The sequence below is a fragment of the Triticum urartu genome, chromosome 1A, assembly GCF_056163025.1.
Source record: "Triticum urartu cultivar PI428250 chromosome 1A, HENAU_Tu73, whole genome shotgun sequence".
Classification (NCBI taxonomy): domain Eukaryota; kingdom Viridiplantae; phylum Streptophyta; class Magnoliopsida; order Poales; family Poaceae; genus Triticum; species Triticum urartu.
Window position 1 is genome coordinate 511035538 of NC_141873.1, and position 72089 is coordinate 511107626.

The 72089-nt window shown below is 46.6% G+C and overlaps 2 protein-coding genes, 1 long non-coding RNA gene and 1 pseudogene across 5 annotated transcripts; 3 read left to right on the plus strand and 1 right to left on the minus strand.

Moving 5' to 3' along the window:
- Nucleotides 1-31042: 31042 nt before the first annotated feature.
- Nucleotides 31043-37413, plus strand: LOC147992054 (uncharacterized). Of its 3 annotated transcripts, none has more exons than XR_015607916.1 (7): nucleotides 31043-31427; nucleotides 31507-31642; nucleotides 32070-32798; nucleotides 32999-33303; nucleotides 33666-33750; nucleotides 35212-35259; nucleotides 36834-37413. It is a non-coding gene; the product is annotated as an uncharacterized LOC147992054 (long non-coding RNA). The 3 variants fall into 3 exon arrangements; XR_015607917.1 differs by lacking the exon at nucleotides 36834-37413 and having other exon boundaries at nucleotides 32999-33128; nucleotides 33221-33303; nucleotides 35212-35440; XR_015607915.1 differs by lacking the exon at nucleotides 36834-37413 and having other exon boundaries at nucleotides 35212-35440.
- Nucleotides 37414-39015: 1602 nt separating this feature from the next.
- Nucleotides 39016-43592, plus strand: LOC147992055 (uncharacterized). Its single transcript, XM_087538907.1, has 4 exons — nucleotides 39016-41188; nucleotides 41662-41687; nucleotides 41807-42150; nucleotides 43112-43592. Exons 1-4 carry the CDS (start codon nucleotides 40006-40008, stop codon nucleotides 43590-43592), a joined length of 2034 nt encoding a protein of 677 aa, XP_087395033.1. The 5' UTR covers nucleotides 39016-40005.
- A 4107-nt stretch (nucleotides 43593-47699) lies between these two features.
- Nucleotides 47700-50074, minus strand: LOC147992056 (uncharacterized; annotated as a pseudogene).
- A 13756-nt stretch (nucleotides 50075-63830) lies between these two features.
- LOC147992057 (uncharacterized) lies at nucleotides 63831-68104 on the plus strand. Its single transcript, XM_087538908.1, has 4 exons — nucleotides 63831-65625; nucleotides 67090-67179; nucleotides 67501-67600; nucleotides 68070-68104. The coding sequence occupies exons 1-4, from the start codon at nucleotides 63841-63843 to the stop codon at nucleotides 68102-68104; spliced, it is 2010 nt and encodes a 669-aa protein (XP_087395034.1). The 5' UTR covers nucleotides 63831-63840.
- Nucleotides 68105-72089: the final 3985 nt, after the last annotated feature.

The following is a 72089-nucleotide window of genomic DNA, read 5'->3' on the forward strand; positions in this document are numbered from 1 at the left end:
TTCTATAAAACAAATCCACCACCGTGCTCTAAAAGATATAAGTGAAGCACTAGAGCAAAACTATAAAGCTCAAAAGATATAAGCGAAGCACATAGAGTATTCTATCAAATTCCAAATCATGTATGGCTCTCTCAAAAGGTGTGTACAGAAAGGATGATTATGGTAGACTAACAAGCAAAGACTCAAATCATAAAAGATGCTCCAAGAAAAACACATATCATGTGGTGAATAAAAATATAGCTTCAAGTAAATTTACCAATAGAAGTAGGCGAAAGAGGGGATGCCTTCCGGGGCATCCCCAAGCTTTGGCTTTTAGGTGTCCTTAGATTATATTGGGGGTGCCATGGGCATCCCCAAGCTTAGGCTCTTGCCACTCCCTGTTCCATAATCCATCAAATCTTTACCCGACACTTGAAAACTTCACAACACAAAACTTAAAGTAGAAAATCTTGTGAGCTCCGTTAGCGAAAGAAAACAAAAGACCACTTCAAGGTACTGTAATGAACTCATTATTTATTTATATGGGTGTTAAACCTACTGTATTCCAACTTCTCTATGGATTATAAACTATTTTACTAGTCATAGATTCATCAAAATAAGAAAACAACACACGAAAAATAGAATCTGTCAAAAACAGAACAGTCTGTAGTAATCTGTAGCTAGCGCAAGATCTGGAACCCCAAAAATTCTAAAATAAATTGCTGGACGTGAGGAATTTATCTATTAATCATCTTTAAAAATAATTAACTAAATAGCACTTTCCAAATAAAAATGACAGCAGTTCTCATGAGCGCTAAAGTTTCTGTTTTTTACAACAAGTTCAACAAGACTTTCCCCAAGTCTTCCCAACGGTTCTACTTGGCACAAACACTAAGTAAACACAAAAAACACAACCAAAACAGAGGCTAGATAATTTATTTATTAATAAACAGGAACAAAAATCAAGGAATAAAAATAAAATTGGGTTGCCTCCCAACAAGCGCTATTGTTTAACGCCCCTAGCTAGGTATAACAAGCAAGAATAGATCTAGGTATTGCCATCTTTGGTAGGCAATCCATAAGTGGCTCTCATGATAGATTCATATGGTAATTTTATTTTCTTTCCAGGGAAGTGTTCCATGCCCTTTCTAATGGAAATTGGAATCTAATATTCCCTTCCTTCATATCAATAATTGCACCAACCGTTCTAAGGAAAGGTCTACCGAGAATAATAGGGCAAGAAGGATTGCAATCTATATCAAGAACGATAAAATCTACGGGCACATAATTCCTATTAGCAACAATAAGAACATCATTAATTCTTCCCATAGGTTTCTTAATAGTGGAATCCGCAAGATGCAAGTTTAGAGAGCAATCATCAAAATCACGGAAATCTAGCAAATCACACAAAGTTTTGGGAATAGTAGAGACACTAGCACCCAAATCACACAAAGCATAAAACTCATAATTTTTAATTTTAATTTTAGTAGTAGGTTCCCATTCATCATAAATTTTTCTACGGGTAGAAACTTCCAATTCAAGTTTTTCTTCATAAGATTGCATCAAGGCATCAACGATATGTTTAGTAAACGCTTTATTTTGACTATAAGCGTGAGGAGAATTTAGCACGGATTGCAACAAGGAAATACAATAAATCAAAGAGCAATTTTCATAGTTAAATTCCTTGAAATCCATAATAGTGGGTTTAGCAACATCTAGGGTTTTAATTTCTTCAATCCCACTTTTATCAAATTTAGCATCAAGATCAAAAGATTCAGAATTCTTAGAACGCCTTCTAGGTAGAGGTGGATCATATTCAGTCCCATCATTATCAAGATTCATATTGCAAAACAAAGATTTAATAAGGGACACATGAATAACTTTTAGATCTTCATCATTTTTTTCATAGGAATCCGGTTTAGCGGCCATCTTATTGACTAAGGTAGCTTGCATATCCGAAATTTCAGTAGTTAATTTTTCAAGATGGGCAATTTGGGATCTTATACCATCAAATTCTTAAGACATATCATCGAGCTCTTTATTCATATAATTCATGAAACTTTTTTTGTTCCTTAAGCTCATTTCTAAAGAAATTATTATGCTCAAATTGCAAAAACATAAACTTCCTGACGTTGTTTTCGATCTCATCTAACCTTTTAAGGTGAAGATCACCAAATCTAGGTAGAGCCATCGCGATAAACAAGCAAACTAACACACAAGCAAACAAAAGGCAAATGGGCAAAAAGAGGAAAATAGAGAGGGAGAGGGAGGATAGAGAGGGAGAGAGAGAGGGCGAATAAAACGGCAAGGGTGAATTGGGGGGAGAGGAAAACGAGAGGCAAATGGCAAATAATGTAATGCGGGAGATAGGGATTGTGATGGGTACTTGGTATGTTGACCTTTGCGCAGACTACCCGGCAACAGCGCCAGAAATTCTTCTTGCTACGTCTTGAGCACTGCATTGGATTTCCCCGAAGAGGAGAGGATGATGCAGCAAAGTAGCGTAAGTATTTCCCTCAGTTTTTGAGAACCAAGGTATCAATTCAGTAGGAGGCTACGCGCGAGTCCCTCGTACCTACACAAAAACAATAGCTCAACGCAACCAACGCGCTTAGGGGTTGTCAATCCCTTCACGGTCACTTACGAAAGTGAGATCTGATAGAGATGATAAATAATATTTTTTGGTATTTTTGGTATAGAGATGCAAAGTAAAAAGTAAAAGGAAAGCAATAATAAAGTGATGGAGATTGATATGATAAGAAAGAGACCCGGGGGCCATAGGTTTCACTAGTGGCTTCTCTCAAGAGCATAAGTATTCTATGGTGGGTGAACAAATTACTGTTGAGCAATTGATAGAATTGAGCATAGTTATGAGAATATCTAGGTATGATCATGTATATAGGCATCACGTCCGAGACAAGTAGACCGACTCCTGCCTGCATCTACTACTATTACTCCACTTATCGACCGCTATCCAGCATGCATCTAGAGTATTAAGTTAAAAACAGAGTAACGCCTTAAGCAAGATGACATGATGTAGAGGGATAGTTTCATGCAATATGATAAAACCCCATCTTGTTATCCTCGATGGCAACGATACAATACGTGCCTTGCTGCCCCTTCTGTCACTGGGAAAGGACAACGCAAGATCGAACCCAAAGCTAAGCACTTCTCCCATGGCAAGAACAACCAATCTAGTAGGCCAAACCAAACTGATGATTCGAAGAGACTTGCAAAGATAACCAATCATACATAAAAGAATTCAGAGAAGATTCAAATATTATTCATAGATAGACTTGATCATAAACCCACAATTCATCGGTCTCAACAAACACACCGCAAAAAGAAGATTACATCGAATAGATCTCCACGAGAGAGGGGAGAACATTGTATTGAGATCCAAAAAGAGAGAAGAAGCCATCTAGCTACTAACTATGGACCCATAGGTCTGAAGTAAACTACTCACACTTCATCGGAGGGGCTTGGATGATGATGTAGAAGCCCTCCGTGATCGATGCCCCCTCCGGCGGAGCTCCGGAACATGCCCCAAGATGGGATCTCATGGATACAGAAAGTTGCGGTGGTGGAATTAGGTTTTTGGCTTCGTCCCCGATCGTTTGGGGGTACGTGGATATATATAGGAGGAAGTAGTACGTCGGTGGAGCTTCGAGGGGCCCACGAGGCAGGGGGGTGCGCCCTCCACCCTCGTGACCGCCTCGTGGCTTTCTTGACGGACGGTCCAAGTCTCCTGGATTTTATCTGATGAGAAAATCACGTTTCTGAAGGTTTCATTCCGTTTGGACTCCGTTTGATATTCCTTTTCATCGAAACCCTTAAAAAGGCAAAAAACAGCAATTCTGGGGTGGGCCTCTGGTTAATAGGTTAGTCCCAAAAATAATATTTAAAGTGGAAAATAAAGCCCAATAATGTCTAAAACAGTAGATAATATAGCATGGAGCAATCAAAAATTGTAGATACGTTGGAAACGTATCACATCGCAGCCGAACCAGTGAACCCTCGTACTCCTCTCCGCGTGGGCATCCACTGCCATGTCTTCCCCGGCTCCGCGTCATCCCCTTCCTAGGCCTCTCCGTCGTCCACCGCCGTGGTGCTCTCCGCACGGCGTGGTCAATGTGGTCAACGACCGACTTCCATCGGAAGAGTATTGTACGTGGAGAGGCTGACAGCTGGGTCCACGGCAGCCGCAAGGAAGTGCCTCCTTATTATGTGCAAAATAATTATTCCTCCACCTGACAGCAGGGACCCACCGGACGGGCCACCATTATCTCGTGGAAAAAACGTTGCCCCCCTGACTGCTGGGACCCACCGGATGGGCCACCGTATTTCGTGAAAAAAAACATTTGCCCCTGACTGCTGGGACCCACTGGACGGACCACCGTATTTCGCGAAAAAATGTTCCCCCCGCTGTCAGCTCGGACCCACTGGAAGTGCCTCCTTATTACGCACAGAAAAATGAATACTCCCCCTGCTAGCTGGGACCCACCATGGTGGGAGGCTGACTTGTGGGCCTACTAAGTTGACGGGGACGGAGGGCTTTGTCAACTTAGTCAATATGAACGATTCTAGCTCCAGTGACCGTACGATGTCCATCGAATGGCCGTCGTGCTTCTTCAATCTCTACTCTTCCTGCTCCAGCCGCTCAAACAAGCGCCGGCGGGACTGCCTGCTCCCTCCTCCCCGGGACCGGCTGTGCTGCCGCGCAGGCCTCACCGCCCCACCATACTCCCATCGCTGGCCTAGCCATCCCTCTACTCACCCACACCTGCTGTTATTCTCCGGCGACGGCAGACGAACCAGTAAACCCTCGTACAGTCGTACTCCCCTCCGCGTGGGAAACAAATGCCGAGTCTTCCCTGCCTCCGTGTCGTTTCCTTCCTAGGACTCGCCGTCGTCCACTGCCCTGGTGCTCTCGGCGCGGCCTGGTCAACCTGGTGAATGACCGACATGCATCTAAAGTGGACTGTACGTGGAAAGGCCGACAGCTGGGTCCACGGCCGCACGCAAGGAAATGCCTCCTTATTACACACAAAATAATGATTCCTCCACCTGACATCAGGGACCCACCGAAAGGGCCTCTGTATTTCATGAAAAAAAAACGTTACCGCCGCTGACAGCTCGGACCCACCAGCTATATCTTCGCACACAAGGAAGTGCCTCCTTATTACGCACAAAAAATGAATACTCCCCCTGTTAGCTGGGACCAGTATAGTGGCAGGCTGACTTGTGGGCCTACTAAGTTGACGGGGACGGAGGGCTTTGTCAACTTAGTCAATATGCACGATTCTAGCTCCAGTGACCGTACGATGTCCATCCAACGGCCGTAGTGCTTCTTCAACCTCTGGTCTTCTTGCTCCAGTCGCCCAAACCAGCATCGGTCATGCCTCGTGCTCCTGCCTCCCGTGGCCGGCTGCGATGCGGCGGAGGCCTCACCGCCCCCTACTACTCCCACCGCTGGCCAGGCCATCCCTCTACTCACCCACACCCCCTGTTATTCTGCGGCGACGGCAGCCTCACACCGCAGCGAACAAGTGAACCCTCGTACTCCTCTACGCGTGGGCATCCACTGCCGCGTCTTCCCCAGCTCCGCGTCGTCCCCTTCCTAGGCCTCGCCGTCGTCCACCGCCCTGGTGCTCGGCGCGGCGTGGTCAACGTGGTCAAGGAACGGCTTCCATCGAACATGGACTGTACGTGGAGAGGCTGATAGCTGGGTCCACGGCCGCAGCAAGGAAGTGCCTCCTTATTACATGCAAAATAATTATTCCTCCACCTGACAGCGGGGACCCACCGGACGGGCCACCGTATTTCGTGAAAAAAATGTTTCCCCCCTGACTGCTAGGACCCACCAGCTACACCTTCGCATGCAAGGAAATGCGTCCGGGCAAAAAAACAAAACGATTCGCTCCCCTGACTGCTAGGACCCACCAGTTACATCTTCGCACGGAAGGAAGTGCGTGACAGTCGGGACCCACCTGGTCGAAGCGTACGTAGCGTTGTCATTCTGGTCGCGAATGTGTACGTACATACTGGTCGATGTAGAGGCGCGCACGTGTCGTAGTAGAGGCGTGCATGTGTCGTAGTAGAGGCGCGCACGTAGCATGTACACGTACGTACAGCGGCCAGGGTGCAAGAAAGAAAATGCGGCCACGTATGTGTACATATGGGCGGGGTCTCGAACGCCTACTCGCGCATACGTACGGCCAGGGCTCGTGTACATGGCTGGGTCGGAATGGAGAAACAGCGTCGTCGTCGTGTTCATGAGGAGGCAACGGAATGCGTCGTGTTCATAGGGAGGCAACGGAATGCGTCGTGTTCATCGGGAGGCAACGGAATGCGTGGGAGCCAACTGGCTGGGTCGGAACGGAATGTGTGGTCGTGTTCATCGGGAGGGCTTGGACGGAACATGTGATGGAAACGAGGCCTGGCGTACCGCAGAACGGAGGAAACAGACTGTTGGAAATATGCCCTAGAGGCAATAATAAAAGCATTATTATTATATTTCCTTGTTCATGATAATTGTCTTTATTCATGCTATAATTGTGTTATCCGGAAATCTTAATACATGTGTGAATAACAGACACCAACATGTCCCTAGTAAGCCTCTAGTTGACTAGCTCGTTGATCAACAGCTAGTCATGGTTTCCTGACTATGGACATTGGATGTCATTGATAACAAGATCACATCATTAGGAGAATGATGTGATGGACAAGACCCAATCCTAAACATAGCATAAAGATCGTATAGTTCGTTTGCTAGAGTTTTTCCAATGTCAAGTATCTTTTCCTTAGACCATGAGATCGTGTAACTCCCGGATACCGTAGGAGTGCTTTGGGTATACCAAACGTCACAACGTAACTGGGTGACTATAAAGGTAGACTACGGGTATCTCCAAAAGTATCTGTTGGGTTGACACGGATCAAGACTGGGATTTGTCACTCCATATGACGGAGAGGTATCACTGGGCCCACTCAGTAATGCATCATCATAATGAGCTCAAAGTAACCAAGTGTCTGGTCACGGGATCACGCATTACGGTACGAGTAAAGTGACTTGCCGGTAACGAGATTGAACGAGGTATTGGGATACCGACGATCGAATCTCGGGCAAGTAACATATCGATTGACAAAGGGAATTGCATACGGGGTTGCTTGAATCCTCGACATCGTGGTTCATCCGATGAGATCATCGTGGAGCATGTGGGAGCCAACATGGGTATCCATATCCCGCTGTTGGTTATTGATCGGAGAGTCGTCTCGGTCATGTCTGCCTGTCTCCCGAACCCGTAGGGTCTACACACTTAAGGTTCGGTGACGCTAGGGTTGTGAAGATATGTATATGCAGTAACCCGAATGTTGTTCGGAGTCCCGGATGAGATCCTGGACGTCACGAGGAGTTCCGGAATGGTCCGGAGGTAAAGAATTATATATAGGAAGTGCTATTTCGGCCATCGGGACAAGTTTCGGGGTCACCGGTATTGTACCGGGACCACCGGAAGGGTCCCGGGGGTCCACCGAGTGGGGCCACCTGCCCCGGGGGCCACATAGGCTGTAGGGGGTGCTCCTTGGCCTATATGGGCCAAGGGCACCAGCCCCAAAAGGGCCCATGCGCCTAGGGTTTGGGGAAACCCTAAAGGGGGGCGCCCCCTTGCTTGGGGGGCAAGCCCCCCACCCCTGGTCGCCGCCCCCCCTAGGAGATTGGATCTCCTAGGGCCGGCTCCCCCCCTAGACACCCCTATATATAGTGGGGAGATGGAGGACATCAAACCTCAGTCTTTTGGCGCCTCCCTCTCCCCTGTTACATCTCTCTCTCTCGTAGTATAGGCGAAGCCCTGCTACTGCGACGCCCTGCATCCACCACCACGCCGTCGTGCTGTTGGATCTTCATCAACTTCTCCTTCCCCTTGCTAGATCAAGAAGAAGGAGACGTTACGCTGACCGTACGTGTGTTGAACGCGGAGGTACCGTCCGTTCGGTGCTAGGATCTCCGGTGATTTGGATCACGTCGTGTTCGACTACCTCATCCCCGTTCTTTGAACGCTTCCGCTCGCCATCTACAAAGGTATGTAGATGCATCCGATCACTCCTTGCTAGATGAACTCATAGATGGATCTTGGTGAAGCCGTAGGAAATTTTTTGTTTTCTGCAACGTTCCCCAACAGTGGCATCATGAGCTAGGTCTATGTGTAGTTCTTCTTGCGCGAGTAGAACACAATTTGTTGTGGGCGTAGATGTTGTCAACTTTCTTGCCGCTACTAGTCTTATCTTGCTTCAACGGTATTGTGGGATGAAGCGGCCCGGACCAACCTTACACGTATGCTTACGTGAGACCGGTTCCACCGACTAACATGCACTTAGATCCAAACATTCACATACAACGGGTGTAAGACAGATCTACACATGCAAACACTTAGGTTGACTTGACGAGCCTAGCATGTACAGACATGGCCTCGGAACACAGAAGACCGAAAGGTCGAGCATGAGTCGTATAGAAGATACGATCAACATGAAGATGTTCACCGACGTTGACTAGTCCGTCTCACGTGATGATCGGACACAGCCTAGTTGACTCGGATCATGTTATACTTAGATGACTAGAAGAGGGATGTCTATCTAAGTGGGAGTTCTTTGAATAATTTGATTAGATGAACTTAATTATCATGAACTTAGTCTAAAATATTTACAATATGTCTTGTAGATCAAATGGCCAACGTAGTCCTCAACTTCAACGCGTTCCTAGAGAAAACCAAGCTGAAAGACGATGGAAGCAACTATACGGACTGGGTCGAGAACCTGAGGATCATCCTCATAGCTGCCAAGAAAGATTATGTTCTACAAGCACCGCTAGGTGACCCGCCTGTCCCACAGAACCAAGACGTTATGAACGCTTGGCAGACACGTGCTGATGACTACTCCCTCGTTCAGTGCGGCATGCTTTAGAGTTTACAGCCGGGGCTCCAAAAGCGTTTTGAGAGACATGGAGCATATGAGATGCTCGAAGAGCTGAAAATGGTTTTTCAAGCTCATGCCCGGGTCGAGAGATATGAAGTCTCTGACAAATTCTTTAGCTGTAAGATGGAGGAAAATAGTTCTGTCAGTGAGCACATACTCACTATGTCTGGGTTACATAACCGCTTGACTCAGCTGGGAGTTAATCTCTCGGATGATGCGGTCATTGACAGAATCCTCCAGTCGCTTCCACCAAGCTACAAGAGCTTTGTGATGAACTTCAATATGCAGGGGATGGAAAAGACCATTCCTGAGGTATTTGCAATGCTGAAATCAGCAGAGGTAGAAGTCAAGAAGGAACATCAAGTGTTGATGGTCAATAAAACCACTAAGTTCAAGAAGGGCAAGGGTAAAAAGAACTTCAAGAAGGACGGCAAGGGAGTTGCCGCGCCCGGCAAGCAAGCTGCTGGGAAGAAGCCAAAGAATGGACCCAAGCCCGAGACTGAGTGCTTTTATTGCAAGGGAAGTGGTCACTGGAAGCGGAACTGCCCCAAATACTTAGCAGACAAGAAGGCCGGCAAAACAAAAGGTATATATGATATACATGTAATTGATGTGTACCTTACTAGTACCCGTAGTAGCTCCTGGGTATTTGATACCGGTGCAGTTGCTCACATTTGTAACTCAAAGCAGGGGCTGCGGAATATGCGGAGACTGGCAAAGGACGAGGTGACGATGCGCGTCGGGAATGGTTCCAAGGTCAATGTGATCGCCGTCGGCACGCTACCTCTATATTTGCCTTCGGGATTAGTTTTAAACCTTAATAATTGTTATTTAGTGCCAGCTTTGAGCATGAACATTGTATCGGGATCTCGTTTAATTCGAGATGGCTACTCATTTAAATCCGAGAATAATGGTTGTTCTATTTATATGAGAGATATGTTTTATGGTCATGCTCCTATGGTGAATGGTTTATTCTTAATGAATCTCGAGCGTAACGCTACACATATTCATAGTATGAGTACCAAAAGATGTAAGGTTGATAATGATAGTCCCACATATTTGTGGCACTACCGCCTTGGTCACATAGGTGTCAAACGCATGAAGAAGCTCCATGCTGATGGACTTTTAGAGTCTCTTGATTATGAATCATTTGACACGTGCGAACCATGCCTCATGGGTAAAATGACCAAGACTCCGTTCTCAGGAACAATGGAGCGAGCAACCAACTTATTGGAAATCATACATACTGATGTGTGCGGTCCAATGAGCGTTGAGGCTCGCGGTGGCTATCATTATGTTCTCACCCTCACTGATGACTTGAGTAGATATGGGTATATCTACTTAATGAAACACAAGTCTGAAACCTTTGAAAAGTTCAAGGAATTTCAGAGTGAGGTTGAGAATCAACGTGACAGGAAGATCAAGTTTCTACGATCAGATCGTGGAGGAGAATACTTGAGTCACGAATTTGGCACACACTTAAGAAAATGTGGAATAATTTCACAACTCACGCCGCCTGGAACACCTCAGCGTAATGGTGTGTCCGAACGTCGTAATCGCACTTTATTAGATATGGTGTGATCTATGATGTCTCTTACCGATTTACCGCTATCTTTTTGGGGCTATGCTTTAGAGACTGCCGCATTCACTTTAAATAGGGCTCCGTCGAAATCCGTTGAGACGACACCGTATGAATTATAGTTTGGGAAGAAACCTAAGCTGTCGTTTCTAAAAGTTTGGGGATGCGATGCTTATGTCAAGAAACTTCAACCTGAAAAGCTCGAACCCAAGTCGGAAAAATGCGTCTTCATAGGATACCCTAAAGAAACTGTTGGGTATACCTTCGACCTCAGATCCGAAGGCAAGATCTTTGTTGCCAAGAATGGATTCTTTCTAGAGAAAGAGTTTCTCTCGAAAGAAGTAAGTGGGAGGAAAGTAGAACTTGATGAAGTATTACCTCTTGAACCGGAAAATGGCACAACTCAAGAAAATGTTCCTGAGGTGCCTGCACCGACTAGAGAGGAAGTTAATGATAATGATCAAGATACTTCTGATCAAGCTCCTACTGAAATTCGAAGGTCCACAAGGACACGTTCCGCACCAGAGTGGTACAGCAACCCTGTCTTGGAAATCATGTTGTTAGACAACGGTGAACCTTCGAACTATGAAGAAGTGATGGCGGGCCCGGATTCCGACAAATGGCTAGAAGCCATGAAATCCGAGATAGGATCCATGTATGAAAACAAAGTATGGACTTTGACTGACTTGCCCGCTGAACGGCGAGCCATAGAAAATAAATGGATCTTTAAGAAGAAGACAGACGCGGATGGTAATGTGACCATCTATAAATCTCGGCTTGTCGCTAAGGGTTATCGACAAGTTCAAGGGGTTGACTACGATGAGACTTTCTCACCGGTAGCGAAGCTAAAGTCCGTCCGAATCATGTTAGCAATTGCCGCATTTCACGATTATGAGATATGGCAAATGGACGTCAAAACGGCATTCCTTAATGGTTTCCTTAAGGAAGAATTGTATATGATGCAGCCGGAAGGTTTTGTCGATCCTAAGAGTGCTGACAAAGTGTGCAAGATCCTATTTATGGGTTGGTGCAAGCATCTCGGAGTTGGAACATTCGCTTTGATGAGATGATCAAAGCGTTTGGGTTTACGCAGACTTATGGAGAAGCCTGCGTTTACAAGAAAGTGAGTGGGAGCTCTGTAGCATTTCTCATATTATATGTAGATGACATACTTTTGATGGGAAATGATATAGAACTCTTGGACAGCATCAAGGCCTACTTGAATAAGAGTTTTTCAATGAAGGACCTTGGAGAAGCTGCTTATGTATTAGGCATCAAGATCTATAGAGATAGATCAAGACGCCTCATAGGTCTTTCACAAAGCACATACCTTGATAAGATATTGAAGAAGTTCAATGTGGATCAGTCTAAGAAGGGGTTCTTGCCTGTGTTACAAGGTATGAAATTGAGCTCAGCTCAATGTTCGACCACGGCAGAAGATATAGAAGAGATGAGTGTCATCCCCTATGCCTCAGCCATAGGTTCTATTATGTATGCCATGCTGTGTACCAGACCTGATGTAAACCTTGCCGTAAGTTTGGTAGGAAGGTACCAAAGTAATCCCGGCAAGGAACACTGGACAGCGGTCAAGAATATCCTGAAGTACATGAAAAGGACTAAGGAAATGTTTCTCGTTTATGGAGGTGACGAAGAGCTCGTCGTAAAGGGTTACGTCGACGCTAGCTTCGACACAGATCTGAATGACTCTAAGTCACAAACCGGATACGTGTATATTTTGAATGGTGGGGCAGTAAGCTGGTGCAGTTGCAAGCAGAGCGTCGTGGCGGGATCTACATGTGAAGCGGAGTACATGGCAGCCTCGGAGGCAGCACATGAAGCAATATGGGTGAAGGAGTTCATCACCAACCTAGGAGTCATACCCAATGCGTCGGGGCCAATCAAACTCTTTTGTGACAACACTGGAGCTATTGCACTTGCCAAGGAGCCCAGGTTTCACAAGAAGACAAGGCACATCAAGCGTCGCTTCAACTCCATTCGTGAAAATGTTCAAGATGGAGACATGGAGATTTGTAAAGTACATACGGACCTGAATGTAGCAGATCCGTTGACTAAACCTCTCCCTAGGGCAAAACATGATCAACACCATAATTCCATGCGTGTTCGATTCATCACAATGTAACTAGATTATTGACTCTAGTGCAAGTGGGAGACTGTTGGAAATATGTCCTAGAGGCAATAATAAAAGCATTATTATTATATTTCCTTGTTCATGATAATTGTCTTTATTCATGCTATAATTGTGTTATCCAGAAATCGTAATACATGTGTGAATAACAGACACCAACATGTCCCTAGTAAGCCTCTAGTTGACTAGCTCGTTGATCAACAGATAGTCATTGTTTCCTGACTATGGACATTGGATGTCATTGATAACGAGATCACATCATTAGGAGAATGATGTGATGGACAAGACCCAATCCTAAACATAGCATAAAGCTCGTATAGTTCGTTTGCTAGAGTTTTTCCAATGTCAAGTATCTTTTCCTTAGACCATAAGATCGTGTAACTCCCGGATACCGTAGGAGTGCTTTGGGTATACCAAACGTCACAACGTAACTGGGTGACTATAAAGGTAGACTACGGGTATCTCCGAAAGTATCTGTTGGGTTGACACGGATCAAGATTGGGATTTGTCACTCCGTATGACGGAGAGGTATCACTGGGCCCACTTAGTAATGCATCATCATAATGAGCTCAAAGTAACCAAGTGTCTGGTCACGGGATCATGCATTACGGTACGAGTAAAGTGACTTGCCGGTAACGAGATTGAACGAGGTATTGGGATACCGACGATCGAATCTCGGGCAAGTAACATATCGATTGACAAAGGGAATTGCATACGGGGTTGCTTGAATCCTCGACATCGTGGTTCATCCGATGAGATCATCGTGGAGCATGTGGGAGCCAACATGGGTATCCAGATCCCGCTGTTGGTTATTGACCGGAGAGTCGTCTCGGTCATGTCTGCCTGTCTTCCGAACCCGTAGGGTCTACACACTTAAGGTTCGGTGACGCTAGGGTTGTGAAGATATGTATATGCAGTAACCCGAATGTTGTTCGGAGTCCCGGATGAGATCCCGGACGTCACGAGGAGTTCCGGAATGGTCCGGAGGTAAAGAATTATATATAGGAAGTGCTATTTCGGCCATCGGGACAAGTTTCGGGGTCACCGGTATTGTACCGGGACCACCGGAAGGGTCCCGGGGGTCCACCGGGTGGGGCCACCTGCACCGGGGGCCACATAGGCTGTAGGGGGTGCTCCTTGTCCTATATGGGCCAAGGGCACCAGCCCCAAAAGGGCCCATGCGCCTAGGGTTTGGGGAAACCCTAAAGGGGGGCGCCCCCTTGCTTGGGGGGCAAGCCCCCCACCCCTTGGCCGCCGCCCCCCTAGGAGATTGGATCTCCTAGGGCCGGCTCCCCCCCTAGACACCCCTATATATAGTGGGGACATGGAGGACATCAAACCTTAGCCTTTTGGCGCCTCCCTCTCCCCTGTTACATCTCTCTCTCGTAGTATAGGCGAAGCCCTGCTACTGTGACGCCCTGCATCCACCACCACACCGTTGTGCTGTTGGATCTTCATCAACTTATCCTTCCCCTTGCTGGATCAAGAAGAAGGAGACGTTACGCTGACCGTACGTGTGTTGAACACGGAGGTACCGTCCGTTCGGTGCTAGGATCTCCGGTGATTTGGATCACGTCGTGTTCGACTACCTCATCCCCGTTCTTTGAACGCTTCCGCTCGCCATCTACAAAGGTATGTAGATGCATCCGATCACTCGTTGCTAGATGAACTCATAGATGGATCTTGGTGAAGTCGTAGGAAAATTTTTGTTTTCTACAACGTTCCCCAACACGGACCTCCTACGGTCAAAACGGGGGTCCTATTGATCGGGAGGGGTGTGGTGTACCGCAAAACGGAGGAAACGGACCTCCTACGGTCGAAACGGGGGTCCTGTTGATCGGGAGGGGCGTGGCGTAGCGCAAAACGGACAAAACGGACCTCCTACGGTCGAAACGGGGGTCCTGTTCATCGGGAGGGGTGTGGCGTACCGCAAAACGGGACTCCACAGGATACTGTTCATCTCCACCGTCGACCTCCTCCAGCCTCCACGGGCTACCGTTGACCTCCTCCAGCCTCTACGGGCTCCTGTTCATCCAGCCTCCACCGCGCGCTACTCCATCGTCTACTATTCATCCAGCCCTCCACACCACCGGGTCCTGTTCAACCACCCCTCCACGGGCACCCGTCCACCGTCTACTGTTCATCCAGCCCTCCGCCACACCACGGGGTCCTGTTCATCCGGAGGCAACGCCACCGCTCATTGTTCATCCAAACCCCCCACAACGCTCACTGTTCATCCCAGAGGCAGCATCGATCGGCTTCAGTTAGCAGCAGTAGCGAAGGAATCACTCAATCGGGTTCAGTTAACAGCCATCGATCGATCGCTCGGGTTCAGTAACGCGTAGCCTGCAGTGCAATCGCTCGGGTTCAGTTAGAGCCTAACGCCTCGCTCGGGTTCAGTTAGAGCCCAACGCCTCGCTCGGGTTCAGTTAGAGCCAACGCGTCGCACACACGCGCGTACGTGTACGAGAGAAACGCGCATCGCTCGGCCCCCGACCTCCCACCGTAACCGGGAACTCCCCGAAACATTCCTCTCCCTCGCTTCTACCACGGTTTTTTCCATCATGGACGGCCCAAAGAATGTCATGCAGCTGCGTCTCCGGCCCGCCCAGGATGAAAAGCCCATTTTCTGTCATGATTTTTTGTCATAGAAGTAGGAGCCCACCACATCTATGATGATACCGGGTTTTGTCACAATTATCATCATAGAAGTGTCATCTGTATGACAGAAAAAATTTCGTTCGGCCCAAAATGTCACGGATGTGTCTTTTTTTGTAGTGTAAGATGACATGATGCAGAGGGATAAACTAAAGCAATGTGGTATAAACCACATCTTTTTATCCTCGATGGCAACAATACAATACGTGTCGTTTCCCTTTCTATCACTGGGATCGAGAACTGCAAGATTGAACCCAAAGCTAAGAACTTCTCCCATTGCAAGAAAGATCAATCCAGTAGGCCAAACCAAACTGATAATTCAAAGAGACTTGCAAAGATAACCAATCATACATAAAAGATTTCAGAGAAGAATCAAATATTGTTCATAGATAGACTTGATCATAAACCCACAATTCATCAGATCTCGACAAACACACCACAAAAAGAGTTATGTCGAATAGATCTCCAAGAAGATCGGGGAGAACTTTGTATTGAGATCCAAAGAGAGAGAAGAAGCCATCTACTAATAGCTATGGACCTGAAGGTCTAAAGTAAACTACTCACACATCATTGGAGGGCCATGGAGTTGATGTAGAGGCCCTCCGTGATCGATGCCCCCTCCGGCGGAGCTCCGGAAAAGGCCCCAAGATGGGATCTCTTGGGTACAGAAGGTTGCGGCGGTGGAAATAGGGTTTCGTGGTGCTCCTGGATGTTTTCAGGGTATATGAGTATATATAGTTGGAAGAAATAGGTCGGTGGAGCCACGAGGGCCCACGAGGGGGGAGGGCACACCCAGGGGGTAGGCGCGCTGCCCTACCTCATGGCCACCTCGTTGGTTGCTTGACGTCCACTCCAAGTCCTCTGGATCACGTTTGTTCCAAAATCACGCTCCCGAAGGTTTCATTCCGTTTGGACTCCGTTTGATATTCCTTTTCTATGAAACACTGAAATAGGCAAAAAAACAACAATTTGCATTGGGCCTTGGGTTAGTAGGTTAGTCCCAAAAATAATAAAAAAGTGTAAAATAAAGACCATTCACATCCAAAACAGATAATATAATAGCATGGAACAATAAAAAATTATAGATACGTTGAAGACGTATCATTGGCTCCTTTTGTTCATGCACTCCAATGTGCAGCATTAGATTATTATTCTTCAGTATGTCCCTTTTAATATACACTTGGTCAATTTCTTCATGAAAGCTTAGACTAGAGCACAACACAACTTCTATCTCTCCAAACTCACCCACACAGCCCAATAGTTGTGGCACCTCACTCAACAAGCATGTCATGCCATCCCGTGTAGTAGATCCACAGGCCGACACTAGATCTGCCCACAACCGTCCGTCGTCGCAACAAACACACAAGCTAGGGTGGATTATGCCTTTCTCCTCCTAGTGCCCCCTTCCGTCCTTCCTCTCTTCCCCTATCGCCATCCCCTCACCGCTCAACTTCAAGTCCAAAAGCTAAATGGCGACAACGATCCACTCCAGACAGCGTTTTCACCCCTTCCACCACACCCCTCGTGCACTCTCCACTCCCTGCCAGTCCGGTTGGGCATCCTTTGCCTAGCTACGGGTTGCAATGTCATTGTCTTGATCCCACAACCCGTGTTCCCCTGGTGGGCGCCGCCATAGCCGAACGCTTGAGCACCACCTATCGGCGGAGCAGGAGCAGGGGCAGTTGGCACCACAATGTCTAGCCCACAAGATGTGTGCACGACGCTACCTGTCGCCAGGGCCAAGGACCACCAACAAGGGAACATGAGATGCGACATCTAGTCTCTGGCTCATAACCTGTAAATAGGGGAAGGGCACCAAAGCGAATCACGAGGAACAGAGATTTCACAACTTCGACACCTACTTTTAGTTTTTAGTTTCATAGCCTGGTGCTTCTTCGTCAACCTCTTTAGTTGAGCCCCTCACTACACTAGAGATTACACAACTTCAGTGTCTACTAGCTACTTCTTTTGGTTCTCACTCGACGGGTTTTACTAATGGACAATTTGTACAAAAGAAGAGAAGGGAAATGATTTTGGTCTTTTCATTAGTTCAATAATAAAGCATATAACAACCAATCAGAAATCCGTTCACTTCAAACACTTAATAATCAATAAGGCGCAAACAAGAAATATTTTTGAATTTTTTTGGTCAGGCGACTTAAACACAAAAAGATGAAAGAAACAACAGAAAGAAAACAACTAAGAAAAGCCAAAAAGAACAACCAAAAGAAAAACAAAAGAAAAATACTTTTACATTTTCTAAAACATGAAAGGCGAAGAAGAACTCAGAGAAGCACGACAAGAAATATTTTTCAAATTTTTGTTTTTTCTCAAAGAGGCAATGATAAAGGATTTCCAAAGTTTCAACCAAAAACGTTCAAATGAACTTCAAAACAAAAAGAAAAAAAGAAGAAATAATTGTTGTTTTCTCAAAGAACTTCAAAAGAACAAAACAACAAAAGGATAAAGAATCTTTTTGGGTTTCTTCTAAAAGCAAAAAAGAAACAATAGGAAGCAAAACAAAAAACCAAAAAAACACTTCAAACACCTAAGACACAATAAGACGCAAACGAGAATTTTTTGAGAATTTTTGGGTTTTGAAACTCAAACACAAAGAGCAAAGAACAACAAAAGGAAAACATCAAAGAAAAGCCAAAGAGTACCAGCAAAAGAAAACAAAGGAAAATAAAAGAACAACAAAAGAGATAATTTTGGATTTCCTAAAACATAAAAGGCAAAGAACTCAGAGAAACTCAACAAAAATATTTTTGGGATTTTTGGTATTTCTAAAACAAGGCAAACAAGAATGCAAAGAGAAGAAAAGATAGATGATTTCCAAAGTTTTATCAAAGAGGCAATCAAATAAACTTCCAAAGAATAAGCAAAAAGAACAAAGATTTTTTTATCATTTTTTCAAAAGAACTTTAAAAGAACAAAAGAATAAAGGAATATTTTTGGGTTTCCTTTAAAAGCAAACAACAAACAAGCAAAAGAAACAACAGAAAGAAAGAAAAGAAGGAACACTTAAGACACAATAAAATACAGACGAGAAATCTTTTTGAATTTTTTGGGTTTTTCATCTTAAACAAAAAGATGAAAGAAACGACATAAAAACAGCAAAGAGAACTACCAAAAGAAAACAAAGGAAAAAAAGAACAATGAAAGAGAACTATTTTTGGATTTTCTGAAACATGAAAGGCAAAGAACTCAAAGAAACACAACAGAAATATTTTCAATTTTTTTTCAAAAAGGCAAATAAGAACGCAAAGATAAAAGATTTTCAAGGTTTCAACAAGGAGGCAATCAAATAAACTTGCAAAAGAATGGAGAGATATTTTCATTGTTTTCTCAAAGAACTTTAAAAGAACAAAAGGGCAAAAAATCTTTTTTGGGTTTCTTTTAAAATCAAACAACAAACAAAAGAAAAGAAACAATAGGGAGCAAAAAAAGAAAAAGAATACAAAAGAAAGCGATCAAAAACTAAATGAAACCAAACAAAGAGGAATGAGAAATACTTTTGGGTTTTTGATCTTTAATTAACAGAACACCTACTTCCTACTTCTAGTCTCATCCCCCAGTACTTCTTCGTCAACCTCTTCAGTTGATACCCTGACTACATTGGAGATTAGGCGACTTCAGTATGATTCTTTTGGTTCTCTATCAACAGGTTTTGCTATTGATTTTACTGGTACCAGATGAGCACTTTTTACACAACCAAATACATCTCCAAGGATCCTTGGTACTGGACGCATTTTCATATAACTGATGATTCTTCTAATTTGTCATCCATTCGACCACCAGATTCTCATATTCATGTTCTTACTACTGATGGAACTTCCCTCATAGTCGATAGTCAAGGTATTCTTAACGCTTCGTCTTTTCATGTTCCTTCTTTTGCTCATGTTCCTCAACCCATGCAACTCATTTCAGGTGGTTAGATTGTTGACTCTGGTTGTGGGGTCATTCTTTACTTTAACTCTTGTTCTGATTAGGATCCTCACACGGATGCTCTACTTGGTATTGGCCCTTGACATTGTAAGTCTCAGGTCCTCTGGGAGCTTGACTGGCTTAATCTTCCCTTTGCTACCACTGCCGCCAGTCTCTTTGCCTCGGTTACTTCGTCTACAGGCTCTTTGTGCATCGTCGTCTTGGTCACTTGTGTGGCTTTTGTCTCTCATCCTTAGTTCGATGTGGTCTTGCTGGATCCGTCTGTAACGGTGTCTTTAGACTGTCAGGTTCGTCAGTTTGGCAAACATGTTTTGTTACTTTATCCTCATAGTGAGACTGTGTCCAGCGTCATTTCTATCTTGTTCACTTTCATGTTTGGGGTCCAGCTCTCTTTGCCACGAAAAGGAGGCAATTGCTACTATAGTATCTTTATTAATGATTTCTCTCAACACATATGGATACATTTTATGCTTTTCTTGTAATGAGGTCTTATCTATCATTAAGAAGTTTGCCACGATGCTTCATGCCCAGTTCTCCACTCTTATCTGTGTCTTCCATGCAAAATTTCTTGCGGTTTATCTATCATTTGTTGCGCCGATTCCTTACCGGGCAGGGCAACTTTCTTAGTTCTCTTGTCGTGGTCCTGATGCTCAGAATGGTTTTGCTGAGCGTAAGCATCATCACCTTCTTGAGGCAGATTGTGCGTTGAAGATCAATGCCTCTCTTCCATCTCATTTTGGGTTGAGGTTGTTTCTACTTCCATCTAATCAACAACCAGCCTTCCTTGCTTTGCAGGGTGACATTCCTCTCGAGTGTCTTTTTGGTCGTTCTCATGGCTACGTTTGTTTTGTTTGTTTTGTTTATATCATCTTGTTGCGTTTACTATGTTCTGCTTGCCCCCTCCCCCTAACACAGCAAATTGACTACTTAGTCTATTGAATGTGTTTTCTTAGGTTACAATGATGAGCACAACGGCTATCAGTGTTGGCATCCTGTTGATCAATGGATGCGCACTCTTTGGGATGCGACTTTTGATGAGTCTCACCCTTCCTATCCACATCCATCCTCTCCTTTAGCCTCTCCCATTGAGGATATTTCTTTCCTAACTTTTTCCGCTACACCTATCACTCATGTATTGCCCTTGTCCATCCATTTCATTTTGTTTGTTCTCAGGCATATAATCCTAGCTTTGGGAGAAACATCCATAATCCAAATCAGAACCATCGTATGATAGATCGTGTTGTGCAAATGAAGGGAGCTATATCGAAGGGGGGTTATCTATGGGATTATAGTTCACTTCAAAATCTGAGACTATTTGCCTCTAGAAATGAACATCGCCCCTCAGAACATCAGCATTGTGCGTGTCTTTCCACAAAATTATAAGTCAATTTTTTTAGGATCATATAGACATATAGAAGAACGGTGGAGCTTCCTAAGCATGGAGCTAAGTAATCAAGGAGCAGTATATCTGGTAGGTAGGAAAATAAGTTGTTGCTTCGGTAGTAGAAAAAATAACATACAGAAACCATGACTTTTTTAATCAGGAAACCATGTTAAGTAAACAAAAACCCATATTTATCTAGTAGGTAGGAAGATAGGTTGTTGAATAGTACTGCAAGAGAACTGGGAAATAATGCAAAAGGCAAACTGAACATATTGTACTATGTAATTTACAGAAAAGGCCAAGCAATTCCATACCTAATGATTTCATTAACCTTTTATATCACATTGTATTCAGGGGCTTAGCTTTCAGATCAAACACCTTATAAGCGCAGTTCTAGGTGAGGAAAATTTTGACGTAATTCAGTGGCACTGATTTTTAACATTGGAGCCGAGACCTGTCACGAGCAGAGTTTAGGCATAATCAATTCCATTAAACTAATAACATCTTTCCTGTTTTGCTCGGTACAATTTCATGACCATAGCTCAGACTATCTTGAACAGAATTAACACATAATCTATTCCATTAATCAAATGATCGTTTTCCTATTCTGCTCAATACAATTTCAAGACCACAACTACATATACTACCAATTTTTTTCAACACAAAATTGCTGGATTAGAGCAATTATGCAAGCACAAAAGCAATGGAAATATTAATGATTTGAAAAATAAACAAAGCAGGATCAAAAGAGACGTCACACTAGGCTATCACGCCTACATATATAGCGATTGCTTCTGCTGCTAACATCTTCTGTCACAGTCATCATAGCACCAGAATGCACTTGATCATAGTGCGATTCATGTGAACTAGAGATTCTCGATAGTTGATACAGATGCTCAGCAATTGCCCCTTTGAACCCAAACTAAAGAAAATATACCCAATACATGCCGCTGCACATAACATGTGGAATTTAGAAGGAAATCGATGGAAAGCACAACCATAGGCTGGCAGGGAATGGCTGACTGAACACGCAACTTGTCCGGTCATCCCAGCACATTCAGGTGTGCATGCTACTAAGAGCATCTACAGCCCTTGGCCTCCCAGGCGGCGCTTTTACGCGCCCCTGGGGGGGAGCCGGCGCTAAATTGGCATTGGGGGCGGTTGGCCGTCCAACCGTCGCCCCCAGGTCGCCCCCAGGCATCGATATTGGCCCACTTTTTGGCCCACTTTCGGCGAATTAAGGGCCCATATGGGCGAGATTAGGCCCATATTCGGCGTGCTTCACCGTGGTACGGCGTTGAATTATCAACATATAAATATTTTTATATCACATAGTTCATCACAGAAAATCAAATAGTTCAATAAAATAATGCAACAACAAATAGTTCAATACAAATTATATAGTTCAACAAATAAAAACTCATATTTCATCACACCTCGCGCCCGGCGTCGCCCTTGAGTCTCCATAGGTGCTCTATCAAATCCTGTTGCAGTTGATGATGCACCTGTGGATCTCGGATCTCCTGACGCATACTGAGGTAGGCAGTCCAGGTTGCCGGTGGCTGGTGATCAACTTCGGCTAGAGGGCCATGCCTGTAGTATGGTTCAGTGTCAAACACTTGGTCTTCTTGCTCGCTTTCGATGATCATGTTGTGCAAGATGACACAACAAGTCATGATCTCGCACATTTGATCTTTCGACCAGGTCTAAGTGGGGTACCGGACAACAGCAAATCGAGATTGGAGCACACCAAATGCCCGCTCGACATCCTTCCTGTGAGCCTCCTGAATCTTCGCAAACCAGACGTTCTTGCCTCCTGGCATAGGGTTTGAGATGGTCTTCACAAATGTCGACCATCTCGGATAGATGCCATCAGCTAGATAGTACCCCTTGTTGTAGTGCCGCTCATTGATCTCAAAGTTCACCGGAGGAGAGTGACCTTCAACAAGCTTGGCAAAGACAGGAGAGCACTACAGCACGTTGATGTCATTGTGAGTTCATGGCATACCAAAGAAGGAGCGCCAAATCCAGAGGTCCTGTGTGGCCACCGCCTCAAGTACCGCAATGCAACCGCCTTTGGCGCCTTTGTACATCCCCTGCCAAGCAAATGGGCAATTCTTCCATTTCCAATGCATCCCAGGAAATCCTCTTGTTGCATTCTGTGCTAGGATCCGAGCAGTGTCTTCCGCATTGGGTGTTCTCAAGTATTGCGGTCCAAACACTGCCACCACTGCCCAACAGAACTTGTAGAAACACTCTATGCTGGTGGACTCGACCATGCGCCCATAGTCGTCGAGTGAATCACCGGGAGCTCCGTATGCAAACATCATCATCGCTGTCGTGCACTTCTGGATCGAGGAGAATCCAAGTTTGCCGGTGCAATTCATCTTGCACTTGAAGTAGTTGTCGAACTCCCGGATGGAATTCACAATCCTGAGGAAGAGCTTTCGACTCATCCGATAACGGCGCCGAAATGTTTTGTCGCCGTGAAGTGGAGCATCGGCGAAGTAGTCGGAGTAGAGCATGCAGTAGCCTTCGAGACGATGCCGATTCTATCTTTCACCCACCCCGGCGCCGAGCCACCTCGCCGCGGCTTTTCATTGCTCGCCAGTAGCTAGGCGAGGGCGGCGAGCACCATGAGTTGCTCGTCTTCCTGGACGTCATCCTCGGCTTCCTCCTCCGGCAACGCGGCGAGCGCTTCCTCGTCATCCGAGTCCATCGCCGGGGCAGGCAAATCGCCGAACACCTTGCGCCCAGTGGGAGTGTACCCGCCGCTAAACTGCCCCTCCACGGCGAACCTCTGCTATTTTTTCGGCGGGGAATGGCTATCTAGCGGTGAAGGGCAGCGGGCGGCGTCGGGATATAGCTAGTGGCGGTCGAGGTCGCGGGAGGTGGGAGGCGAGTCGGGGAAGAAAATCTTGATTTTTCGCCTGACGGTATGGGTCAGCCCCGCTTTTCCCTTGCGCTGGAGCCTCCGATCGCCCCCCAGTGCGCCGGGTTCGGCCTGTGACCGCCGGGCGGAAAAAAGGGCCGAACCGGCGCTTTTCGGCGTCTTGGGGCCGCGACTGGGGCGGTTTTTTGACGCCAGTGCCGAAAAAGTGGCCTGGGGGGTCTGTTGGGGGCACGGCTGGAGATGCTCTAAGTTGTGCAGTTGACCCATTAAATTAACCAACCACACACAATTGATCACCGAGCAACAGATTGGTGAAGAGCAGCTGCTGCATAAACCGTGAACCGCACAACTGCTGCATTGGCATTTCACTTCATCCACGGCTGCTCATCTTATTCACCGCTACTACCATGTGAATTTGCTTGTCCTAACAAAGCTGTGTAATGTATGATTGTTTTTGATTCCTGAGTGGGCATATGTGGTTGGTTTTAATACCTTCTTATGGACGCAGTGGTTGTGCTCGTGGGAGCAGGCGTCGAGGTCGTCCGAGGGCTTCTCCCTACCGCTGCCGCCATCCATGGATACTCAGATTAGAAACGAATGACAATACAATCCATGGATTCAGACAGATGGTTGAAGGACACGCACCGTCGTAGTTGAGGGTCGCGCACGAGCGGCTGCACGGAGGTGGCCCGCAAGCTAAGCCGAGCAAGAGCTGGGCGAGGTGGCGGAGATGCTACCTACGCGGCGTCTAGGGCTTTCGCGTGGACGATTGGGCTCTCCCCTCGGTGGACTGGCCGGCGGCCTGGATGGATTGGAAGCCGAACCTTACATACATCAATTGATCCCCTGCTCCGCTCTGAATGGTAGACAAAGCAGGCGATCAATTGATCCCCTGCTCCGCTCTAAATCATAGACGAAGCAGGCGAGCGAGGGAGATGCGTCAGTGCGGGGAGGGACGAGACGACAGACGAAGAAACGACGGAAAGATTGGCCGACGGCAGAAAGCGACGGGGTGTGAGAGAGAGAAGAGAAAGATCAGGAGACGGAGACGGGGATGACGGCAGACAGCGGCGGCAGATTCGTTTTTCAGGGCAAAAACAACAAATTTGATCTATAAACGAAAAGAATTCACAAACTAAACTGTTGATGAAAAAATTTCACATAGCTGACATTTTTATATAGCGCTTGACAGTTAGGCGTCACACTAGACTGTGCAACGCCTAATTGATAGGCGTTATAACGTCGCACATCGAACTAACTAAAAATTGCTAAATCAGTGTGCAACACCTGAGAGCTAGGCGCTGCATTATGCGTAGAGTTCGCGTTATCTGGTGCATTGGTTCATGGCAGTGAATCTCGGAATGGGTGGTCGGCTAGTTAGATTAAGCAGTACCATTACGAGCTAGTGCATGCATGGGTTCCCGGCTATGATCTATGGGGCTACTTCTGATATGTCCCTATCAAAATCAGCTTTTTTCTAATTGAATCTTCTGTATCCGTGTGCTGTAGAAATACCTCGAATCAGCCACGAAAAATCCCTGAAGTTTTATCTCGCACTGCACACCTGATCCGACATGCACGAGTCATATTCGTGTGTCCTTGTTCGGTATTGTACACTCTTTCCCCATCATGCAGATGTGTATACAAATGATGCAAACAATTTCGACCAAGTGTTTAAAAACAATAAATTGTAAATCATAAATTTCTATTAGCAAGTGTCACTTGGTGAAGACACATGAGAGAGAGATTCAGGCGTCCAAGTCAGAATTGTGGTACAGTGTGTCATGGGTTCCTGAGATTTTTGTCTGGCATTGTTGTCTCCTTATGTGCTGTGTAAAGCTGTGGGGAACAGTGTCCTAGGGCCTCATAGGTATATCACATGTGCATGTGCCAATTAACCGATGCATGCAAACTGATGGCACACGTAAACGTTTTTGGCTAGGCATAGCGCGGCACCGCCGCACCGGCGCATATGGACTAGTGCAACGCCTAGACAATAGGCGCTGCACTATATAGTGTAGCGCATAACTCTTAGGCGTTGCACACTGACTTAGCAATTTTTAGGCAGTCTGAGGTGTGACGCTCGTCAGGTGTGTAATGCATGTCAGTTAGGCGCTACACAGTGTAGTGTGGCGCCTAGATGTCGGACGCTATATAAAAAGATCAGCTGAGTGAAATTTTTTCAATAACAGTTCATTTTGTGAATTCTTTTCGTTCACAGATTAAATTTGTCAATTCTGCCATTTTCAGCTCCCCACTCGCGTTCGTGTGGGAGACGGATGACTCCATGGGCTATTGGGCTGGATTGTTTTTCTCTTTCACGTTGAAGAACAACTTTGGAAGGGGTCCAACCCATCGCTAAGTCAAGCAAATCTAATGCCACGCTGCATCGGTTCACCATAAATCACGACCGCTGGAGTGGTACTGTAGTGCGATACTATAACAGCGAGTGAACTGTAACTTGGTGTTACTGCATCTCGTAAAAATAATGTAGCGTCTTACTATATCTTGCAGTTCAAAATTTTGTGCACGATTTTTTTTGATAAAAGTGTGAAAATTATTTTTTGAAATTTTGAATAATTAGTGGGATTTCGAACATTATTTAGAAAACAGGAACAAAAATTGAATTTCTGATTTCTTTTGTATTTTTTTACATTTAATTAAAAGTGTGAAGAAATTTCGAAATTTAAAACAAAATTTGAAAAAGTTGAAGACTGAAAACGTGAACAAAAAAATTGAAATTCTGATCATTTTTTAACTTTTTGAATGTTCATTGAAAATTGTGAAGAAGTTTCAAAATTTCGAATCATTTTTAAGAAATAAACAAAAATTACAATTCTGAAAATTATTTTAAAAACAAAAACAAAATTTAGAACTCCAAACATTTTTGAGAAAACGAAAAATAATATTATTTTTTGCGGGTGAAAACAATTTTTGATTTTATGGAATAAATAGAAACAAAAAAAAGAAAAATGAAAAAAAAAGAAAAAAGAAAAAGAAAACCGGAAAAATCAATAGAAGACAACAAAAAAGGCATCCATGAACCCTCTAGAAGGTTCCCAAGACAGAAAAAAATTGCTTAGAAGGTTCCTAAAGCCATAGCAGAAAGCCTCCGTTTACCGCTATAATGGGTCGGTCCATTGCACTCCCCCTATGAGATGCCCTCGACTGTTCCCGAGGAGGCGGACGATGTAAAAAAACTGATAGAGACAAAGAAAACAGAGAAGCAAACTTTTTTTATCTCTATATAAATTTACTACTACCGGCGCGTGCTAAGCGTCATCGGGATGTTCCTTTGTGCGGATCAAGCGGGTCACTGACCGTCGGATGATTCCAAGTCTGTCCATTGAATCCCGTACCGGCGTTGCAAAGTATGACACTCAGGCCAATTCCACCGCACGATCCCAAACGGATGTCTGGATTGGCCGGATTTTGTCCCTTTGGGGCGCCGATAGGTTCGTCCGTGTCCGCCTTTGTCAGATGGGTCGTGCGTGCGCGCACCACGCGGCCGCATCCCAAATCGTGTCCGGGGTGAACGTGAATAAAACAAATATAAAAACCAGAATGAAATAACTAAAAAACTAAATAAAAGCATTTTAAAAAAACATAAAACATATATAGGGCCGGCCACAAAACGGCCCAGTTTGCACGGCCACTTAAAAGGCCCAGTTTTCATAATTAACATATAAAACAAAATAAAAAAACGCCTCCGCCTCCCGCGCGCTCCTGCCGTGGCCGTCGCCGTCTTCACTGGTCGCCGGTGTCATCGTAGTCGCTGACGAGGTCGACGTAGTCCGGCGGCGTCCACAGGTGGGCCGGAGGTGCGTGGTGGACGGGGGCGGGCTGGACGGCCGGAGGTGCCTGCACCACCTCCTCCCGTGGCGAGGCCTCCCGCTCCGGTGACCGCGGCGGAGTGGGGCACCAGTTCACGCCCACGCCGGCGGACATCTCCGGTGCAGTGCAGGACCAGCGCCACCCCTGGCCCAGCAGCTGCTGGAACGCGGCCGGCGGGTCCTCCTTCCTCTCGTCCTCCACGGCCACCATCTGGAGCTCCGGGAAGGCGACGTCCCCGGCGGCAGAGAGGGCCATGGCCTCCTCCAAGCCGTCCCACTGCCGCTCGTCGTGCATGTACATGGAGTTGTCCATGACACGCTTGAGGAGACGGGCCTCCTCCTCCGCTGACATGCGAGGAGGTGGAGGGGGCGACGGAGACGGCGATGGCGACGGCGTGGGCGTGACGCCGCGCACCCGCCTACGCCCGCGCTCCTGGGCGCGCCCTTGTCGTGGCCGCCGCGGCCCCGTCGAGGTGCCGGCGAAGAAGGACGCGCACCTGGTGTCGTGCTCGTCACGAAACCAGGTGTCCCACAGCGCGGAGTCGGGGGCGTACCTGAGGTCATAGAAGAGGTCGTCGGGGAGGAGGCGGCGGTGGCGCTCGATCTCCTCTTCGCGCGCACGGCCGCTCGTCGGGACCGGCGGGATCGGGACCCGGTCGACGGACAGATGCCAGTTATTGGGGAGATGGGCGTCGCTCCAGGGGAGCATCGTCCTCGCCTCCCAATAATGGCGGCGCACCGACGCGCGGACGTAATGTTGGTCGCGCGCGCCGGCGGACGTGGGCGCGATGGAGAACGCGGGCGGCGCGGGGGCCCGGCGTGGTGGCGATGGCGACGGCATCTCCTCCTTCTTCACCGAGCCGCTGCGGCGTCCCGACGAGGAGCCAGCCTCGCGGTCGTGCCTGCCTTTGCGGCCGTAGTTCCATAGTCCCATGGCTGCGGGCGGTCGGCCGGCGAGTTCTTGGCTAGGGTTTGGGACGTGGTCGCCGCTGTCGGGTTTCGAGAAGGCCGCGGGGTGGCGTGGGGCAGGGTGGACGACGACCCGTCCACGCTTCCCACTTAAAGAAGGATGGCGACCGTTCGACGTGCGGATGACAGGTGGGGCCACCCGCTCGTGCGCATTGATGTGGGCGGGTGGAAGGTAGGTGGCCGCCTGCCACGCGGCCCCGACGCGGACAAGCGCGCGTCCGTTTCTTGTCCGCCGCGACCCAAATCCGGCGTAAGTTTGCGCTCAAAATGGATCGGCCCGGACACAAAACGGACAGAATAGGTCCGGGCCGTCGCGTGTTGGGCCGCTTTTTTTGTCTGTTTTACCTCAAACGGACGGGGCCGGACAGGATAGGGTCGCGCGGTGGAGTTAGCCTTACCCATGTGAGTGGAGCCCTGCACTGCTCAGCGTTCTTTTTTTTCTCTCTCTCTCAGCGTTCAGCGATGAGGATTCAGCTGTGGCTCTCTTGTGGGCTCGTGGCTGCCCATGTGCGGCATGTCCAGGGGCGGAGCTAAGATTTGAGTATAAGAGGGGCCAAGCCATGTAGATAAAAAAAATCTAGTGAAAAAAATTAATCATCAAGAAAAAGGTTGAGAACTTCCACATCGGCTTCATTGAAAATTTCAATACGTTGAAAATTTGAAGCAACCAGCTTAGTGAAATAACATAATCTTAAAACTGTTTGGTGGCGTTTTTTCTAATCATAGTAGCTGAATTTTGATCTTAGAATTTAGGTATATTGTATAAGTTCGACATAGGAATTCTTTCACCTCACAAATAGAAACTTGTTCAAAATAATTTGCATCACGATAATTTTTAAGACACGCACAAAATCTGAATACTTGATAGCATCTCAAATCACACCCAAAAAAACAATTAAAATCTGATATAATATCTGGATGAGAACTGAGAGAGATTAGTATATAGGCCCTGTTTGGATCCATAGGTTAGAGTTAGTTTGGGTTAGATTGGACTCAACTAACCCAAAAATATCCAAACAGGAGGGTTAGTTTGAGTTAGATGCATCTAACCCATCCAAAAAATCTAACCCACCCAAGAGGTGCTAATTGGGGTTAATTCTTCTCGGGACCACTAAAAACACTTTTTTCTCTTACTCTCGCCGCAGCAGATCCCTCCCTACTTTCTCGAAACTTCTCGTCCTCTCCCTCCCTCCCTCTCGCACTGTCCATGAAGGCGTCTCGCTGTATCCGCGCTCCATCTAACTCTGCCATTCAAACACCTTTTTGGCTAGAGTTAGTTCAGAGTTAGTTTAGGGTTAGAATCTATCTCTAAACTCTAACTGAGTTAGAGTATCCAAACAGGGCCATAGTGTGATGTGTTAACCTTGGCTCATTCGAGGCTCGAGCAGTGAAGTAGGCTGCATGGCCGACTGTGCGCATGAATCAGAGGATGAGCAGCAGAGCAGGGAAAGTAGAGGCAAACGGACGGCGGCGGCGCCGCCTAATCCCAGGTTTTTTTAGGGATACCTAATCCCAGATACACGCTAATCACAGGAGAACGTGGCTTCCAGGAGACTAGTGCGGAAGGCTAACTGGCCAACGATCTGGACGGTAGTGGGCTTTTACATGGGCTTTTTTTTCCTTTTCCAAAATACAGGTTGAGATAGGGGAGCCAAGTGGTGTGCGCGTGCGATTATATCGCTAGTTACGTGTACCTGTTTCATGCTCGCTCGGGGGGCGAGACTTGCCTGCTACTTCGGCGTGTGCCCATCCGTGCTCTCGTGTACGTGGCTTGATTTGATTGAAACAAAATAAAGCCCGCTCCTACCCCTTAAAATCAGGGGGAGATGATTAGATTAGAAAGAAAAGAGAAAAAAAAGACAACCTTAGAATGAAGTAGGAGCACGGATGAAACCATGGGAAGGGAGCAGGCAAGCCGGATCCCAAAGAAGGGGGGAGGGGGGAGCAGGCCCCTACTCGTCCCCCTAGCTCCGCCACTGGGCATGTCTCTCGTGCTGCAAACGGCCAGGGCCGTTGACAAACCTTGCAACATATTGTGAAAAAAGGCAAAATTTGCAACAATATGAATGTATACAACATAGTTGTAAGCATTGCTTTCGTTGCATGTCAAAGACCATAATATAATATTACAAAGTGTATATATGCAACAACCTAATTCATTGCGACAAAAAATGTTCAAAAAATAATGGTTGCAACATATGCAAACATAAAAAGTCGCCTCTGGAATCATCCGACGTGACACGCATAGCCGTATGATCTCTTTGCCTTTGTGCCCGCTCCGATGCAGCCGTGCCATGCAAACGCTTCTCGCAGTGTCACTTGCTTCTGACTCCATGGCAGTCATACCATCACCACACTGACAACATCGTGTATATCTTTTATTGAACATATAAAGCCCGCTAGAGTACCCGCCATTCTAGGGGCCTTCGCGGCGCGCATGCGTTCTGGCCGCACGATCTGCCTCGCTGGCTCGATTTTACGGTGTTGTCAAAAATCCCGCGGTTAGTTTCTTTGAACATTGATCTTTCATGCTGCAGCGGATGACGTGTGGGGCTCCTTTCCTCGTGGGCCCGTTTTGCAGTTACATTGAGAAGAAACCTCAGGGTCCCGTCCGTTCTATGCGCTGTGGAATCGGGTGAAAACCTAGCTGCAATCCCCTCACATCCTCGATCCCCCAGACCCCATGCCTCGTCTCTCCTCTCCTCCTCATGACCACCGCCGCCGCCGCGCTCCTTCTCCTCCTCCTTCTCTTCCCAGCGCTGCCTCTCCTCCTCTCGTACTACCGGATCCTCCCGTGTGCCGGCTTCTCCTCAAAGAGAAGGGTCACATCCCGCAGGAGAAGAGGGGCGGCGCGGCAAAATTGAGGAGTAGCATCGCAGCTAGGTCTTGACGGTGGAGGTTGAGGAGCAGGGGAGGCCGGTGGTGGGACGAAGGAGTAGTGTGACCGGTGACCGGGGCAAGAAGCAGCGGGACAGCGCTCCCATCGCACTGCGGTGGAGCTGCAGGGGAGAAGGGGTGGTCAGCCCTTGTTCATCATGGCCGCCATTGGCTTGCAGTTATGCTCCGGCTAGGTTGTTCTTTCTCTAACTTAGGCTATGGTTGCAACCGTTGGCTGTTATGTTAGGTCTTGATGTATTTGCTTTTTTATAGGCTTATAGTTTGAAAAACCACATACAATGATTCCTAATTTGATGCCAATAGCTCGTGTGCTGATTACCAGAGGCAACAGCACAGTCGTGGAGTACATGTACATCAACGCCGACAGTGCCGGCAGCAACGACACGAGGTGGGAGATTTGACCAGCGCAACATTCTTGTGTGTTCATTTAGACATTCAGGAAAGAATCTGGTCCTTGTCTTTCCATGCACGCCTGCATATTTAGACATTCTTGTTTCTATGTATGCATACACATAGAAGATATTAAATATGTCTGAAACATGTGAAAGCATGCATACTTTTACTGGGCTTGAAACATATCGGACCTCTGCTGCTCACAATATCTAGGGGGAATTCTAAATGCCCAATTTGATCAATTTTTTAGTTTAATAAAGGTTGTCCCTGATTCTCAGTCTCTTAGGTACAGTATGTTAGTTCAATAAAGGCCATTCCTGTCCTTAGCTTAATAGGTACAATGAGCTTTTCAATTTGTCGTTCTCATCTTGCTTAGAGTGATTTTATCTTCGTCTTTATGCACACAACTTTTATGATTTCAGTCTCCAGATGAAGCTTTTGTGGCCAGCAATGAAAACTGCTTAAAGATGAGCCCGCCCAGCCACCAGTCATCCACAACCCTACTCCTCAAGCCATTCTTGTCTCTACAGGCAGGTGAGCTCTTTCCTCGTCCCCCTCTCTCTTTTGAATTTATGCTGGTAGATGTGTTTGCTGTAGGTTCTGCTGCTGCCAGGCTTGGCTGCTGCTTGGCCTAACTCTACTTGTGCTGCTGCTATGTGCTACTATATGTTGTTGGTTGCCTCCTTGGTTATTTGTGAATATGAAAACACTTTGTGAGAAGCACGGATTGAAGAGAAGGCTACGAGCCAATGAGAAGAGCTTCATTTTCAGTTTTTTAAGCATTGATGAAGGACGTGTCATATGTTCAGTTGCTAACATTCTCTCTATGGTGTATGCACTTGTTGTTCATTGCATTGGAGGGAGAGGAAAACTCTTTGTGAGAAGCAAGGATTGAAGAGAAGGCTATGAGCCAATGAGAAAACCTGAACTTTAGTTTTTTATTTAAGAATTGATGAAGGATATGTCATATGTTCAGTTACATACATATTCTCTATGGTGTATGTACCTGCTGTTCATTGCATTCGAGGGAGAGGACAACAAGAGTAAGAAAGTCTTGCGGCGTGAAGGCAGTAGCATGTAGCGCCAAGTCAAGCGCATTGGCCTCGATGGCAAGAGACCAGTACCATCAGGTTCGCTTGACTGCTTGCTAGGTTAGTGGTTCATCTCTTATTCTTCTTCATGTAGGAAATATAAGGTGCGCATATAGAAGAGTCCATACTGGGCATCCTTTTCTTTTTTAGTTTTTGCAATCCATGGCAAAGTGTGTTATATATTTTCATAATTCTTACCACTTACTTATTTTTTCAGCAGTATAGATTTAAATGCAGTGACGCGTGTTTATACTTTGCAGCCTGGCATTGAACAATACCCTTAATAAAGCTACATGGTGGACGCTAATTGTCATGTTTTGACCGACAAATCTGTTTGAATAGATTATACAAGATTGATGTGATTATCAGATGATTGCAGTCTACCCCAGGGTGAGTTTATCCTTTTGGTTTATGCAAAAATGCTTATTTGGCTTCATGTGTAACATGATTTTTCAGCATCTAATATTTGTTCTGTCCAACAGAGTACACGAGAAAGAAGTGCTACTGCTACATTACTGCTGCTTGCCAAGGGAAAAGAGAGTTCCATTGTAAAATGAGATGCCAGGTATTGAGGGCTAGACTGTACATGGCAAAGATTAATTTGTTATGGTGAAGCCAAAGCTTTAGTGTTTGAGTCATTGGGTGTCATCTTTGTTAACTTATTATTAAGCATATCTACTATGTACTTTGTCCCACATAAATGATTGAGAAAAACTCTGCTTTTTATGACATCATGACTCACTGTCATTTCTAAATATTTGAATCTTGTATTGATGTTTCGACCGTGGATGCCAAAACATCACAGTTTGCCTGATAGAGTGAATCCATTATAAAATAAAGCTCCTTCCATCAATTAGATATCTTTTACGAATTTGATTTTTCTATTTTGAAGATGCATATTGGTTATTTGGATGCTTTCGTTTAAAGATTTGCATAGATCATTGAGGATTCGTGCGGCAGGGAGGGGACTGGTGATAGGAAACATGGGTCCAAGAAGAAATCAAAGAGCATGGTGAGTTGTTCTCCCTTTTGAAATTTAAAACCTAGACTAGAATCGGTCAATTGTAATTTGGCAATATGATTAGGATAGCATAATATTTTGCTACTACCTTGCTAACAGCTTCGCGAGGTAATTATGTCAGCTATATATGTGTTTATTTTTTACTGTAGTGAGATCGCTTATTTTAATTTAGAAAATAGAAACATGAAGTGTGGTTATAAGAATCTAATAACAGATGTTCTTAGCATGAACAAGCTCTGTAATGTACCTACTGACTAATAGCACGATCGAATCCTTCCTGAGCTTCGTCAGCCAGTCATGACTTGGCATGCCTGGTTTTACTTTACGAAGAGTAGTATGTGGTGCTCTAATATTCAACCGTGTTCTTGAATTGGGAATTATGTTTATAATAGTTGAAGTGCTTGTGTTTTAGTCTGATGTATACAAGTGAAAGAAAATAAAAAACGGATGGAGGAAGGGAACTTCTTGCTTTTCTTTTCCTTTTGTTTCTCTGTTTGATAATTACTCCCTATGATGGGAAGGTTTGAGAATAGAAACGTCCTACTCTTTTATCCCTTTTAGTGTGAACGGCTCGACGGCAAGCGTGGCTATCTGCTCCTCACTCTATTGGTTGTGTCTCTGTCTTCCCCGTGCGCTGCGCCACACGCCTATTTGTGGCTTGCGTGCTGCTGCTGCGTTTATGGTGTGTTGGCTTGATGTGTGTGTGTGTGTGCACTGGCTAGGCGACGATCACTGGCTCACTTCTCTCTCTCTCTCTCTCTGTAGCTTCTTAGGGAAAACATACTTTTCCTCTCGCCTGGATCATGCTTCTAGCATCTTTCTAGGCAGGTAGATGTTTCCAAGATCAAGAGAGAAAAGGTTCTTGCATGTATATACTTTTAGGTGACACATGACCAGAAGTCTTTCCTATGAAAATCATGTGGTCTTGTGACGCCCCGACCCTTTTCTTCAGAAATTTGCGATGTGTTTATGCATGTCTGTGTTGTGATGTGCTCATGTGCATATGAGCATGATTTGTTCTGGCACTTTAGGCATTAGCACACCTATAATACCATTTTCTAATATCTGACATTTGTATATTTATATTGGTTGCGCCTAGCTTTTGGGATATAATTTCGAAGGGTATTCTTCCCATATGATCAGTTCTGCGACGTGCACTCATTTTTACTGCGATGAATGGTGTCTAAGTCTTCCTCTCTCTCTCACCCTCTGTGTGTGCCACTCTCTCTGAGATTTGAAGGTAAGTTATTATTTCCTGTTATCAATCATGGGGATGTTACGATTTCTATTTATTTCTGCGGTGGCCAATAAATTTTGACAAGAAGTTGTTATCCACCTCCTTCCATGATGGCGAACCTCCAACTATTGTTTCTTTTCCGGTAGGATATGCATTTGATCCAGTCCATGTCTTGGCCTCTTTTTGATGTGTGTATTGCTATGTTCTTCTTCCAGGTATTGTTCAATCCATCAGTAGCTAGCGGATGTCGTGCTGTGATTAAGGTTTGCCACCTTCCTCTGCTACATCGCTTAGTTTTATGGGCCATTCTTAGAATACTATGTGCTTGCTCTTTTTGGCTGTGGCATGTGAATATGATGCTTACCAACATTATTGTAGAATTTGTTTCTCGGTGATGTAAAACTTATAGCTATTAAAGGAAGCCCTTGGTTTGTATTAGGTACTTGTGACATTTGGTGGAACTGTATGAAAAATAGTGAAAGAATACAAATTACCAATGATGTAGTTACATAGAGAGAAGATACTCACATGTCACATCATATTCCCACACGCTCCTCTTCTCAATTGCAAAACTTAATATTAGTTCAAGCTTCTTTTGTTATGCTGTCAACAATGTCAATTGGTGCAACAGGTGCCACCCTAAGAAATTGAGATTAGCTAATATGTTATTCTATAACAACACTCAGGTTCTTGAAACAAACAAGATGAGAATTTATTTAAACATGATAGTATATTACCTACTTTAAATCCTCCAATATAATGGTCGACATTAATGGCCTAAACATCCGCTCACAAGTAGTTTCAACAGAAGTGTTATGAGCTGCAAAGTAAATGAATAGAGCATTAAACCAGACAAACTGCAAAAGAAAAATCTTCACGCAGTAATTTTTATCATACAAGCAATTGAAATAACAGGCATATGAGATTCCAGGAAAGACACATACTTTCCCCAATGCTTCTTAACAACATCAATTGCTTTTCCTTACTCGTCTGCCCTATGAAACTGAGTATGTCTAAACTGGGTTCGAAGTTACACGGACAGATGTAAGGAACTGATAAATTTACCAAGACAGGGTTCAATGAGGTCGAGATCATACACCTTATGGGTCAACAACATAGGGTTCCATGCAATCTCAAGATCATGTGAATTCATCTGTCCATGTCCGCCACAACTCCCGCAGCGCCATGCATCTCGCTGCACCAAGCACGAGCGAATTCAGGCCACTTAAAAAGGACATAATAGCATGGCGACTGTGGATTTTTCTTATCAAAAGTTCAAAACGACGCAGTTAACTCAGCAACCACACACCTCTGTCCCCAACCTGCATATGAGGTTTTTTTAATTAGGAATTATATATAGACAAACTATATGAGGCTTCTTTTTTATTAGGAACTGGTCTTCAATCACATGTTTGAGAAAGTTTCCCATTAACAACCTAGCTATAATGTGTACAGATGATATAATACTATGAAATAGGCAAAAATGGTATCTGGTTGAGAAAATTGTTTATTTAGATGCCTAAAACAAAAAAACAAAAACAAGCGATATAACCCTAACCGGATATTCACTTGCAAGATGAGGCTTGTAGAGATCGTAAACATGAGTCATGTGAGAAGCTCTATATTTGCTTTCGAAAGAAATAGATGCATTTGGACCAATAAGCATAGCAACTGTAGCAGCTCCACCCATAGGCCGAGCTGGCCCCTCTGGATAAACCTGAATATAATATGGGACATCAAATGAGTGCTGCACGGAGACAAAAGGAAGAGAAACTGAATCCACTTAGTGCAACAGTTAGATGGCCATATTGGGTGACTAACCGTGCTATCTATGCAGACTACAAGGACGGAACGTTCATCCCAACATCGACTTTCGACCGAAATTACACCAATTCAAGAGGGAGGTTGTTCCACCATAACATGCATTACTGGAGTCAAACTTCCTCAATGTCAGTATTACCACTTTCCTGTATTTGTGACAAGTGTCAATGGTAGTGACTGAGTGAGTGAGACTGAGACTGAACTAACAAACAACTAAAAGAGCTGGAAAACGTGAATTCATCAAGATCAAGGTTTAGAGGGTGAATATATGTGGGATGCTATCCCATGATTTACCTCAAAAAATTGCATCAGCCACGTTTTGATGGATTTACTTTTGTCTATCACTGTCTCGCTACCAACCACAAGGTGGCCAATTAGCTTCAAATCAATGTGGTACTTTTCCAGCAGGGATTTGACAATTGTCAAGTTGACACAACTTTCCAACTTGAGCATTCAGATACCGAACAGAGCATTGCATTAAATATATATGTATTTGATCTAATTGCTTAGTAAATTCTACTCATCAAGAAGTCGTCCCCAAATTGCCTCTCCCTCCATACAGAGCTGCCTTGCCGTGCACACCAGGTTCGACCAGATCGAGAACACGCCCTTCCTTTGACGGAGACGATGGCCTGCAACTCACAACCAGACCATACTCACCAAAATGACTAACAACAAAAACAATATCACCACTAAAACCTTTTGACGAAATCGAAAGACACCACCATAGCCTACTGACAGAAACATCACCACCGAAAATCCAACGCCACATCATCACCACACAAACTGGATAAGAAGCAAGATAAATCCTCATAGAAGAAAAGAAATGCCATACCGTGTTGCCCCAAAAGACACAACAGAGGAAGCAGAAAAAGACCCGGCGTAGAGCAGCCTCCCCAACCTAAAGAAGCAATGAAGATCCCCATTTTTTAGAGCAAACATAGTAAAACAAAATCCATTTTACTGAAATCTCAAGCATCTTTTGGCTGTTTTCTGCAACAATAGCAACAAAAAAATCACTATCAAAGAAGACAGGCAGTGCAGAAGCTACCATACCTGCAGATATACTTGTGACGGTGGAGTCGCCGACAAGACCGTGAGGTCGCCGGCAAGGAGACCCACCTCTGCCCAAAGACACCGGCTCCCACGCACTGCTGGGATGTGGGAAACCACGAGCATGCTCGTCGGGAGGCATCCTCAATCGTTGGCGATGGCTGCCTTCCCTGAAAACGAGGGCTCTGCTGGTGAGGTCCGAGATCCTGATTGGAGAGGAGAGGAGGTGGCAGCCGCTCAAGCCGATGCTGGCAACAGGAGGTCGGCTCGAGTGTCCGGGCCTGCCGTTGGGCAGCGCCACAGTACAGGAGGCGAGGCCCCTCTTGCTCCCGAACAACGGTGCGCATCAGCGGAGGCTGGAAAACTAGGGGCGGGAAGAGAAAGAGGGGAGAGGTTCCAGCCGGACTGAGATCCCGTGCCCCGCTCAAGGCAGGGCACGCTGTGCCCTGAGGCCCACGATCCACCATCCGCTCCCCATCCGACAAACTGCAGCGAGTCAACCTAAAAAGACCAGTCCGCTCGATCCTCGCACGCCAGACAGCCTAAACCGCGGGAAACGAAGCGCACAGCGAAGGACTCTCGCGCGGGAACTGCCGTGGAGCTGTGCTGTCGTTGCCGCCATGGGGAAGGGCGCCATGGGATCTCCGGCGGCGGCCACTTGATAAACGGCGCCGGCAATCCCCTCCGCCCACGGCTTCTCATCCCCGCCCCGCTCCGACGAGCTCCGACGACCGCGTCCGTCCTCCCGCGTCCGCCCTCCCGCCCCGCTCCGACGAGCTCTCAGCTCCGACGACCGCGTCCCCTCAACCGAGGTTCTTCCCTGCGACCCCTGCGACCACTCCAGTATAGAGTAGGTTATCCCCTGTCCGTCCTCTGTCCTTCCCCTGTGCGTCCTCTGTATATGTATATTTCGAAACTGAAAATTGTGCTTGCTTGTTAGTTTAGTACTGAAAATTAGCCATGTCATTGGATTGTTATTTCAATACTGAAAATAGTGCTGGAAAATTTCTGGTTGTGTGTTTCTTTACCATATATTGTCTCCATTGTCATGCATTAATCTGAGTTTTGATTGATGTGTTTATTGTCTTATTTTACAGAATTCCGTCTGATTAGTGTGCTATGCAATTGTGAGTGTTTTGCATTTGCAAGTGTTCTGCAATGGCGGAAATTGACAAGGGGATGCCTCAAATTGGCATGAGGTTTAGAAAACCGGATGAAGCTTGGCTATTTTGGGTTGCATATGGAGGCCGTGTTGGGTTTGATGTGAGGAAGAGAAACAAACATGTAAGCAAGATGGATGGTCAAGTGACTTCATGCAAATTTGTTTGTTCCAATGAGGGTATAAGAAAGAAAGGGATAACAATCGATCATGAGCCAAAGCGTGTTAGAGCTGAAACAAGAACAAATTGCAAAACTCGCATGATTATATCACTCGATCGAGTAGCAATGAATTACGAAGTCACAGATCTTGTGTTGGAACACAATCATTACCTTCAATTGCCACAAACATGTCACTTGATGGCATCACAAAGGAAGATTTCGGAACTACAAGCTTTTGAAATAGAAGCTGCCAAGGATTCTGGAATCATGCCCAAAGCTGCACATGAGCTTGCTTGTCGTCGAGTTGGTGGACCATTTAATCTCGGCTACACTTGTCGTGATCAAAAGAATTATTTGCGAAGCAAGCGGCAAAGAGAGTTGGCTTTCGGTCAAGCCGGTAGTATGTTGAAGTATTTTCATGACAAAATGATTGAGAACCCATCTTTCCAATATTCTTTGCAGTTGGATTGTGAGGAAGATATAGCCAACATATTCTGGGCTGATGCTAAAATGGTTCTTGATTATGCACACTTTGGTGATGTTGTCACATTTGATACAACATTTGGCACAAATAAAGAATATAGGCCATTTGGTGTTTTTCTTGGACTCAATCAATTTAGAGAAACCACCATTTTTGGTGCAGCCTTGCTATTTGATGAAACATGTGACTCATTTACATGGCTTTTTGAGACTTTTCTAGCTACACATAATGGGAGGCAACCTAGAACTATTTATATGGATCAAGATGCGGCAATGGGGAAAACTATAGAGAAAGTCTTCAGGGATCATATCATGGATTGTGCACCTTTCATATAATGCAAAATGCTGTTAAGCATTTATGTCCATTGAAGGGTGAAGAAAAAGATGAAGAGGAGGGTGAAGGCAGCGGTGAAGATGAAGATGAAGAGTCTCATATTCTCACAGATTTTGGTGAATGCATGTATGGCTATGAGGACAAAGTAGAGTTTGAAGAGGCATTTAACAATATGAGAAGTAAAGTGCACAAGCAAACTTGGTTAGATAGTATCTACAAGTTGAAAGAAAAATGGACTGAATGTTATAAGAGAGATGTGTTCAGTTTGGGAGTGAGAAGTACACAACTTAGTGAGAGCTTCAACAATTCATTGAAAAATCATTTGAAATCAGATTTTCATATTGTTCGGTTCTTGATGCATTTTGAGAGGACAGTGGAGATAAAAAGAACAATGGAATTGCAATCTGAATTTGATCAAAGGAAGAAGTTGCCAAGAATCCTGATGCACACACCTATGTTGGTGCTAGCAAGCAAAGAATACACTCCGATTATCTTTGAATCTTTTCAAAGTGAATATGAGAGATCCATGGCTGCATGCGCTAGAGTGTTGGATGGAAATAACAAATTTGGGGTTTCTATTGGGAGTTTGCATGGTGATTTAGAATTTGAGGAGGAGCGCATAGTGATTGGTGATCATTTGACCAAAACAGCTTCATGTAGTTGTGGAATGTTCAATCGGACAGGAATATTGTGTGGACATGGTCTCAAAGTTCTTGACTTGATGATTATAAAGATATTACCAACACATTATGTCTTAAAGAGAAGGACTAGAGAAGCACGCAATGGAAGCATACAAGATAGACAAGGAAGGAATGTGGTAGAGAATCCAAAGTTTGAAGCTCAACTTTGGTACAGGGGTGTGTCTCACAAGTTTCACACTATGGCAGCTAAAGTAGCCAACTCTCTTGAGTGTCGTTTGATATTAGAAGATGCACTTGATTGCGTTGGTCCACAACTAGAGGAGAAACTCAATGCAACTATGGATGCTACGAATAAGCCATGTGATGACCAAGAAAATGTTGACCCAAATGTGCAACTAACTAGTGAGTTTCTTAGTGCCGCAAAGCTCAAGAAAAAAGAGGTTCAATCAAAAAACTTGAGGAGAAAGAGAGGTTGGCTTGATAATTTACTCAGGGGGAAGCGCAAACTAACTAAAGGTGCTTCATCCAAAAAAAGCAGCAAAGGTATGTTCCCATCTATACATGATATATTGTTACCACTCATTCCTAGACTAAATACTGGAATTTTCATGGTAGCAATAAAAGAAAAATGATGGCGCACGGCCTCAAGTAAGAGTGGAGAAGGATGATGTTGTACAGCCTCAAGCAAATATCAGTTACACACAACTGTTGATGGCTCCCCCTGGTGGTGTTTATGATGAAGATATGTTCTAACATGTACAAGCTTGTTAGATAGTATTTTGGACAATTTGACTAGTATTTTGGACAAAGATGACTATAGTATTTTGGATTTTGGGGGCTGACTATAGTCTTTCGTGGCCTAAGTGTGCAAGTAGATTGGCCTAATTTATGTACTTCAAGGATTATGTAAGAGCAGATTGTTGTTGCCAAATTTGAGTTACTAATGCTCAAAGTTTGTACATTGTTCAATTCATTTTGATTTTATTTTCTAATTGATTGTATAATGAATGCCTCAGTTCAACTCTTCTTCAGTTCATTTTTGGTACTAAATTCTGCAGATTAAACACTTTATTGATGCTGTCTCTATTTTCATTTTACTGAATTTTGTATCCTGGAGTTGTCCAGTGCTAACTGCTAACTGAATTTGTTGTTCGTGTGTAGTACAGACATGTCCTCGTTGCTTCTGTCCAGGGCGCCCGTGGCAGTCGGAGCGGGCGGGCGGACGGGCCGTCAAAACGTGCGGAGGCAGCCGCCAGAGGGCAGGCGGACGGAGCAGCCAGAGGTGGGCGGCCGTCGAGGTCGTTTCCTCATGTCCTGGAGGAGCAGCCGGAGCAGCTCGTCTCCCTTCCCCTCGGCGACGGGACCAACAGCTCGCCTCGCGTCGTCGCGCGTGGAACAGAGGAAGGGGACGCCAGCGAACCATGGACGGCGACGGCGGACGGCCATCTCTTCCGTCGGCAGCGGCGACGGGTGCCTCCGCCGCGGACGAACCTCGGGACGCGCGGGTGATTCGGGAGCTCCTCCGCTCGATGGGACTCGACGAGGGCGAGTACGAGCCGCGCGTTGTGCATCGTGTGCGTGAGAAAGAGAAAAGATCGAGCGGACTGGCCCAATTTTAGGTTGATTCGTTGCAATCCGTTGGATGGGAAGCAGATGGTGGATTGTGGGCCTCAGGGCACAGCGTGCCCTGCCTTGAGCGGGGCACGGGATCTCAGTCCGTGCCAGCCACCATGCGCTGGGATTTCAAGATCGGAGGAGGAGAGAAGCGAGGGGGAGAAGCAGCGAAGAGACGACAATGCAGAGGAGCGACACGTGCTGCACGCCGTCCTCCTATCCCCACACCACTTTGCACTACACCGCTTAAAGAAACGGCCAACAAGACCGGAAACTCCAAAGAGTACCCGAGCTCGCTTGCTCTCACTCAAAAGTGTCAATCCCACGTCAGCCTCTCCAATGCATCCCGTATTTGATTTTTTATTAGGCCTAATTAATCCCAACCTACTAGAAAACTTACGATGTGCTAGGGCATTTTTTGCATGGCCAACATGAACAAATCCCAATTTTCAAATTGTAAAATGTAGTCGCATTTTTTGCATGGTGAACATCAACAAATCGTAATTTGCGAACATTTAAATGTAATCATCATTTGCAGAACGAACATGAAAATTTCTTATTTTGCAAATTATGAAATGTTATCGTCCCAAATCTGCTAGGATAGGGCTTTTTTTGCACCGCTAAGAGCATCTTCAACAGAAGGTCCAAATGTAAAAATATCTACCTTTTGGACTGTCTGGGGCAAAAAATGCTGCTTCAACAGACGGTCCATATGTAAAAAAATTTGAACCGTGGCCTCCAGGTGATGTAAAATACAACACCTCGCGGTGCAAATTTACATCACGAGATACAACTGGTCCAAATTCAGCGACTGCCCGCCAACGCCCAACCGCCCTTCATTTCATTTCACAGCCTCGCCTGTTCGCCCGCCCGAACACCAATCGGTCGGAATCCGCTGCCGCCACCGCCCAAATCCTCGCCGCCGTCGCCGCCACCGCCCCAAATCGCCAGCGCCGCCCTCCGCCGCCCTCGCCCCCATCGCCTCCCTCGCCGGAAGCCGTCTCGCAGCCGTCCGGGCACCGCCGAATGGGGAGGCAGCCGCGGTGGGATTCGGCACCTCCGGTGGTCCGGCTGCCCATGTAGGCCTCCGCTGGGTCCTCAGGCCGCCGCCCGCCGCTGCTCGCTGGCCCGCCCCGTTGCCACCGCCTCCCGGCCCCGCCGCCGCCCCGCACTGACCCTGTCTAGCCGAGCTGCCGTCGCTGCTGGCCCGTGCAGCGTGCCTGTGCCGCTGCTCGTGGTGTTCGCGTCGGCTGCTGCCCGCCTTCATCGCTGCTGGCTGGAAAAGGAGCACATACAGGGGAGGTCGGGCTCCGGCCTTGGCGACCACGGATGAGCACGGGAGCGGTGGCAAACGACACCGATCGAAGGGGAAAAATAGGAGGATTGAGAGAGGAGCTCATCGCGGGGAGGATGGCGCGCTCGGGGAGGTCGGGGAGAGCTTGATGGCGACGGATTTGACGAAGGCGGCCGATGTCCCAAGGTTGAAGAAGACGATCAAGGTGATTTTACATCTTCGTTTTGGACCATTTGTTGGAGTTGCTCTTTTACATCTCCGATTTGGACCATCTGTTGGAGTTGAGCATTTTTCGAAGCTCCAAAACGCATTTTTTGATGGTCCATATTTTACATCTCCGATTTTGGACCGCCAAAATTTGGACCATCTATTGGAGATGCTCTAACATAAACAGAAACAATTTGCAAATTGGGACTTGAAATCATCCTTTTTTAATTAATCTAAATCTGTTAGACAAATGAACATGCAGAGCATTTATTGCACCTGAATTTACTTTTTTTGCAGGAATTTTGCACCTGAATTTACAACTGTCCATTTAACCACAACCACTAAACGCGCCTGAGCGCCATTCCTCCGCACTCCCAACAAACCGAATATTGCCAGATGTGCACGGGCATCATGGTGCCTGTTAAAAAAAATCATTTTTTACAGCTCAAAAAAAATTGAAACCTTTTGTAAACACGCACACACACATATATACTATATATGTGCAAAAAATTATAACATTTTGCTTTCCCACGTAGTGTAAAAAAAAGGCAAATATGTATTTTCAAATGGGACGGAATTTTTTTTGGCCGGAATTTTGTTTGTTTGTATAGCTTTCAAATTACATTTCTTTTCGAAACAAAATTCCATGGATCCGTAGTGAATACATGGAAGTTTCCACAGAATTATTTTCATTTTTTTACTTTTAAATATGGTTTTTGCAATTTTTTTAAGGGCACCATGGTGCCCGAGCACACAAACTTCACACTCCAACAAAACGGGCCATCGAACCACATGACAAATGTGGTAAGCAATTCGAACTATTCAAAAAAAAAATGGGCCATCGCACTTGGGAGGGACGAGTGCTTTTAAAAAAACATTAGAGGAAAGTGTCAAAACTGATGTCAGAAATAGTCGTTCCCAGGAGTTTTAACCCCAGGGAGTTTAGTGATTTAGGTGATTGTGTTACATGATGGTTAAAGATAATCAGTGAGAAGACTTTTATGCTTGCTACATATTAACTTACTTTGATGCTAATATATTCAACTCTTTTTAATGCTTTTCAGTACAATCTATACCAGTTTCATTTTGGAATCAACTAAAGACGACGTAAGTAAGATATATTGTAGAGCACCTTGACGATACACTTTACAATCCGAAGACATTTTGAGAGCTTAGACAACGAGTTCGGTCATATGGATTCGTGTGTTCGCCAATGACAGCCCACTGGACACACCTACCATGAAGAGCTACTTACTCAATGTGGTCATTTGAACTGTCAAAGCATCTTATATTTAGGAACAGAGGGAGTAATATATAGCGTTCTTTATAAAAATTATACCTAAGTATCTATTTCTTTATGCTTTAAGGATTTTATTATCAATCTCTAAACCACTCTTATTTGCATGGTTTGAATGCTTGGTTCACTCTTGCTTTTTGCGTCAGCTGTGCAACGGGTCAAAAGTGTTGGAACAAGTTAGGATCCCAACAAAAATGCTTTTGGATGCTATGATGCAACAGATTGGCCTTCCAAATCATAGTGTACTCAACACAGAAAGTAAAGGAATGTTGGTGTCGACGCAACCATTCAGTTATGTCCATCTAAGCACCAACTAAGCAATGAACTTTCAAGGAAATCAATATCCATCTATGTCTACGAAAATCTCGAAGAAGCTGAAGATCGGCTGGAAAATGAAACTATTAGGTTTATGGAAGTCTCTTACAACAAAGTGGTGCAAGACTTCAACTATGATAAGTTCCAGCTGGTTCAACAAAAAAATAAATCTCTAAAACAGGAGCTTAAAGAAAATAAGTAATAATGGACTATCTAAGCAGCAGTTGGTGCAGTATTCCGGGCGGGGATCGCATGACAGTGAAAGAACTTTACCATATAAGAGATACCAACTTCATAACAGGATCAACACCCGAAGACATCGATTTTAACCATACTCTATCGCAAATAAGATATGTTGCAGAGCTCCTCAACGATACGATTACAATCAAACGACATTCTATAAAAAAGGGTATTATTGGGGACTGGATGATGATATGGAAGGCATTTCTGCTTTTGGCATTGGCAGCCCACCGAACACACCCACTATGAAGAGTTGCTTAGACAATGAAGTCATTTTCGATACCGATGACACATGCAACGATGATTCTACCTGATGTTCATCACTGCGTATATCACTCATCGTAAGAGAGATGACCAGACCTATCTATATGATGCATCTCTACTTATGTAGCTTGCTTACTAAAAACAATGTAAATAAGCTACCATAAATTGTAACGTTGTGTATCAACATTATACCTTAGTATCTATTTCCTTATCTTCCAATCACTGTCTAAATATTCTTACGTGCATGGTTTTCAATGCTAGATTGCTCTCGCCCTTTGCGCCATCGGCGCAAAGTACTCATTATTTCAATCTGTGTCTGAGTTTTCATATCACCACTCTTACAATATTTGGCTTGCTGCCGGCCTTTACGCTATTGGCGCAACGGGTCATCTAGTTCAGTTAAACTCCCTAGAGAACTGGACGAGATCAACAAAACTTCACAGCAGATTAAGGCAGAAATGCATGATTACAAACATAATAACTCCCCGCAAAAGAAAAAACACAATAACTCACGGAACAAAAATATGTGTATTATTCCTTTTCTGAACTGATAACTAGTACTTGCATGAATCAATAGATAACTATTTCATTAAGCAGTACAGCAAAGAAGCGCGAGTAAAGTACCATCTTGTGTTAAATCATCAAATACCGACATGATAATAACACACACACATCCTCTTATTGTACAATGACACCGAGGCTGATGGCCAAGTGGATGTACACGTACAGGTTTCCATTTGGCTTTACCAACTCTAGTTCCTGATGCCTTCTATTTCGAACCGATTATCCTTAGAGCATCTTCAGCTGTTGGCCTTTCAGGAGGCGTTAAAAATCGCCCCCTGAGGGTGCATCGGCGAAAACCGCGTGCTGGGGGACGTGATGCCCCCCAGTCGCGGCGCCCACGATTTATTTGAAAACCACAAACTAGGCGCAAATTCATCCAAACTTCGGCGAGTTCATACATATTTAAAATATTTTACAAAAAAAAGAAAAAAACGCTACTCGCCGCGGCCCGCCGTCGCCCTCGCCGCCCGCCGCCCTTGAAGCTCTACATGCCGAGGAGCCTGTAGAACTGCGTGTAGTCGCCGCCGCCGCCGCCGTCGTCGTCATCGTCGCCGCCTCCTCCACGGCCGCCGTCCCTGCTGCACCCCTCCCAATGGCGAATCTAGAGAAAAAACGGAGGGTGGGCTCAAAGTTTAAGCCGAGAAAATCGAACGCTCTTTTGAAGAAAAAGCTGCTTATCTCCTAGTCCTTTTGTACAAATAAACTGAAACTTTCCCAGATTAATACTGGAAACACGTACTATATGCTAGAATTTTTCTGGATTTTTTTAGAAAATATCAAATTTTGAACCAAATTTTGAATCAGGTGACTAAAATGGCCATTATCTCCTAATCCTCTTGGCCAAATAAGCTTAAAATTTCCCAGCCTACTACTGGAAGCATGTAGTATTTGCTGATTTTTTTCTGGAATTTTGAAAGAAAATGGTTTTACCAATTTATAGAGACAATATGTGCCAAACAGTGCTCAAATGGACATGATTCTCAAAGACAAATACTAGTAGCATGATTGACCAACAGCAAAGTTTCATACAATCTGCACACCAATACATCAAGTACTAGAGAATCAACCAAAATAAGGCAAAGACAAGATACTGGTGTTGCTTCTTACTAACAATATTGTAGTTTGTAGAACTCCTCCACACCAAAATGCAAGTGACAAACTGCAAGCCATCTGTCCAAATTGGCACAAATGTTAGTGATATGGTAAAGTACCCTCAACTAACTATCGACACTAGTACTAAAACAGAGATATACCTCTAAGAAATAACATCATACTCAGGAGGCAAATGTCCTTTGCGATTTTTCTTTTTCTGAAATCGTATTATAATTTGATCATCTGGAATACTTTTGAATATCCTTTTCTCATAGTAGCATACCATTAAATCATTGAGCCAATCATCTGATATCTTATTGCGCAAATCGGTTTTGATGACCTTCATTGCTAAAAATATTCGCTCGACCGACGAAGTTGCCACTGGAAGAATCAATGTCAACTCGATAAGGCGATATACCAATTAGAAAGTTCTATGTTTCATTGTTTGAACCATCAAACGAGCAAGAGTAGAAATATACAAACATCCATTAAATTCCACACTTCTCCTAATATTTGGAAGGAATGTTGGAAGCTCGTATCTTAGCAACAACCGTTCAGCTTGTGTAAAATCTTCAACATAAATTTCAGCAAGCCGAATAAGTTTCTCATCATTAAACTTTGAGAAGTTGTTAGCTGGATTAAGACAAGACATGCAATCCACTAACTCGGTGTTAACTTCATTGAATCGGTGGTTCATCTCAGTGAGAATTGCATCAATCGCAACATTGAATATGCTCACCCTGAAATAATGATCTCGAGTAACCTTATTCTTGCTTCGAGCAGATTGCCCCATAGCTCCAACAAGATCATCCATATTTGGCACGTCAATGCCATGTTCCTCAAAAAAGAGTTTTGCTTGCTCGCATAATGGCTCATACCCATTGTCCCTCATAGTTTGCAAAGCTTCTTTCACATCCAAGATCAAATGCATGGCTTCGACAACATCTTGATTTTTCCTTTGCAAAGCTTGTGATAGCATATTTGTGATGTTCAACAAGTTTATTAAGAATATCATGATGAACACAAATTGGAAGCATTCCATCTGTACCAACAAACCTAAAGCTCCACCTTGAGAAGTGTGTTCCCGGGCATCCTCAATCACAATTGCAAGCACATCTACCACTGCATTCCACATTGTGTAAACACGAAGAAAGGTTCTAAGATTTGAGCCCCAACGAGTAGCTCCTGGTCTAGCTAGGTTAGTTTCTTGATGTAAACCAGTTCCAGATGATATCTTACAATTATCCATCATCTCTATCAAGTCATCTTGATGCTTTGCAACATTGGCCCTTTGATTCTTGAAATCATCACACAAGCCTCTAGCAATGTTGTGCTAACTAGATGGACCACCAACATGTTTTTGAAAACTTGCCAAAGCTGTTTTCCAGCGTTTGTAACCATCTATGGTAAATACATCATTTCCAAATGTAGCAGCCTGTGATGGTTTCTTGAAAAGAAAACAAGGGAAGCAAAAGGCAGCCTCCTTTGCGACACTATATTCCAACCAATCAAACCTATCTAGCCATTGTGGTTGAAAAGATCTCCAAATTTTACCGCCCAATGTGACTTCAAATTTATGCCCACTTGCTTTGTTTCTCTCTTTCAACAAATAAGCTCTTCTCACTTCACTTTGAATTACAGGGGCATAATCTTCTATTGGTATTCGATCCGACAGATCACCAAAAATCTGACTTGGATGAAATTCTAATATATATTGTGTTGGTGGTGCTGGTTGGTTTGTGCTCTCATCGGTTGGGGGATTGGTTCTCTCATTTGAAGTGGGATTGGTGCTCTCATCAACCGAGGGATTAGTGCTCTCATCAACCGAGGGATTAGTGCTCTCATTTGTTGGATCATCGGGATTATGTTCTCTATCGGGGTAGGCTGAACAATAACATTAATTGGGGCAACATTGGATTCAGGAACAATAGGAATTGTATTTGAATTACTTGCAAACCAACTATGCAGAGTCCTCTTTCTCTTCATTTCTATAAAAAATTAAACGAGGACATAAATTAGTTCATAGTTCATGAATTAATTGTTACTAGAACCAGTACTGACTAGAACCAAACTACGTACTGACTAGAATTAACTAAACTAGAAACTACTATCAACTAAACTAAGAAGAATCAAACAGAGTCAGACAGAGACAACAGACAACCTATTTCGATCTGCTCTGGACCGGGACTCTGGTGTCCGGCGTCCGACGACCTGCAGAGAGCCCTGCAGAGAGGCGTCCGATGTCCAGTGGGGAGTCGGCGGATCCGGCGACCTGCATAGATCCCTGGGCGTCGTGGGCGACGAGCTTCCCGGCAGGTGCAGCCCGGCTCCCCCGTGGCCCCGTCCCTCGTGCAGGCTCAGGCGCTCGGCTGATGACGGCGTCCGGCGGGGAGGCGGCGCTCGGCGAGGACCCAGCAACGACGAGGGGGCGGGGAGGCGGCGCCGGACTAGGAGGTGGCGTCTGGCGGCCGGCGGCTAGGTTATTGGGTGGCCGCTGCTCGTGCGCCTGATGTGCTTCGTGTGCGTGCGAGCGTGCGGGAGGCTGGTTTAGTCACCGATTCTTAGATGGGTTGCCTGTTGGACCGTTTTTTCTGGGCTAGGCCTAAGAAATATTTTGAAGCCTAGTAGTAAAAAATCCGCGAATTTGGAGGGTAGGCTCAAGACTATCGAAGCCTGCCTGGTGAACTCACCACTGTCCCCTCCCCAGGTTAGCGCGGCGGGTTGGACGGTCCGGGGGCGTCCTCGTCCTCGTCGCTGTTGAGGATCACCACGCCGTGCTCGTCCTCGCACCCACGCTTGCGGGCGGCTATCTCCTCCAGGGCTCGGCGCTGCCGGACCATCTCGTCGCGGAGGTAGTCGTCCCGCGCCCACTTTAGGGCCTCCTCGTAGGAGAAGCCGCGCCGGACTATGGCCTCGTACTCCGCGGGGAGGCCGGGCTCCATCTTCGGCCTGACGAGGATGAGGCGGCCAGAGGTGGGGGAGGAGTCGGCGATGCGGACGCCGGAGCTGCGGGTGCGGTGGCCAACCGGCGTGTCCTGGGGCTCCGGCTTGACGGGGCGGAGGCAGGAGAGTCGGTCGAGCGGCTGGACGAGGAGGAGGACGCCCCCGGGTCCATGCACCTCGGCGTCCACGAGCTCCCACGCCGGCGGAAGAAGGACATGGGAGCGGGGTACTCCAACCTGGGCGTGTTGCCGCCCTCGATGTACTCGAGGACGGCCTCCAGCGTGCGGCCGGGCATGCCCCACCATCAGCGGCGGCCTTCGGAGTTGAGCCTCCCGGAGGGCACGACGCCGTTGGTGGCCTCGAGCTGCTAGGCGTGGCGGCGGCGGAAGTAGGGCTACCACAGCGGGCTGTCTGAGACATACCGTGGGCCTTCCCTCGCCGCCTGCGACAGAGAGGCACGGATACGCGCGATCCCCGCACGCTGCGCCGCTCCGATGGGCGGTGGGGGCACCGGGACCCCGCCGGCGCTGATCCTCCACGCCCCGGGCACCTGCATGTCCGGGGGGACCGGGTACTCTGCTTCATAGAGGAGCCGAGCTTCGTCCTCGTGGAGGTGGCGGCGGCCGAAGCCGTTCGCCATCGCCTGGGAAGCGGTCGACCATGGTTGAACTGGAACGGCGAGAGGAGAGGGATGGACGGGGAGGAACGGGGCGTCGGCGGTGGAGAGTCTGTGCGTCACCGGCGCGCTGGGGGCGGCTTATATAGGCGGAGGCGCCGCGCGTACGCGTGGCCGCCGTGTTACGCGTGGCGGGCGAGGGACGTGCGTCGTCCGGTCTTCACTGCGCCACCCGTGAGGCATCAATAGAGGAGGCTGACCGGCGTGGCAGCGCGCGGTAGCTTTGGCATTGATTCGTCACGGGAACCGAGGCGATGAGGACGACGAAGCGGCGAGAAGAGCCGAGTCGCTGCCAAGGAGGGCCCGCCGACTTTCGCGCCAAAAACGACTCCATCGGCGCCCCCAAGCGCCTCCAGCGCGCCGGGTTCGGCCTGGGTCCACCGGCACCAATTTCGGTCCGAGCCGGCGAAAAAAGGGCCTTTGGGGACGTGACTGGGCTGATTTTTCGACGCCGACGGCCGAAATATCGCCTGGGGGGCCTTGTTGGGGGCGCGGCTGGAGATGCTCTTAGGCTGCCTTGGTTTGTCAGTGTCACCCTCCATTTCTTTGGCTCCCCATCAATGATACTTCCTCCATTCCATAATGTAGTGCTTCCTCTATCCCCGTGCTTCAACCTTGACCGTAAATTTTGTTAGAGTTATAATATAAGTCATGTACCCCTTTGTATTTATCCCGTTGTATGAGGGGTTTCCTGCATATGTTCCATACCTGTACATGTATATATATATCGGCCTATGGCCTCATGGGAATTCAAGTTGCTTATTCCTAACATGGTATTAGAGCTAGGTCAATTTTTTGCATGCTGCAACTCGTGCGTTTGATCCGTCTGTTCGACCGAAGCAATCCGCTCGATCTCCTCTCCATCTCTCGATCGAAGCAGGGGGCTCGTCCCGCAGGAGCCCCCGATCTCCTCTCCAGCCGGCCGCTCGCAGGGCTTCTGCTGCCGGCCCGTCCCGATCGGGAGTCATCCAGCCACCCGTCCCGCAGGCGCCCAGGGAGCTCGTCCCAGGGGGCTCGTTGTAACACCCTCGATGCGACTATATCTCTCACGTGTCGAGGCACGACTTAGAGGCATAATCGCATTGAAGGCATATGTCGCAAGTGAGGTAATCTTCACACAACCCATGTAACACATAAGGGAAAGAGATACATAGTTGGCTTACAATCGCCACTTCACACAATTACATGAATAAACATTACATCAATCAAATACACTCATGGTCCGACTACGGAACCAAAATAAAAGAAGAACCCCAAATGCGACAAAGGTCCCCGATCGACCCCAACCGGGCTCCACTACTGATCGACTAGAACGAAACAACACAAAGGACAAGATCTTCATCGAGCTCCTCCTGAGCTGGGTTGCGTCATCTGCACAATCTCATCGGCACCTGCAAGCTGGTTTTGGAAGTATCTGTGAGCCACAGGGACTCAGCAATCTCGCACCCTCGCGATCAAGACTATTTAAGCTTATGGGTAAGGTAAAAGGTATGAGGTGGAGCTGCAGCAAGCGTCTAGCATATATGGTGGCTAACATACGCAAATGAGAGCGAGAAGAGAAGGCAAAGCACGGTCGAGAAACTATGATCAAGAAGTGATCCTATAGCAACCTACGTCAAGCATAACTCCAACAACCGTGTTCGCTTCCTGGACACCGCCGGAAAGAGACCATCACGGTTACATATGCTGTTGATTCATTTTAGATAAGGTCAAGTTCAGGTTTTCTACAACCGGACGTTAACAAATTCCCATCTGCCCATAACCGCGGGCACGGCTTTCGAAAGTTCAAATCCCTGCAGGGGTGTCCCAACTTAGCCCATAACAAGCTCTCACGGTCAACGAAGGAATAGACCTCCACCCGAGACGTTCCGATCAGACTCGGTATCCCGGTACAACAAGACATTTCGACAGGGTAAAACTAAACCAGCAACACCGCCCGAATGTGCCGACAAATCCCGATAGGAGCTGCACATATCTCTTTCTCAGGGCACACTCAGATTGTCTTAGGTACGGGTAGGCCAGCCCAGGGTTGCCCCTGGTGGTCACCGGCAGCTGACAGGTGGACCAACACTCAGAGGAGCACTGGCCCGGGGGGGGGGGTAAAATAATGATGACCCTTGAGTCCGCGAAACCCAAGGGAAAAAGAGGCTAGGTGGCGAATGGTAAAACCAATGTTGGGCATTGCTGGAAGAGCTTTACTTAAGGCGAACTGTCAAGGGGTTCCCATTATAGCCCAACCGCGTAAGGGACGCAAAATCCGGGAACATAACACCGATATGACGGAAACTAGGGCGGCAAGAGTGGAACAAAACACCAGGCATAAGGCCGAGCCTTCCACCCTTCACCAAGTATATAGTTGCATTAATTAAATAAGATATAACGTGATATCCCAACAAGTGAATAAATATTCCAACAAGGAACAACATCTCCATGTTCCAACAAGGAACAAACTTCAATCTTCACCTGCAACTAACAACGCTATAAGAGGGGCTGAGCAAAGCGGTAACATAGCCAAACAACGGTTTGCTAGGACATGGTGGGTTAGAGGTTTGACATGGCAATTTGGGAGGCTGACAAGCAAATGGTAGGCATCGTAGCATTGGCATAGCAAAAGAGCGAGCAAACTAGCATAGCAAAGATAGTAGTGATTTCGAGGGTATGATCATCTTGCCTGAAATCCCGCAAGGAAGAAGAACGAGTCCATGAAGAAGACAAACGGACGTAGTCGAACGGTTCCTCACAAACTCGACGTTACCAGAACCAACCCGAAGAAGCAATCACCGGAAAAGAAGCACACAACATAGTAAACAACCACCACATAGACATGGCATGATGTGCAAACAAGTATGATGCATGTCCGGTTTAAAGTTACATGGCATGGCAAAGTGCACAAGCAATCCTACAAATTAAGTGGAGCTCAACATGCAACTCGTTGCATATTGACAGAACACCACATCAATTATTTAGTTCTCTCTCGTTTATGTACCCCAACAATATTAAATGTTGATTAACATGGCAAGAGGGGAAGCATGATGAAACTATCTAATCTAGGCAAGTTTCAATGAGGCCGGAAGCAACGAACAACAATTCCGGAAAATCCTCATATGCATAATTTAAGGTTTGGTACTGTTCTGCCCTAAACACAATTTTAGAGTTGTTTAACATGCAAATAAAGGTCACCATGTTAAACTAGGCATTTTTCTACCCCATTTACATATAAGGTTTATTAAAATCGGAGTTACGGTTATTTAGCTATGAATTAAATCATTTTAACATGGCATAGGAGCAAATTAATGCAAACAACATTTTAAACATTTCAAACATGGGTGAGAGTTGGATATTATTAATCTACACAAAATTCTGCGCAAGTTTTATATATAATTCATTTTAATCCGATGCACGGTTCATGAGTTATTAAATGCATGAACATGAGGGTCTAATCTGTAAAACTGGCAATCCCTGGAATAATTGGACAAATTCGCAGGACCCGAAGAAAAATACATATCGGGCTGAAACTGGAACAGGGCAGGCGCTGGGGCGGCTCACCCATGGACCTGGCCCGGTCGAAGGGAGAGGCAGGCCAGCTGGGCTGGCGCGGTGCGGAGGAGGTGGCCCGGCTGGGCCTGGCGCTGCGGCCCACGCGGCTGGCGAAGGGAGCTGGGGAGGAGGCCGAGAGAGGCCGGCGCTGGAGATGGGCCCGGGAGCGCGGCCCGAAATGAAGAGGAAGGAGGCCGGCGAGCTGGGGCAGACTCGGGCGTGGCCCACGTGGAGGCGCGGCGCGGTCAACGCAGATGGATCGGGCTCCTCCCGATCTGGCGCAGGGAGCGATGACTCCGGTGAAGCCGTGGACGGCGGCGCGGTTCCGGCGGAGATGTGCTCCGGCGAGGGGAGGCCGGCCGTGAGCAGGAAGGGGCGGATCCCGGCGCGTGATGACCGGATCTGGCGACAGCGGCGCCGGACGGGGCTCCAAGTCGCAGGGCGGCGCGCTCCGGCGAAGGTTGCAGGCGAGGTCGCCGGTGGAGAGGCGCTAGGCGGCGGAGGCGCGGATCGAGGGGCTCCTCCCCTCGACCAGCTACGGGAGCGAGGAGGCGCGGGGTGCCTGCGGGCGGCGGCGGAGATCCGGGCTCGCGCGGGCCCCGGATGGGCTCCGCGGGCCGGCGGCGAAGTGGGGTGACGCGGAAGCCGGCTGGGACAGGTGGCGGCCGCGGGTTGGAGGAGAGCGGCGGCGGGGCTGAGGTGGCGCGCTCCGATTGGCTGGAGTGAGGTGGCGCGCGGGGGTGGACATGTCTGGTGCAGCGCGGACGTGTCCGGTGGCGCGGGGAGGAGTGGATCTAGGGTTTAGACTGCGAAATGATCCGAAATTTCGGGGAGGGGTGCTCTTTTATAGGTAGAGGGAGCTAGGAAGCTCCAAATGAGGTGCGGTTTTTGGCCACGCGATCGTGATCGAATGACCGAGATGATGGAGCAGAGTTAGGTGGGTTTTGGGTCAAAATGGAAGGGTGTTGGGCTGCAACACACACGAGGCCTTCTCGGTCCCTCGGTTAACCGTTGGAGTATCAAACGAAGTCCAAATGGTACGAAACTTGACAGGCGGTCTACCGGTAGTAAACCAAGGCCGCTTGGCAAGACTCGGTCCAATCCGGAAATGTTTAATCCCCACACACGAAAGAAAGGTAGAAATGACCACCGGAGGAGAACGGAACGCCGGATTGCAAAACGGACAACGGGGAAAATGCTCGGATGCATGAGACGAACATGTATGCAAATGAAATGCGCATGATGACATGATATGCAATGCATGACACGCAAGCAAAGACAACGCAACAACAGCGAATAACTGAACGATACCTGGCACATCGGTCTCGGGGCGTTACAACACTCCACCACTACGAGAGGATCTCGTCCCGAGATCTAGAATGGCACCGGAGGGACAACGGAAGAGAAAGAGAAGAGATAAAACTAAGTTGCTTCTTTGACAAACGAGTGAAACCAAGAACCTTGAAAGGTTGAACAAATTCGAGAAAAGAATACAACGAAGGTGAACTAGGTCGAAAACACTACGTTAGAAACGAGGGACAAAGAGCATTGCGAAACCTTGAGGTAGAAGGGAAGATATATATAGAAAACACTCCGGTTAAGGAAAAGGGATCAAGGAAGACCAAAATTCGGGCAGCACTCCAGTTGAGAAGGGATGCAAAATTTGATAAGATGAGAGAGCTCGAAAGAAAAACACGACACTCCGGTTGAAATGAAAATAATTGAATAAGAACTTGATAAGATGAGAATATACTTGATGACATCAGAATACACTGCCTCCGTAACTATTGAATGAATTGAAACAAGGGGTAAGAAAGATCTCAGACAGCACTCCGGTTGAACAGAGATGAAAGGCTTGATAAGGCTAAAAGAAGTTGAGCAGAATGGCACCACACTCCGGTTAAATGGATAGGCATGAAAAGAACATGATCTTTGACAAAAGGAGATGATGTGTTGAAAAGAACAACATGGCAATGCCTCCGGAACGAAAGAGTAGAGTAAAGATAATTGAGACAAACGAATGTAGAAGACAATGCCAACTTCTGCTACAAAAGAGCCTGAAAAGGCATCTCTAGGAGGAGGGTTGAGCGGAGTTGTTGGAAAACCAACAACGAAAAGAATAAGTTTGTAGTGGGCTTATGGAAAACATCTCAAAACTATGAGGTGAAATTCTGCCACTAACAGAAACGATATATTAGATAGATAACAACAAGGAGATGAGAAGCTTAATTCACCGGGAGGATAGATGAATAACTTGGGTCATTTATAACCAACATAGATAGCAACAAGCCATAGGGAAGGCTTTAGGTGAAATATAACCCAAGATAACTCCAATGAAGAGATTGATGGATTTAAAATACCTCATTCTTAACAACAAGTGAATCATGAAACATGAACTCAAATTATCAAGAATGACATAATACCACCTCAAATGATACGGTAGAAAGAATTGCACTCCGGATTACAGGATGAAGAAAGCATGAGCTCCTCAGAAAAGAATCTCAATGAAAAACTTCTAGACGGAATTAAATCCTTTATGAACCAACATGTAGAATCTTCATGAAGAACTCCGGTAAACAAAAGATAACGAACAGAAAGAGAAGTTAAAAAAACACAAGGTGAAACCTTGTAATTATTTAGGTGGATCTCCGTGATAATTAAAGCTTGGAACTCCGGGAAAGAAAGATGAGCACTTGAAACCAAGAATAAGTATGATGGGCCACTCCGGAAAAGAAATTGAATAAACTTGATGAAACAAGAATAAGAATTATGTTATGCGTATCCTTCACCAATTAAATTGACGACAACCAACGGAGTCGACATATTACTTATTCTCGTAGAAAAGATTAAGAGAGATATAGCGTCAAACTTGAGAAGGTATTGAACGAACCACCGGAAGGGTTGAAACAATGAATAAATTGATATGGTGACCAAGGAAGAGAACTCTTAAACGGACCACCGGATTAATTGGAAATGAACGAAGAAAAGATAGAGAAACACTGGGAAGAATTAGAAAATGAACAAAGAAGCTAGAGGGGATTTAGATACATGAGAACGAAGAGATCACGAGCTGATAAGAGAATACTTGAATGATGCGCTGGTAAGATTTAGAGAAAGAGAGCTGAAAGCTGAGAATGAATAAATCTTAGATGATGGGCTCCGGATAATCAGACTGAGAAGACTCTTGAATAGCTCCGGATGGGTGAAAAGAATTCTCACAATCGAAAATAATTATGAGAGGATGGCAACAAACTAGAGCCACGAATCTTGAAGAGAATGAAGCAAGATATGGAGGAAAAACTCTTCTTCGGTCTTCAGAATCCGAGAATGACGACGAGAAACACCACCATGAATAGTTGAGATACTCCGGAAGAATCGAAAGTGAAGAGGTTGAGCCAACGATGGAAAGAATTTGAAAGATCTTGGAGAAATACATTTGGCTGATGATAATTCATTCTCACGTCGAACTTTGACAAGAAATTTGAGAATACCTCCGGAAAATAAGAAGAGTCAGGTAAGATCCTGGGAAAAGACCTGTGGGTTAGGGCCCACTCAAAATAAGCACCGTTGAGGGATTTAAAAGATAGATTGCACCGGTTGAATTAAATGATTTGAATGAGATAACAACCTCGAAAGATCTTGAACAAAAGCAGAGTGGAAAACATGAATCTTCGAGATATCTTGAGCACACCGGAATAATTGAATAGCGAGAAAAAGAACGAACATGAGGAGCACCGGTATGAGAAGGCATTGAAACGAGGAAAAGACATGATCAACAAAGCTTGACTTGAACCCACTGAAGAAGAAAAGAACGAAGAAATGATGAACTTGATGTTTCTTTAATATCTTCAAGAGAATCACCGGATAAGAACATTAACGGAAAAGAATAGAGAGGCTTGCCATCAATAAAAGGATACTTGAATAAGAAATCTGAATCGTTGAAGAAAAAGGGTGGGTGGGCGGGAAAAACAAAGGCAATTTGGAGACGGATGAAACAAACACCGTTGATAAAACTGAGATTGAATCTTGCGGATGTTGCAATGATCGAATCCACTTGAAGAGAAGCACACCGGTTAAAAGGATTGACAAAAACAATCTTGATGATCAAGAAGGATTAGTATTCACATAGGAGTATGAGAACACTATTTAGACAAGGGATGGAATCAACATTTGACTTTGAAGCAACTCGAATACCACAACTCAAAACCAAAAACAAAGGATTGGCTTGCAGAGTAAGCCGGAACAAACATATGATAGAGATTTCGTCCGAAGTTTTCGTGGTGGGGCCTACACGGGCTCGATCGTACAGCACCATCATGTACAAGGCAGTGCACATGACATACGAAGCGTCCCCGAGTCGACATAGCCAAGGACTCTTTAAGACACAACGAGAATACTGTAAAACTGACCGTGAATAGGCGGACCACTAGACGTCGAACCCCAATTTCATATCATACATCTGTCGGAAAGATATCCTAAGAGCTACTTGAATTCCCACCTATGAAACTCCCGAACCTTTCCGGTTATGCAATCAGGTGTTGGGGATACAGGGGAAGCATAATATCTCACCCAATTCTAGCAAATCCTACATCCAGCTGTATCCATCCTTCAACACATAACCAAGAAACCTTCGGAAATCGTCTACCTCAACCTTCGAAAAGCATCCGTTATACAAGTTATGGTGATACTCCCAAACTCCCGCCACAGTACTGGGTGGCGTCGAGGTTATCTCACCAACGAACTGCATAAAAGAGATTTTCGATGTCGGCGTACTAAACTCAGGTATTCCAGAACTGCAACGATAAAATTATGATGACAACACCTCAGAGCTCAACTCCCCGGGACACTTCCACAAAACCCCTGACAGGAGGCACCAAGACAATGTTCTCATCATAAAACCATCGGAACGATTCCAAGATACCCGCGTGATCCTAAAAAAAATTTAGTGAAATTTGAGAAGAGAAGAGACAAAACTCTACGTTAGGAAGCCTTACCAGAGCGATGAAGGGACTGAGGAGTAAAAAGAATTCCTAAACTCTCCAATATATAATTCCTAGAAGACTCAAAACATTTTTTCTAGACACAACTCGGCTGCTAAAAATGATCAAGCAATGGGGCTCCTAAGGTCGGGGAAGGCTCTGATACCAACTTGTAACACCCTCGATGCGACTATATCTCCCACGTGTCGAGGCACGACTTAGAGGCATAATCGCATTGAAGGCATATGTCGCAAGTGAGGTAATCTTCACACAACCCATGTAATACATAAGGGAAAGAGATACATAGTTGGCTTACAATCGCCACTTCACACAATTACATGAATAAACATTACATCAATCAAATACACTCATGGTCCGACTACGGAACCAAAATAAAAGAAGAACCCCAAATGCGACAAAGGTCCCCGATCGACCCCAACTGGGCTCCACTACTGATCGACTAGAACGAAACAACACAAAGGACAAGATCTTCATCGAGCTCCTCCTGAGCTGGGTTGCGTCATCTGCACGATCTCATCGGCACCTGCAAGCTGGTTTTGGAAGTATCTATGAGCCACAGGGACTCAGCAATCTCGCACCCTCGCGATCAAGACTATTTAAGCTTATGGGTAAGGTAAAAGGTATGAGGTGGAGCTGTAGCAAGCGACTAGCATATATGGTGGCTAACATACGCAAATGAGAGCGAGAAGAGAAGGCAAAGCACGGTCGAGAAACTATGATCAAGAAGTGATCCTATAGCAACCTACGTCAAGCATAACTCCAACAACCGTGTTCGCTTCCCGGACACCGCCGGAAAGAGACCATCACGGTTACATACGCTGTTGATTCATTTTAGATAAGGTCAAGTTCAGGTTTTCTACAACCGGACGTTAACAAATTCCCATCTGCCCATAACCGCGGGCACGGCTTTCGAAAGTTCAAATCCCTGCAGGGGTGTCCCAACTTAGCCCATAACAAGCTCTCACGGTCAACGAAGGAATAGACCTCCACCCGAGACGTTCCGATCAGACTCGGTATCCCGGTACAACAAGACATTTCGACAGGGTAAAACTAAACCAGCAACACCGCCCGAATGTGCCGACAAATCCCGATAGGAGCTGCACATATCTCTTTCTCAGGGCACACTCAGATTGTCTTAGGTACGGGTAGGCCAGCCCAGGGTTGCCCCTGGTGGTCACCGGCAGCTGACAGGTGGACCAACACTCAGAGGAGCACTGGCCCGGGGGGGGGGGGGTAAAATAATGATGACCCTTGAGTCCGCGAAACCCAAGGGAAAAAGAGGCTAGGTGGCGAATGGTAAAACCAATGTTGGGCATTGCTGGAAGAGCTTTACTTAAGGCGAACTGTCAAGGGGTTCCCATTATAGCCCAACCGCGTAAGGGACGCAAAATCCGGGAACATAACACCGATATGACGGAAACTAGGGCGGCAAGAGTGGAACAAAACACCAGGCATAAGGCCGAGCCTTCCACCCTTCACCAAGTATATAGTTGCATTAATTAAATAAGATATAACGTGATATCCCAACAAGTGAATAAATATTCCAACAAGGAACAACATCTCCATGTTCCAACAAGGAACAAACTTCAATCTTCACCTGCAACTAACAACGCTATAAGAGGGGCTGAGCAAAGCGGTAACATAGCCAAACAACGGTTTGCTAGGACATGGTGGGTTAGAGGTTTGACATGGCAATTTGGGAGGCTGACAAGCAAATGGTAGGCATCGTAGCATTGGCATAGCAAAAGAGCGAGCAAACTAGCATAGCAAAGATAGTAGTGATTTCGAGGGTATGATCATCTTGCCTGAAATCCCGCAAGGAAGAAGAACGAGTCCATGAAGAAGACAAACGGACGTAGTCGAACGGTTCCTCACAAACTCGACGTTACCAGAACCAACCCGAAGAAGCAATCACCGGAAAAGAAGCACACAACATAGTAAACAACCACCACATAGACATGGCATGATGTGCAAACAAGTATGATGCATGTCCGGTTTAAAGATACATGGCATGGCAAAGTGCACAAGCAATCCTACAAATTAAGTGGAGCTCAACATGCAACTCGTTGCATATTGACGGAACACCACATCAATTATTTAGTTCTCTCTCGTTTATGTACCCCAACAATATTAAATGTTGATTAACATGGCAAGAGGGGAAGCATGATGAAACTATCTAATCTAGGCAAGTTTCAATGAGGCCGGAAGCAACGAACAACAATTCCGGAAAATCCTCATATGCATAATTTAAGGTTTGGTACTGTTCTGCCCTAAACACAATTTTAGAGTTGTTTAACATGCAAATAAAGGTCACCATGTTAAACTAGGCATTTTTCTACCCCATTTACATATAAGGTTTATTAAAATCGGAGTTACGGTTATTTAGCTATGAATTAAATCATTTTAACATGGCATAGGAGCAAATTAATGCAAACAACATTTTAAACATTTCAAACATGGGTGAGAGTTGGATATTATTAATCTACACAAAATTCTGCGCAAGTTTTATATATAATTCATTTTAATCCGATGCACGGTTCATGAGTTATTAAATGCATGAACATGAGGGTCTAATCTGTAAAACTGGCAATCCCTGGAATAATTGGACAAATTCGCAGGACCCGAAGAAAAATACATATCGGGCTGAAACTGGAACAGGGCAGGCGCTGGGGCGGCTCACCCATGGACCTGGCCCGGTCGAAGGGAGAGGCAGGCCAGCTGGGCTGGCGCGGTGCGGAGGAGGTGGCCCGGCTGGGCCTGGCGCTGCGGCCCACGCGGCTGGCGAAGGGAGCTGGGGAGGAGGCCGAGAGAGGCCGGCGCTGGAGATGGGCCCGGGAGCGCGGCCCGAAATGAAGAGGAAGGAGGCCGGCGAGCTGGGGCAGACTCGGGCGTGGCCCACGTGGAGGCGCGGCGCGGTCAACGCAGATGGATCGGGCTCCTCCCGATCTGGCGCAGGGAGCGATGACTCCGGTGAAGCCGTGGATGGCGGCGCGGTTCCGGCGGAGATGTGCTCCGGCGAGGGGAGGCCGGCCGTGAGCAGGAAGGGGCGGATCCCGGCGCGTGATGACCGGATCTGGCGACAGCGGCGCCGGACGGGGCTCCAAGTCGCAGGGCGGCGCGCTCCGGCGAAGGTTGCAGGCGAGGTCGCCGGCGGAGAGGCGCTAGGCGGCGGAGGCGCGGATCGAGGGGCTCCTCCCCTCGACCGGCTACGGGAGCGAGGAGGCGCGGGGTGCCTGCGGGCGGCGGCGGAGATCCGGGCTCGCGCGGGCCCCGGATGGGCTCCGCGGGCCGGCGGCGAAGTGGGGCGACGCGGAAGCCGGCTGGGACAGGTGGCGGCCGCGGGTTGGAGGAGAGCGGTGGCGGGGCTGAGGTGGCGCGCTCCGATTGGCTTGAGTGAGGTGGCGCGCGGGGGCGGACATGTCTGGTGCAGCGCGGACGCGTCCAGTGGCGCGGGGAGGAGTGGATCTAGGGTTTAGACTGCGAAATGATCCGAAATTTCGGGGAGGGGTGCTCTTTTATAGGTAGAGGGAGCTAGGAAGCTCCAAATGAGGTGCGGTTTTCGGGCATGCGATCGTGATCGAACGACCGAGATGATGGAGCAGAGTTAGGTGGGTTTTGGGTCAAAATGGAAGGGTGTTGGGCTGCAACACACACGAGGCCTTCTCGGTCCCTCGGTTAACCGTTGGAGTATCAAACGAAGTCCAAATGGTACGAAACTTGACAGGCGGTCTACCGGTAGTAAACCAAGGCCGCTTGGCAAGACTCGGTCCAATCCGGAAATTTTAATCCCCACACATGAAAGAAAGGTAGAAATGACCACCGGAGGAGAACGGAACGCCGGATTGCAAAACGGACAATGGGGAAAATGCTCGGAGGCATGAGACAAACATGTATGCAAATGAAATGCGCATGATGACATGATATGCAATGCATGACACGCAAGCAAAGACAACGCAACAACAGCGAATAACTGAACGACACCTGGCACATCGGTCTCGGGGCGTTACACTCGTCCCGCAGGCGCCCAGGGAGTCAGATCGGCCCAGGGGGCTCGTCCTGCAGGCGCCCCTGATCTCCTCTCCAGCCGGCTTCCGCTGCTCCAGTAGCCAGCGCCTGATCCCGATCTGTTCGTTCTCGTTGGATCTAAAAAAAATGTCTGCTGCATCGGGTTATGTTGCTGTCCCTCGCTGTCCGGTGATCTTTGATGGTACTAACTACACCGAGTTCACTGGCTTCATGCGCATTCACATGCGTGGCATCCGTCTTTGGGGTGTTCTTTCTGGCGAGGTCTGCTGTCCGCCACGTCCAGTTCCTCCGGTGGCCCCTACTCCGCCAACTCCATCGGTTCTTCCTACGGACGCTAATCAGGCCGCCAAGGATGCGGCTAAGGTTGCTGATGAGGCTGCTGATCGTGCTTATGATGAGAGGGTTTTGGCTTATGAGGAGGCTCTTCAGTTGTATCATGGTGCTCTGTCTGCTTACACCCAGTGGCTTGATGATGATGCCCGTGCTGCAGCTGTTCTCACTGCTAGTGTTCTGCCTCAGTTTGCTTCTGAATTTCTGGGTCTTTCTACTGTCTTTGAGATGTGGACCCGTCTTCGTGAGCGCTATCAGCCCTCTGGTGATGCCTTATACCTCTCTGTGATCCGTCAGGAGCATGCTCTTCAGCAGGGTGACTCTACTGTTGATGACTTCTATGCACAGAGTTCTGCTATCTGGCGCCAGCTTGATTCTCTCCGTAGTGCTGGGTGTCGTACCTGCCCCTGTTGCCAGGCTGTCCAGGCCAATTTGGAGTTTCATCGCGTCTATGAGTTCCTGTCTCGGCTCCGTAAGGAGTTTGAGCCCCGGCGTGCTCAGTTGTTTGCTCGTGGTCGTATTTCTCTCATGGAGGCGCTTTCTGAGATTCGTGCTGAGGAGACTCGCTTACGTGGTGCTGGTTTGCTGGAGGTTCCCTCTGTGCTCGCTACTCGTGCTCCTACGCCACCTGCTCCTACGCCACCTGCTCGCTCGCGTGCTCCGCCACTCTTGCCCACTCCTTCTGGAGGCTCAGGTCGCCCCCGTCCACATTGCGCCTATTGCAACAATGATGGTCATCTTGAGTCTCAGTGCTACACGAAGAAGAAACACCTGCGCAAGGCTCGATCATCATCTTCAGGGACTTCGTCATCTACCTCGACAGCTTCAGCCATTGCTTTGACTGAACAGGATACTCTGAGACTTAAGCGTCTGCTTGCGGCTTCAGGTTCTTCCTCGACGAGTACTGCCGGTTCTGTGACTGATGCTTCCCGCACTGAGCAATCACCCTCTACACAGTCAGGTACATCCCCATGGGTTCTGGACTCCGGAGCTTCTTTTCATATGTCTTCTCATTCTTCCACTTTGTCCTCTCTTCGATCACTGGATTCTCCTATTCATGTCTTCACTGCTGATGGTACTCCACTTTCTGTTGCTAGTAGAGGCAATCTTACTACTCCTTCTTATTCTATTCCTGATGTTGCTCATGTTCCTCGACTTACCATGAATTTGTTTTCTGCTGGTCAACTTACGGATTCTGGTTGTCGCGTCATCCTCGACGTTGACTCTTGTTCTGTCCAGGACCGTCACACGCACACTCTGGTTGGGGCTGGCCCTCGCCGCCGTGACTCTCAGGGTCTTTGGGAGTTGGACTGGCTTCATGTTCCTTCTGCTGCCACCACCATCGCTAGTTCTTCCGCTTCTGTCGCCTCCGTCACTGGTTCCTTCCAGCAGTGGCATCATCGACTTGGTCATCTGTGTGGTTCTTGGTTGTCTTCTTTAGTTCGTCGAGGCCTTCTGGGGTCTGTCTCAGGAGATGTCTCTTTAGAGTGTCAGGGTTGTCATCTTGGCAAGCAGATTCACTTACCATATTCACATAGTGATTCAGTGCCTAAGCGTCCTTTCGATTTAGTCCATTCTGATGTATGGGGTCCGGCCCCTTTCGCTTCGAAAGGTGGTCATAAATACTATATTATTTTCATAGATGATTTCTCTCGTTACACATGGCTTTATTTCAGGACTTCTCGTTCTGAGGTGTTGTCTATTTATAAGCGTTTTGCTGCCATGGTTCATACTCAGTTCTCTTCACCCATACGTATTTTTTGTGCTGACTCCGCCGGCGAGTATATCTCTAAGATGTTGCGTGGTGTTCTTGCTGAGCACGGGACTCTCTCTCAATTCTCTTGTCCTGGTGCTCATGCTCAGAATGGTGTGGCTGAGCGAAAGCATCGACATCTTCTTGAGACGGCTCGTGCATTGATGATTGCTGCCTCTCTCCCGCCTCATTTTTGGGCTGAGGCCGTCTCCACATCCACCTATCTTATCAATATACAGCCTTTCGCTGCTCTACAGGGTGGTGTTCCTTTCGAGCGACTTTTTGATCGTTCTCCCGATTATTCGATGCTTCGCTCGTTTGGTTGTGTTTGCTATGTTCCTCTTGCCCCTCGTGAACGCACCAAACTGACCGCTCAGTCTGTTGAGTGTGTCTTCTTAGGCTACAGTGATGAGCATAAGGGCTATCGTTGTTGGGATCCTATTGGTCGTCGGATGCGTATCTCTCGAGATGTGACTTTTGACGAGTCTCGTCCCTTCTACCCACGCCCATCTTCCTCGACTTTTTCAGTGCAGGATATCTCTTTCCTCACTTTTCCTGACTCACCTATCACCCCCGCCGAGACTGTACCTCTCCGTTCCACTTCCTCTCCTTCTCCACATCTAGTTGATTTGCAGCCACCATCCTCCCCGGTCTCCTCGCCTAGCATGTCACCGGGTTCTCCACCTTCATCTCCGGTGACTTCCTTCCCGGTCTCCTCTCCCAGCCTGTCACCGAATTCTACACCTTCGTCTCCGGTGACTTCTTCGTCGCCACCCCCTGATTCTACCTTGCCGATTCCTCCTTCTATTATTCCATCTTTTCCTCAGCATTACACTCGTCGTCCACGACCAGTTGATGCCTATGTGGATGGGTCATCATCTTCCTCTCAGCCTACTTATGGCTTGCGTTCTCGTCCTCGTCCGCCTGTTGATCGCTTTGGCTTTCCCACCGCTGGTGCTGCTGTTCTTGAGCCGACTTCTTACCGTCAGGCTGTTGTTCATCCTGAATGGTAGATTGCGATGGCAGAGGAGATTGCTGCTCTTGAACGCACTGGTACCTGGGATCTTGTTTCTCTTCCTCCCGGAGTCCGTCCGATCACTTGTAAGTGGGTCTACAAGGTTAAGACTCGCTCCGATGGTTCTCTTGAGCGTCACAAAGCTCGTCTTGTGGCTCGTGGTTTTCAGCAGGAGCATGGTCGTGATTATGACGAGACTTTTGCTCCTGTGGCTCATATGACCACTGTTCGTACACTTCTTGCCATTGCTTCTGCACGCCACTGGTCTATATCTCAGCTTGATGTTAAGAATGCCTTTCTTAATGGTGAGCTACGTGAGGAGGTATACATGCAGCCACCACCTGGGTATTCTGTTCCTGATGGCATGGTATGTCGTCTTCGTCGCTCTCTCTATGGCCTTAAGCAAGCTCCCCGCGCCTGGTTTGAGCGCTTTGCCTCTGTGATCACTGCTGCTGGTTTTTTAGCAAGTGCTCATGATCCAGCATTGTTTATTCACCTTTCTCCTCGTGGTCGGACTCTTCTTCTTCTTTATGTTGATGACATGATCATCACGGGGGATGACCCCGAGTATATTGCCTTTGTAAAGGCCCGTCTTAGTGAGCAGTTTCTTATGTCTGATCTTGGACCTCTTCGCTATTTTCTTGGGATTGAAGTCTCTTCTACCTCTGATGGCTTTTTTATATCCCAGGAAAAGTATATCCGGGATCTTCTTGCTCGTGCTGCTCTTACTGATGAGCGCGTTGTTGAGACTCCTATGGAGCTCAATGTTCACCTCCGTGCTACTGATGGTGATCCTCTCCCTGACCCGACGTGTTATCTTCATCTTGTTGGCAGTCTTGTCTATCTAGCTGTCACTCGTCCGGACATCTCTTATCCAGTTCATATACTGAGTCAGTTTGTCTCTGCCCCCACCTCGGTTCACTATAGTCATCTCCTTCGTGTTCTTCGATATCTTCGAGGCACGATCTCTCACCGTCTATTCTTTCCTCGCTCCAGTTCTTTCCAGCTCCAGGCCTATTCGGATGCCACGTGGGCTAGTGATCCTTCTGATCGCCGTTCACTTTCTGCTTACTGTGTTTTTCTTGGTGGTTCTCTCATTGCCTGGAAGACGAAGAAACAACTTGCAGTTTCCCGTTCGAGTGCCGAGGCTGAGTTGCGAGCAATGGCTCTTTTGACGGCAGAGGTGACTTGGTTACGGTGGTTACTTCAGGATTTTGGTGTTTCTGTCACTACACCGACTCTGCTTTTATCTGACAGTACAGGTGCTATCAGCATTGCACGCGATCCTGTGAAGCATGAGCTCACCAAGCATATTGGTGTTGATGCTTTCTATGTGCGCGCTGCTGTGCAGGATCAGGTTATTGCTCTTCAGTATGTGCCTTCCGAGTTACAGTTGGCGGATTTCCTGACGAAGGCTCAGACTAGAGCACAACATGGCTTTTATCTCTCCAAACTCAGTGTTGTTCATCCACCATGAGTTTGAGGGGGGGTGTTAGAGTTATAATATAAGTCATGTACCCCTTTGTATTTATTCCGTTATATGAGGGGTTTCCTGCATATGTTCCATACCTGTACATGTATATATATATCGGCCTATGGCCTCATGGGAATACAAGTTGCTTATTCCTAACAAATTTAACTACCAAGACCGATTGCGGCGGGAGCAAAAATTATATCAGTGAATTCGTATTCGAAAGAAGTTTTCAATTATATAATTTTTCTTCCGCCGCAGTTGGTCTTGTTGGTTAAATTTATGGTCAAAGTTGGACCTGGGAAGCACGGATGCACTATATTTTGGAATGGAGGGAGTAGTATTTTATATACGGGTGTAGGTTCATGGTTCAACCTCTCAAGGTGTACAAGCTTGATTATTTCACCAACCACCCAACATGCAAGATGTAGGCTGTAAAAAGTTCAAGAAAATTATACCAATCGTCTTTCAACTTGCTAGCGCATAACAGAAATGTCCTTTTACTTGAGAAACATTGCAATACAGTACTTCTATGAAAATACATTACATCTGTGGTCCTGTATACGAACCTGTCTACAGTAGGGCTTTCCGCTGGCAACATGCGGTCGGTGTATTTTTTTGAAAATGCCCCCTAGAATATTCTGTAATCAAATTGGCATACACATAGGTAGGTCCAACTTATCAGCGTAGGGGGAGGGGGAGAGAGAGCGAGATAATAACGCAAAATAGAATGCAGTGGCGAGCGAAAACGCCGTCGTACCTGAAAAACATTACTATATGGTATTTATATAAGAAAATACGTTACATCTAAGACGTTTTCTTAAAGCAGATCATGTATACAGTCCTGTCTAGGGTAGGGCTTTTTGCCGCTGACATATCGCCAATGTGTTTCTGTGAAACGCCCCTAAAATGTTCTGTAATCAAATCAGCGTACACATTGGTAGGTCCAACCTATCAGCGGAGGGGAGAGAGATAGCCGTGCAATACAAAGTACAACAGCAAGGGGTTCGAATCCGGGACTTCGCGCTACTGCTAGACCAAAAATTAATGCTACTGCTCGGCTTTCCCTAATAGTGAGACGTTTTGCGACACAGTGTTGAAGATACCCTAACCATTTCCATCAAAACAACTGGATACATCAAGAGACCAAAAAATATCTCAAACTGTTTCTACAAGCTCGCCGTATGCGTCAACTCGGAGCAACGGAGCTTAGAGTAGCTTGTCCATTTGCTACTGCCATTACAGCTCTCTCTGTAGGTAGTGATTGATGACCTGTGCAGCGGTGCTAGATAATCCTGGCCAGTTATCGAAGGATACTAACAGCCATCCTCCTGCTGTACGAATACACCAAGGCATTAGACTAATCACAATGAGAGTAACTTAACTAGTAACATCACACATTTTAATACAAGATTGCTTATGTAACAGCTAATTAATAAGGAGAGAGGAATTTGTGGTAACTTAGCTAGTTACTGTAACATCATACATTTCAAGGTATAATGAGTCTATAGCCTAATAAATGAAGTCTTTCATGATACCACTCATATGTTACTACCCACTATGGAGGTCGTAACATAGACTAGTAACATCCACTAGTAAAAAACATGGCTTTGGTCCAGGCCGGGTCAGCCCATTAGTCCCGGTTTAGTCCAGAACCGGGACCAATGTGGGCATTGGTCCCGGTTCGTGAGTCCAGGGGGCCGGCCGGGCCACGTGGGCCATTGGTCCTGGTTCATCTGGACCTTTTGGTCCCGGTTGGTGGGACGAACCAGGACCAATAGGCCTCGCTCCTGGCCCACCATAATTGGTCCCGGTTGGTGGCTCGAACCGGGACCAAAGGCTTCACTTTAGTCCCGGCTCATGTCACCAATCGGGACCAATGAGGTGCCTATATATACCCCTCGCTCGCGAGCAGAGCACCCCAGTGCTCTGTTTTTCTCTTGCCGAGGGGGAGAGGGCTTGGTGGTGCTCTAGCTCACCTCCTATGCACACAAGGTGTTCGATGGAATGCCCGAGCCACACTACTTAAGCTTTCTCCTCTCCAAGTTCGACCTCCAACCTCCATTTTTCATAATATTTGTCTAGGTTTAGCGGTCCGTCACGCCCCGTCCCCGTCTTCACCGCCGTCGATCACCCGCGCTGAGCTCATCGCCGGCACCACCGTGGTGAGCCTCTTGTTCTTATCTTCTTTCTGAAAAGAAAAATATTCTTACTTGTATGTTTGTATAGATACTTGTATTATTTTCTTACTTTTATTATTCCATCTTATATAGTGCAATGGTTTTGGTATCCGCCCCCGTTGGCCCTCGTCCTGTCTATGATTCGGATGTTGTATATATATTATCTTTATAACTATTGGTTCATTTATTGATTATGAAAATTATGCCGACCAACGTGACATAGATTTTATTTATGTAGGATGTATGTGAATCGGAAATGCCAACCGACCCTATTGTCGAGAGGTTAAATTTAGTTGAAGAAGAAAATAATTTGTTGAAGGAAAAAATAAAAAAAATTGAGGGGGAGAAGATGATATTGGAGTTGCATGTTGCGGATGTCGTCGATGATCACAAGATCAAGATGGATGCAATGCGCTTGAAGATTAGAAAGATTAGAAAATATGCCATTCATACCGAGGCTTGGTATGATTATGCCGTTGGATCAATTGTTACCTTGGTTGCGATTATGATCGCATTTGTTTTCGCATTGAAATGTTTTACATAGTTTTAATGTATGGTTTAATTAATTAGATGCTCTGGAGAGCTATATGTTGTTAGATGAGAACTATGTATGCACTTTGGTTTTAATGTGATGATGAACTTCCATTAATTTGGACACTTAATTATATATAATGCACGCAGATGAACCGGCAATGGATGTACAGTGACAGACACACCCGCGAGTACATTAAGGGCGTGCATGAGTTTCTCGATGCGGCTGAGGCAAACAAGCAGAATGGTTTTATGTGTTGTCCATGCACTCAATGTGGGAATACGAGGTCTTACTCTAACCGAAAAATCCTTCACTCCCACCTGCTTTACAAGGGTTTCATGCCACACTATAATGTTTGGACGAGGCACGGAGAAATAGGGGTTATGATGGAAGACTGCGAAGAAGAAGAGTACGATGACAACTATGTGCCCCCTGAATACGGTGATGCTGCAACGGGGGGAGCTGGTGAAGATCAAGAGGAACCAGACGATGTGCCCAATGATGCTGCAACGGATGAAGCTGCTGAAGATCAAGAGGAACCAGACGATGTGCCCGATGATGATGATCTCCGCCGGGTCATTGTCGATGCAAGGACGCAATGCGAAAGTCAAAAGGAGAAGCTGAAGTTCGATCGCATGTTAGAGGATCACAAAAAAGGGTTATACCCCAATTGCGAAGATGGCAACACAAAGCTCGGTACCGTACTGGAATTGCTGCAGTGGAAGGCAGAGAATGCTGTGGCTGACAAAGGATTTGAGAAGCTACTGAAAATATTGAAGAAGCTTCCAAAGGATAACGAATTGCCCGACAGTACATACGCAGCAAAGAAGGTCGTATGCCCTCTAGGATTGGAGGTGGAGAAGATACATGCATGCCCTAATGACTGCATCCTCTACCGCGGTGCATACAAGGATCTGAACGCATGCTCGGTATGCGGTGCATTGCGGTATAAGATCAGACAAGATGACCCTGGTGATGTTGACGGCGAGCCCCTCAGGAAGAGGGTTCCTGCGAAGGTGATGTGGTATGCTCCTATAATACCACGGTTGAAACGTCTGTTCAGAAACGAAGAGCATGCCAAGTTGATGCGATGG

Coding starts and splice junctions, on each gene's coding strand:
- LOC147992055 (XM_087538907.1), top strand. CDS start 40,006: ATGCAAAATGCTGTTAAGCATTTATGTCCATTGAAGGGTGAAGAAAAA. Junction 41,688..41,806: donor TCTTCTTCAGTTCATTTTTG/GTACTAAATTCT, acceptor GTTCGTGTGTAG/TACAGACATGTCCTCGTTGC. Junction 42,151..43,111: donor ACGAACCTCGGGACGCGCGG/GTGATTCGGGAG, acceptor TTCATTTCACAG/CCTCGCCTGTTCGCCCGCCC.
- LOC147992057 (XM_087538908.1), top strand. CDS start 63,841: ATGTCTGCTGCATCGGGTTATGTTGCTGTCCCTCGCTGTCCGGTGATC. Junction 67,180..67,500: donor ATTCTGTTCCTGATGGCATG/GTATGTCGTCTT, acceptor TTTATATCCCAG/GAAAAGTATATCCGGGATCT. Junction 67,601..68,069: donor TCACCTCCGTGCTACTGATG/GTGATCCTCTCC, acceptor TTTATCTGACAG/TACAGGTGCTATCAGCATTG.